This window comes from Lygodium microphyllum, chromosome 22 (genome assembly GCF_053477565.2).
Source record: "Lygodium microphyllum isolate KBCC chromosome 22, Lygodium_microphyllum_v1.1.10, whole genome shotgun sequence".
Lineage (NCBI taxonomy): Eukaryota > Viridiplantae > Streptophyta > Polypodiopsida > Schizaeales > Lygodiaceae > Lygodium > Lygodium microphyllum.
In genome coordinates this window covers 41,512,987-41,585,075 of record NC_141156.1, presented here as the reverse complement: position 1 = coordinate 41,585,075, position 72,089 = coordinate 41,512,987, and the positions used below count along the sequence as shown (strand labels likewise).

At 38.2% G+C, this 72,089-nt stretch overlaps 2 protein-coding genes across 5 annotated transcripts; one reads left to right on the top strand and one right to left on the bottom strand.

Annotated features, from left to right (window-relative positions):
- Window positions 1-7,974: 7,974 nt before the first annotated feature.
- Window positions 7,975-13,051, bottom strand: LOC148017071 (C2 domain-containing protein At1g53590-like). 4 transcript variants are annotated; one of them, XM_087662844.1, is made up of 7 exons: window positions 12,094-13,051; window positions 10,206-10,447; window positions 9,934-10,066; window positions 9,725-9,784; window positions 9,533-9,621; window positions 9,319-9,429; window positions 7,975-9,150 (listed from the first exon to the last, which is right to left on the bottom strand). In XM_087662844.1, the coding sequence occupies exons 1-7, from the start codon at window positions 12,806-12,808 to the stop codon at window positions 8,011-8,013; spliced, it is 2,490 nt and encodes an 829-aa protein (XP_087518970.1). In that variant the 5' UTR covers window positions 12,809-13,051; the 3' UTR covers window positions 7,975-8,010. The 4 variants fall into 4 exon arrangements, 3 of the variants coding, with proteins under 3 accessions (XP_087518970.1, XP_087518971.1, XP_087518972.1); XM_087662846.1 differs by having other exon boundaries at window positions 9,008-9,150; window positions 9,312-9,429; XM_087662845.1 differs by lacking the exon at window positions 10,206-10,447 and having other exon boundaries at window positions 12,094-12,639.
- A 31,076-nt stretch (window positions 13,052-44,127) lies between these two features.
- Window positions 44,128-45,544, top strand: LOC148017070 (uncharacterized). Its single transcript, XM_087662634.1, has 3 exons — window positions 44,128-44,315; window positions 44,601-44,773; window positions 45,149-45,544. The coding sequence occupies exons 1-3, from the start codon at window positions 44,225-44,227 to the stop codon at window positions 45,440-45,442; spliced, it is 558 nt and encodes a 185-aa protein (XP_087518760.1). The 5' UTR covers window positions 44,128-44,224; the 3' UTR covers window positions 45,443-45,544.
- The last annotated feature ends 26,545 nt before the right edge of the window (window positions 45,545-72,089 follow it).

Genomic DNA, 72,089 nt, shown 5'->3' with positions numbered 1-72,089 from the left:
TGCAGCTTAAGCGGTGTCATTAAACAATGTTGTCGCTTAATCGATGGCATCCATATTGCAAATGTCGCTTAACATGTGGCAATTATGCGTCACTTAAGCAACTTCATTTACAACATAAGATCGTGTCACTTATATGACACTTTGAACGTCACTTAAGTGACGTGCACCAAAAAGTAAAATTTAAAAAAAATAGGCTTCACATGAGCAACGCCCGTCATTTTTAGTGTCACATCTCTAACACCCTCTCTTTCTTGTAGTGGATCCACTAGGAGTCCTCTAAGGTTTTAGGCACTACTATGAATGATCCACTAGCTTTGATGGGATCTAGGGTTAAGGTGCTTAAGGGTGTGCCACATCAAAGGCTAATGGAGCAATGGACGTGGACTCTTGGAGCTTTGAGTTGACAAAAATAATGCTTAGGCAAGATTGGTGAATATCCTCTACAATCCTATTGATATTGGGAGGGTCACAATTTACTCAGCTCTATCTAATGTTAAAAAGTTACCTGACTTATCGGGTCCACCCACCCAGCCATAGGCATCCAATTGTCGGGATTGAAGCCTCCCACTTTCCTCAATGGGATTTTCTTAGTTTTCTAATTAGCAAAGCATATTATCACACTGTTTGGACATATAAAATCAGCTTCCTTTTATTACTCTGTTAAACTGGGTTCATTAAACTCAATCTTTAGTACATAACAAACAGTTCAAAAATCAGATACTTTATTTCACTATCACTCCGCAGAGTGGTACAAAACTGTCTTTCCGTAGAAAGACACCGCCTTCTAATCCCTCGGGATTGGGCTCAAAGTGATCACACTCCATCTGTGGTCAATAGGGAATTTACTGGCTCAAAGCCCCTCTAAGCTTCCGTGAGTCTCCGAAGCCATCCTACATAACAAGGGCACTTACCACTCGGTCCTTTGCCCTCTCAAGTGCTTGAGTGATCAAAAACCAAAAACACCTACCTCCCTTGGGAGCGTAGGACCCCCACTTGCATGTGAGTTTTTCCACGCTCCGCAGAGTGTTAGGGAGCATTGGGTTGGGGATCCCAATGTCCCAAACCACCACAATCCACAACTCGTCTGGCTGTGCAAGCCTAGAATCATAAGATCCATAACTCATCATTCATGAATCCAAAAGTAGTCATAACCATAAAACACTTTTAACACAGTTGTCAATGTATGCAATGCATAGAATCTATCCCCTTCATCAATTTCCATGTTCCTTCCAAAAGAAGAAATTTGCAATGACATACTGAGCTCCCAATCTATGCACCACTTTGAAATTGAACTCCTTGAGTAATAATATCCATCTAGCTAGACATCCTATGACATTCTATTGCATGATCAAGTAGACTAGAGCAAAATGGTCCACGTGAAAAACAAATGAATGATCAAGAAAATAATATTGAAGTTTTCTAATTGAATAGATCATGCCAAGGTATTCTTGTTCAATGATAGAATATTTTTTATTAACAAATGAGAGCTATATACTGGCATAGAAAATGGGTCACAACCATCCATTAGTATCCTATTGCATAATTACACTATCAATTGCAATATCTAATACATCTACAAAGACATTGAATGGTTTGGTCCAACTTAAAGGGACTAGATTTGGGACCTTTGAAAGTAACAACTGGAGAGTTTGAAAGGCCAAATCTACCACCTCATTACAAGTGAATGTTGATTTAGGAATGTGCACCAAAACTGACTCAAAGGGATAGCTACATGGACTAGGAGGCAAAGATGTCATCCATACCAACAAAGTTTCCCTAGAAACCACAATACAACACATGGGAAATCTAGAATCATGGCTCTCATAATCAGTCACCTTGTGGGGATCCACAACAATGCCATCCTCTGAAATGACATGACCCAACAAAACACCACCTTTCATAGCAAAATCACACTTCATGGGGTTAAAGTGAGACTTACTTCTTGACATATGGTGAAATAGACTCAAGGTGATGCAAGTGTGGGAGTATTATGCCAAAGACACAAAAGCATCTAGAAATACCCACATAAAGTTGGCTAAGTAGGGCTCTAATATTTCTTGCATATCTTGTTGAAAAGAGGCCATAGCATTCTTCAAGCCAAACCACATCATAGTGCAAGCAAAGACTCCCCATGTAATAATGAAGGCAGTCTTGGATTGATCTTCAAGAGCAAGCCGAACCTAATTGTATTTACTGAAACCATCTAGAAAGTAATACATTTTGTGGCCAACAACCTCATCTAGAATACTATCGAGGTATGGAATGGGAAATGGATTCGAATTAGTAGAGCAACATTCAATTTCATCTAATCCACATAGATTCTTAATTTTTTACTTTTCTTTGGGACAATGAAAATTGGAAAAATCCATTGTGCTTGATTCTCTAGAGCAATAAATCCAACACGAAGGAGCTGATCTAGTTCTTCCTTCACCAATTTAGCCATGTGCAGATTCATGCGATACCTTTGCATGCAAACTAGAACAACATTTTGTTTGACGAAATCCTATGTTGATAAAATTTAGGATCCAATCCTTTCATTTTTGCATAATCCAATGCGAATCCATCCTTAAATTCTATAAAGAGAGCAATAAGCTACTCTCAAAACTCAGGCTATAAGTGAGCATTAGACCGTCTTAGTTTCTTTTGGACCAAGATATATCATAGAAATTGTATCCTTTGTGACCCTAGTCACTTTTTCCATTTGTGCTTCAAATTCTCTTTTCTGTTTGAGTACTTTTGTTACATCTAATTCTATTGTATCCGTAGCTTGAGCCGCTTCTACTTTGGAGTCTAGAATCAAGGTTTTCATACCTAAGGAAATTTGATTCTGTGCTAGTACTAGCTCTTGGGCAGGAGAAATTAGGGAATGCGGATCCAAGTACTATTGACTAATTTGCATTACATCCACAAGATAGAAGGGTCCCAAATATGTATTGGCTGCTAGGAAGGCAACTTTCTTGTCATCATCTAAGACATCCACCTTGTTAATTGTCTCAGCTCTACCATTGATCTATAAGCTATTGAGATAGAGGTGGAATTCTATTTAAAAATATTCTCTCTTTTTTTAAATCTTGACGGATTGTCAATCGATCATAATCCTATTTATGACTAAATCAGGCTTGCCACAACCAGGGTTGTCCAAGCAAGATGCGGTAATCTTCACAAGAATGCTCCATATTCGGCACTACCAAAGAAATAACAAATGGAACACTTTCTACTTCAATTAAGACTAAGGAAATAATCCCAAGAGGCCACACTCTCTGTTGATTTGCTATGCGGACCAAAAAGGGGATTGTTTCTTACAAGTAGCCACTATGATGATGTTGACTCCTTAGCCACTGTCAAGCAAAACATTGTCAATTACGTAACCTTTGAACCAAAGAGGAATTACTAGAATAGTGGGTCTAACAATGGTCTCAGTGGGACCAGCTCCTTCTACACTTTGTGGACCTCCTCCTCCTCCAATGTGATTGTAGTCAGGTCCACAACTTTTCGTTTTGATAGTGCATGTTGATCTAATTGAATCATTTGCAATAAGTGGTCCTTGAATGCTGGGACCAACTTTAGCAAATCCCTCAAAGGAATAGTAATAGAGACTGGTCCCCATGCGTTCTATGTTCTTGAACTAATTGGAACCACTTGTGTTGAAGGCTCGGCCTTAGCTTCTAGTGCTCATTGGTTTCCTTCCACCCTCATGAGTATTGCCTCTAGACCAAGAGTCGGTTGTAGATTCTACATCATCATCAATGTTCATATGGTCACTTTTTCTCTTGTAGGTGTTGAATTTGGTTGCTATAGATTTTGCATTGTTGTTGATGCTCCTACGGTCCCTTCCACTCTTGCAGACCTTGAATTTGGTATAGGACTTGGCTATGGATCCCTCATCACTATCAATTCCTTTGCCATCCTCTCAACCCCTTAGTGGTGGACTTTCTCCTATTCTGCCCACAAAATTCGTGTAGGCTTCTCTACTATTTATTTGAGCTTTTTCCTAACTAGTAAAACCACATTTACTTTTGGCTTAGGTAGCTCTTTGATCCCCACCATATTGAAAGAAATGGCAAGGGATTCTAATCCTGACTTTGTCGCTTTTGAGCATCGTAGTATTGTGCTTCTAGACAACCCAATCTCCAATGTCCTTGTGTGTAAACGAAACATTGTTTATATGAGGGGTAGTAATTTCCTCCTTGATTCTTTCCTCGTCCTCCACAATGCATGTCGATAAACAAATAATCTTATTGAGTGCCATCCATTACTGGTGCTACTACTATAGATGGACTACAGGTATTACCATTGGTAAGATGCGCTCGTCCAATGCCTTGCCAATTGGCAAGTCATGCTCCTCCTATGCCTTGCCATGTCCCAGAGTATCCCATTTGACTCATGGCATTGTACTAGAAAACCTCCATATTGTGAATAGCCATATGGTAAATACTAAACCATTGCTAATTAAGATCGTATTCGATCACTAGATGACCCAGATTATTGTACTTGATACACCAAAGGTTTGTCCTTGTCCTTCCTCTTGGACTTTACTAGCTTTCAACATCCCTCATTCTTAGAGTCCTCTTTCTCACTAATGCTCTCTTCCTTTAGGTCTAAATCTAAATCTAAGTCACAAGATCCCTAACAATAGGGTTTGTTGGTAGATTTAGTTGGTTTCTTCCCTTTTTTTGACTTCTACTTAACCAGAGACATTTTAACATGAACAACATGATGATAAAAATATTCCAGGGTATGATGAGACATCTTTCAAAGTGAAAGCATTATGGATATCCTAGTTAAATCCTTGCACATACAGTGAGTGTAGCATTTCACTAGTAGGTTGTGTATTTGGAGACATTCTTCCTCTTAGGACTTTAAATTGAGTTGTATAGCTTTGGACTGTTGCATCACCTTGCTTGAGATTGTAGAATCTCTCCAACTTTTCTTCAGTCTAACTAAAACTACAAGTAGTATGCCACATCGACATCATCAAAAGTGGCCTAATTATTTTCCATTGCAAGACAAGACACTGCCTTTTTCCGCACTGATGACTTGAATATAGCCACTTTATGGGCAAGATCCACTTGGGTGGGGAAATTGGTTGTACCATGCCATCTCAAACTATCGAAGGAAAGTATCTAGGTCTTGAATTGATGAGCCCAAAAAATAAGGAAATGGAACTCTTGTTTGGGGCAAACAACCGCCCTGCTAGCTTCAAAGGTATCACAAGAGTGATTTGTGTACTTAGAAACACATCCCAGGTTTGTGAACAAAGCAGAGTGCTATTTGTGGGGCTATTGAGTGGACTTATCTACTAGGTATTTGTCATAGTTAAGGAATGAAGTACTCTCAAGAGGCGGTATCGAACACCATTGTTCATGCTCAGACCACCGTGTGAGCACAGGCTATTGGACTTCCTTTGGTGAACCTTGGGAGCGCATGTGCATTTGGAAAGATCAGCATGGTCACCATGTGTAATTATAATATGCTCAAACTTCACATAGATGCTAAAATCGCACAGGTATAAATCACAACATATTGAAAAGAACCTACCTAGATAGAAAATCATGGATAGTAATAGTAGAAAACAGATTGTTCATATATTCCAATAGCTCAATTGATCTAGTTCATATACAAAATCATGGTCTCTCAAGGAGATGACATAAAAAAATGACAAGACTTAGAAAATGGATCCATTCAAAGGTTTAACCACTCAAAAATAAAGGCATAAGCTATATGACCATGGATGCAAATGAAGTTAATTGTGAACATATGGAGTTGTATATATGAGGGTGAATTGGCATTGTACTCATGCCAATAGGTAACCAAGGATGCAACCCTCATCACTTCCTCTTTGCTCCTTATTATATAGCCTTTGCTACCCACAGTGCCTTCAAGTCCTTCCACCACTATCTTCAACTAGAACATTGCCTTTCATTATTATGTCATTGTCGTCAACATCAATTACTACTTTAGCTGCCAATATGCCCCGTTTGTCTTATGCATGATAATATGAGGTTCATTGGGTAGGGTCTCTATTTCATATATTTGACATTAGGGTCCATTAGTATTGTATGTATAAGTGTACATATAGCAATACTCCCATAGCATTGGTATACTTCTATGCAAACACATCTTGGAACTCTTTGAGTAGCCTAATAAGTTACCTTTCATACTTTTTCAAGAGGTCATCAAGAATTTACACTAGCCTGGGAGACTCTCCCTCCCTTGTTAACAAAAAGTAAATGCTCAAAGATCAATGTTAGATGAACCAATAGGTGACCTTAGTCTACTATGAGACCTTATGTTTTATGGCCAAAACCATTCACTTTGAAGTGGACTCAAGCGAACCTGGGTGACAAACCTCGTGTTTTCCTAAGGAGTATTAGGCAGCATCACTGAGGAGGAATACCTCTTGATGGGCCACTAAATCATGCCATTGAGGACTTCTTAGTTGAATACATTACAAGCAGGAGATGATGAGGAGAGCTACATGTGGTATGAGCTCAGTTAGATGAACCTTGGTGGCTCAAGGTGATGTGTAAGGGATGACACCACCAATGTGTGAGTAGGTGCTAGCTCCAACTCATGGTAGTGGATACTACCCAAAGGAATACCCACTTGAGGTAAGTATATTATTTCACAACCTACTCAAGCAGCTAAATTGAGTTCCTACTAACTGTTGGTCAAGTTTCTAATAATTTAGCTCAAAATTTTGATGAACTTTTAGTCTAAAACCTACTCCACAATGTATCTTGTCCCCTCAATGAGTATGGTTAATCAATCTTTCAAACAATCTAGCAATGAGTGCATGGTGTGAGCTAGTCAGTCCCACAATGATGCCCCAATTTCCTTATGAAATTCCATGAATTACCAATGATCAAACTGTGAGAGAAAACTCCTCAAAAAACTTGATTAGAGCAATTTTTGGGGTTGGTATGACTAAGATTTGGGTGTAGGTCCAATTCAACACTCAAGACTACAAATGCACAAAGAAAACATCAAATCGAAAAAATGTAAAGCATGTTCTACCACCAACAAAAAATTATCTATGACCCTTTGATCTCAAAAAAATCACAAAATCTCTCTTCCAATACAATTAATCGATGTGGTTCATGAATAACTAGTAAAAATAAGAGCTTTTCAACCTACATGCATGCATCCATGTACCATCAATTCAATAAAATCAATAATAATCACCATATATTCAATGCTTTTTAGTAAATTTTAAGCTTTAATTAATCATCACAATATCTCTTTTTATGCATGTTATTATTGTAGTTTTCAACTATTTAATCAAGACATCCATTAGCCAATCACAATAGGCCCATGCTTTGCCCATAGTTTTCAATTATTTAATCAATAGATCCATTAGCTAATCACAATAGTTCCATGCTTTGCCCATATTTTTCCATGAATACATATTTAAAAATCAAAAAGTAGCTAGCAAATATTAAAAAAGTTACGAATTTACTAATTTTGCACTTCAATTATTACACATAGAAAATCAATTGTCAAGCCCACTGAATACATATATTTAAACAATGCTTGACAAGAAATGTATATATTTTTGAAATTATTATTATTATTATTATCATTATTGCTATTATTATTATATAAGAAAACAGAAGTTCTAATCTAACTTCAATCTTAGCCTATTAGTCTACTCTACCACCCTAGCCTACAATCCTTTCTTAGGTTAGTTACCTCCCAATTTGGCCTTTTTACTCTATGTCTCATGAGGCATTTTCCATCACACATATCATGGAAATTTACAATTAAATTTTACTTTTTTAATAATAATTTGAGGTCTAGGCTCACTTCCATGCAAATTGTAATATAACTAAGAGTTGGGCTCCTATTTCTTAATATTGTTGGTGACAAAAGAAATAATGAAGGCAATATTATTGCACGTTAGCAAGGAACACTTACCTACATGTATTGTAAGATGTGCTAGAGAGAGAGAGAGAGAGAGAGAGAGAGGTCCAATGCATTATGGTCCATTGTGTAGTATCATATTGCACTCTAATCTCTTGGTTGTTTACTTTTGTGAAATGCTAGTTTTAAGATATTCCTCCTCCATGATTTAGCTAGCTTTGGTCTAGTTGGAGTTGATGGCAAGACTAACAATGTCTGAAGTTGGTTGTCAACGGTGGATGAGCGCACTTTTGTACGAGTTGAAAGTCTTTTGTTTTGGTTGCAAGAAGTTGATGAGCTAGCGTCTATCGAGAGACCTTGTTGGGTGCAAGTTGTAGTAGGTAGTAGCACTTGTTGCTTGATTTGATCTTGTATTGATATATCATTACTACTAGCACTTTTTGTCTTATTACTGTTGGTTCTTGAAAAGAGGTTAGATGAAAGCTTTCTTTCACTACCAAATGCATTATTCCTAGAACTAGTTGGGGATACAATTATGTTTGGCTTGGAATATCGATGACATGTTGTTGGTGTGCTACTTGTATTGGTGCCATTTGTTGGTGGTGTAATAATTGTAGATTTTGTTGAGCATTCATGGCTACTATAACTTGTAGCAGGAGGGTAAAAAATCATTGAGCCATTCAATGATCTTCGAGGTCTCCTCCACTTACTGGATGCTGGCATGGATGATGCCCTCTTTTTGTTCTTTTCTATCTTAGAATTAGTAGTGTCGCTATCTTGCAATACTACTTTGTCTCTTGCAAAAAGAGTTTGAGTTGGATCACTCGTTGCTAATGCACTTGATTCTAGATGTTTACCTTCTTCACTCTTACCATTGATGCCAATGCAATTTAGATCTTGCAACTCTCCAATGCTAATACCAGTTGTTGGAGGTTGAACTCCCTTAATGGAGTGGGTGGAATCATCACAATCAAGAGTAAGCATGGAAGTCCTTGTACACACTTGTTCCTTTCCAATTGCTTGCAAGTCACTTGTCAAGGTTTTGCCTTTTGGAGGAGAATCAGCTTCATGATTTTTTCTATCAGAAGACGACATGAGAGTCCAGCTTGTTGCTGTTGTGCTACGAATGTTGCTACGATGATCAACTGCTATTCCATCCTCCGCGAATTGTTCACCCACAATTGTGACGGCAATAAGAAGTTCTCCACTGTCAGCGTCTTGTAGCTTGCACACCTCTTCAAATCGTTTGCCACCTCGATAGCGGCATAGGTCGAGTTCACAAAATCCCTTCAATACGTCAGGAATGCCTGTTAGAGCTCATGGCATGTGCAGATGATCTCGGTCTTATCATTAACGTCGAAAACGATAATATGAGAAGAAGCATACGACACTGGTCCGAGCGTGAGTAATTTTGAATAGAGAGGCGGCGATCTGGTTGGTGGAATTACCACGTACAAGTTCATCGTCCACTATGAGATCTCGATCACGGCAACGTAGTAGGACCTTACTGTGTTCTCCGGAGCTTCTTACAATACTCGGATCTTCAAGGTCTATTCTAAAGCACTCCTAATATGAGGTTATCGATTTGGAAAAGTTAGTTCCATGTTGTCGTTTGCTGGCTCTCTAAGTGGCGTGGCTTGTAGCAAATCCTGTCCGGTAACATGCTTACCTGCCATGATGGATTGAGTGTTTGCTTTCGTGTCTTTGTTTTGAATCTACACTTTTGGTAGGTGATGATAACGTATGGATCAGAAAAGCCTACCGAGAGGAGAACGTACCAAACAACAAATAATCCATGAGATCAAGAGAAGGAACCCTTCAACTCGTACAGGGGATCTATAAAGCATGGAAGCCAATTCACCTGTGCTATCCTTAGCCATCAAGTTTCTTCCTTCTAAAATCTCCAAGATGATATAACATCCTACGAACACAAAAATTAATCATGCAAACACTTGTTCTATGTTTTGTTCCTTTGACTTTGGCAACTTGTTTGAATTGTTATTAACATAAGGATTGGTAAGAAATCAACGTATGTTGCAAAAAAACAATAATCATGAGCATGAGACTTACTTCTTGATTGAGTTCCACTTGTGTATGTGGGACTGAGCCCATAATCTGTACCCCAAAGTTGGACAAAATCAAAGCTCCATTCATTTGGTTCCACAATGCCACATGTTTGAATAGCTGTGTGTATAGCATTGCTCTGCAGTTGCACAAGTAGGCATAATAGGTTGCTAATTATGGAAATTATGGTTATAGCACCTTATAATCCTACCACGCATGACGTTGTTGTTGATGAATGATGACATCAAATACTAGTATAGCATGTTTTGATTACTTACCACCCATGAAGCAATGAGAGGTAGGTCTGTGATAGCTAGTATGTTGGAGGAGAGAGGTCTCACGCTTAGGCCTAGGCTAGGAACCTTGGTGAAAGCCATAGATAACTGTGATATGTAAGGGTAATAGGGCACAAACTTGAATCCAAGATTTATCTTGCCTTCAATCCGGAGGTTATCACAAAAGAGCTTTGTAGTGAAGTAACTACTCATGGGCACTAAGAGCTCTATCCCCATGTCATCTCCTGGGAACCGATATAACATAGATGTTAACATATTTAAGAAGTTATGTGTCCCAAAAGCATAGAGATAACTTGTTTCAAGTTATTAATGAAAAAAAAAACCTTAAAGTATTATATCATAATACATTTCATAACCAAAAAAGTAAAAAAGCGCTAATGGTGAGTGGTTTACTTAGCAATGAAAAAAATGTAATAATTATTAGGATCGGTCCCTTCATGCTACTGCAAACAAGGTCCCCCAAGTTGTTACATGACAACTTTATGTAATTGCATGAAGTTGCTAGGCAACAGTTATTCGCTTCACAAACAATATATCATTGCAAGTGGGAAACTTTTCTTGATAATTTAGAGCTAAGGGTCAAAATGGGCATCTCCTCTGATAAGGTCATGCTCTTGTCCTCCAATGTGTGGCCCACTACTTTCCCCTCTCAATACTAGGGGTAGTAGTAGTTGTAGTAATAGTAGCAGTAGAAACTATAGCCATAAAACTAGTATTGTAAATATAATATTAATAGAGAGAGGGGGGGAGCATTTTAGTTTGAAGACATTCAAAGTGGGTCTCAAGACCATGGCATGAAATGTCTTAATGTGAGTTGGTGAGAGGTACATCCCAACTACACATACACACATATGCACACACATAGTACATACACATACATGAATAAAGACTTATCAATAAGTGCATTTAGAACACATATACTAAGTGCATATTTAACACATGGAGAAAAGCCTCCAAAATATCTATTTACATAAAGGGTATTATGATAGATTATACATCAACAATAGGATTGAATATGCTAAGCTTGTTCAAGGTAGCATATCAAACATGTTGACGGATGTATCTATCATAGGTATTGCACACAAAAAACCATGCTATACACTTCCATCAAAAGAAAGATGAAGAAGATATTGAAAAACCTATCACAATCCACAAACACGTATCTTTTGGACCTACTTATACTAATTTTCAATAGAAACAGGTACATCAAAAGTGGAAACAACATTTTTCAATGGTTAACATCAATGCTTAAGCAGTAATTTGGTTCATTTGTTGAAATTATGAAATGTAAGTTTGCACCATTATGGTTCTATACCTAATTCAATATTGGTCCATGCTACCTTGTAAAGGATGGTTTAAGTGAAGTGATGTTGTCGTGCCATAGCACAGTAACCTCACTTTACTCATAATGAAATACTAGCCACTAAGGAAGCGATCACATGAAGCAATTGACCTAATATAGTGGCCCTACAATCCTTGCAACATGCTATCTTTCTTCCACATTGTGCATTAAAAGTGTTCCACTTAGTGTAAAAAAGAGAGATTTGAACTTGGGCCAGCGAGTTAATAAAATAAATGGCTTACCACTAGGGTAGTTGCTTGATTGCAAAAGAGAGAAAAAGAGAGAGAGGGAAATAGGCAAGACATAGGGAGCGAGACCAAGGCAGTTAGGGCATTTTATATATGTATACCACAGATCCTTTATATAAGTATATAGGTAGAGGATAGATGATCACTATCTGGACTCGAGTTTTAGGAGATGTGTCCTTATCTTTGTCGTAATATTAGGAAATCATACTAGGAGTAGGGTTGGCAAGGGTCATGAAAGGTTTAATGGTGCTTTGTGGGATAGATAGCAAAGACGGCGAACCTGCGATGAAAGAGAAGTCCAGCTCAAGGGCCGCGGTGGAAGGTCCTTTGGGGTGCTGGAGGAGCTTGCAGGAGCGGACCAGGGGAGGGGAGCTCCCAAACCGGATGCGCTCCAGGACCATGGGGCGGCGCTTGGCCCTAGCTGACGAAGAAGGAGAAGACGAGGATGACGTGTCGGCCAGGTACTCGCTAAGGCGGGCGTGGGCCACCTTGCACAAGTAGCCGGCCTCCAGGGCGGGCCAACTGGAGCGCAGCAGCGCGTTGAGCCACGCGGCGCCCGCCAATTCCTCACGATCGTGATCCTGACTATGGCCCACGTCATGATCGATACTGTTACCTGGATCCTTCCTAGACTTGCTTTGCTGCTGATGATCGAATTTGTGAGAACAGGATTTACAGTCATGCGCTGAATTATATGCAGAGGCCGCGTATTCTCGATCCTCACCGCCGCCAGCAGTGTTATAATCACGATGAGCGCTCTGCATGCAACAGCTGGCGGCCTGCCATACCTCCTCCTCTGCCCTCCTCCTCATCATCGCCCGTATACGCACGTGCTGCTCCGCCTCCACCATATACAGATACACCAGCCCTCCCCCTATCACCGCCCCTGCGTGTACCGGGCCCATGTTCATCAGATAACCGCACGCCCATACCACCAACATCACCAGCAGCACGTGCGGGAACAATGTCCAGTGCTTGATCATCCTTCTCAGCATCGCGCCTGCCGGCCCCCTCCTGCATTTCCTCCAATATTGTTATTGTTGTTGCGGATTGACGCGGTAGTATGATTGGTATATCGGCTCGTAACATGACATGATGATCCCCCCGTCATGGTATCGACGTAGTCTCCGTCATTATGACATTAAGACCACACAATTACTGTTGTGACATCCACGCACGTCCGCCTTCTCTTGCGCTTCTTTGCGTCGGCAGCCTGATTATGATGTTTTGTGGCCGCTTCCGCGTTCTTTGGGAAGCTGTACGCACTTTAACGTGCACGGCGACCTTTCGACCTGGTGCGATGATTGGGGCACGTGGATTCTGGAGAACCATTTCACAAACGGACATTTGTAGTCGAAGGGACAGTTGGCACTAATGGCAACTGCCCTTCGTCACTTAGGTGCCGAACCTGTCATTTATTAACGTGCTTTTAAAGTCTCTTGGGTCCATGTTGTATCTCTATCTCTAATCTCTAATCTTTAATCTCTACCTCTACTCTCTTCTCTAATCTCTAATTCTTATAATCTCTAACTAACACTAGGTTTGTGAAAAAAGCAAAGTTGTGCTACCTCATGACAACTTCACTTTCCTCAATTCTTCCCCACACATTGTATTTCACTTTCCTCATCTTTCTCTTCTATGTGCCTCTCTCTCTCTCTCTCTCTCTCTCTCTCTCTCTCTCTCTCTCTCTCTCTCTCTCCCCAAATTCTTCTCCCATCTATTTTTTTCCTCTCGCTCTATCTCTCCCCCTAAATTTTTTCCTCTCCCTTTTCCACAATTTTTCCTCTCTCTCTCTCTCTCTCTCTCTCTCTCTCAACTTAATTCTTTCTTACTCTCTGTCTCCAAAAAAAAAATCCTCTCTCTATCTCTCCCACCCAATTGTATCCTCCCCCCTCTCTCTCTCTCTCAATTGTTATTATTCTTCTACATCTCTCTCCCTCTCTCTCTCTCTCAATTGTTATTATTCTTCTACATCTCTCTCCCCCACTCTCTCTAAATAAATTTAGGGACAAGGAGCTTTAGAACAATGCTTGTATAGGAAAAGTTGTGGAAGATAGGAAATTTTTAAATCTTTCCTACCTGGGCACCTATGCATTCCCTAAGTACATCTAGGGAATTGCATTTGTTAAATGTCATAGAAGGAAATCCAATTGATCCGTATATGGATTCCCTCCATATGGCTAGGGAATTTCATCCCCCACACCTTAGTCTAGGGAATTATAGGTCATATAACTAGGGAATTCCATTCTCTATCTAACATACTAGAGAATTAAATGTAACACAACTAGGCAATTCCATTCCCAACCCTTGTACTAGGAAATTACAAATTATTCCCCACCCTCGTATTAGGGAAATGGTCACTATACAAATTATTATTTAAATCAAATAGTCACTCAATCCCATGTTAGTTACATGTGTATACTTATTTGTATTATGCCCATTCAGTAAAACATTACTTCTAACCCTTTTCTATGAACATTCACAAAATTCTTCTCCTTAGCCCTCTAAGAGCACCCTCTCTACCGTATTTCAAAATAACCTTAAGGAAACTAGCTATGATTTTCACCATGGCTTTGTCATGTAGTTAGCCGACTAGATGTTAGAGGTCAAACTATTTTTTACTAGGCAATGTCCTAAAATAAGTTATCAACTTACTAAGTCTACCCCCATACGAAACTTCAACAAAACTAGCCTCAAAATAAGCATATCAAACTTACAAAGAGTTGTGGTATTCCATGTTGCTAAGGATATACTTTTGCATTTGCTTTTATAAGTATGTTATCCTTACTCTGATTAACTCGAATTATGTCACCATCACGCCTAGATGAAGGCACATGTGTTACTATTCATTTTCCTTGAAGTTAGGGAGTACCAATAATTAAATACCAAAAATTTACCCAAAGCAAAGAGAGTGAAAGACCATAGCCTAGAAATAACTAAGTGAACAAAATCCAAATAGATTCTAGCTAATATCAATAAGAATAGAAGCCATGAGATAGGAATAATAAAGAATGATTAAAAGTAAACACACATTGCCATTAACCTTCATGCCTCTATATAGGCTTTGGTACACATCCAAATGAGTCCATATAGCCCACCTTAATCAACTCTACTTGCCGTCCTATTATAAGGCCTCTGCTCATAAATACTCCCCATCTCTTGATGTGACTAGGCTTGTATACATCAAAACTATTTCATTGTGATTAACAATGCTTTAAGCTAATGTTAAAACATAAATACACAAATATATTCTAATTAATCTTCCCTTTCATTTTTAACACCCCCTCAAGGGTAGATTCTGCTCGTTGATCACAATTACCTAAGTGTTTTCTTCCTAAATCCATCCTATTAGTTGCAAACTTAAATGTGTGACTTATTGGAAGCTTATTGGTTTCTCTAAGATCTCAATAAATGGTTGACATTACACTAGTTCATAATTGTTGACAAGGTGAAAGCATATTACTATAAAGATGAATCTTCTTCTTCCATTAAGTTAGCCTAATTGTCTTTGGTGGAGTTCTTGGTATAATGACCAACCAATCCTCTTGCATATTTTAGAATGAAGTTTATTTTTGTGAAAACTACAACATCATCATATGTAGCCTTGCTATATAATGATTACAAGTGATGTTTTCTTTTTGTCATTGGAAGATTATCATTATTGAGAGTGTAAATTTGCATCCTTTGATGGTGGTGTAGTTACAGTACCTTCGGGCCAGGACACAATGATCTAATATGACTTCTTCGATATCTCTTAAATTATATGAGGTTAAATCATCCTCATATGGAAGACTTACTATGAACATAGCAATGACATATTTTTCAGGAACAATAACATGTATCCTAGCAAGTTGTGTCAAAATTGATCTCGTTCTATAAACATATTTTGCAATGTAGCTCTTGAATTTGAGTTATGCATCAAATCATGAACTCAATCTTAAGGTGCGTCTCTTAATTCTTTGCTTTTGAACCAAAGATTTTATTGAGTTCCTCCCTAGCCTCATTACCAGTGCCATGCACATTTTCTTCAAGTGCAACATGGAGTTCAATGATTGATAGAGCTTGTTTGTCCTTATCATCTTATTATTTTGATTGAGTGGAAGGTGTATTTTGGCTAACATCTCAAAGCCTTGAACTTCTAAACACAACCCCATTGAACTTCTAAGCATAAACATTTGATGAAGAGCTTATCATATTGATTGCTTACAGTCTTACCACCAAACATGGATGCATTAGCTCTTCCAATAGCTCTTTTGATTATAACAAAATTTTAAAAGGATAAAGAAAAACACACTAACAAAAAGCTTCTAAAGAGAAACAAGTTTGCAATAGCTCACATGTGTTTATAATATTATTTGAGAGCTTAGAGGGTGATTTCATATAATTGATCAATGTAGTGCATATGGTTGACCTCAATGATAAAGAATTTTCATGCATGACATTCCTACTTTAGGATTCTCACTCCTTTTCTTCATAATCTTATTGGGCATTTGTAGCTTGACCTTTGAACAAATGTAGTGCATATGGTTGACCTCAATGATGAAGATTTTGCATGTATGACATTCCTACTTTAGGATTCTCGCTCCTTTTCTTCATAATCTTATTGGGCATTTGTAGCTTGACCTTTGAATCAATGTAATGCATATGGTTGATGAAGAATTTGCATGTATGGCATTCCTACTTTAGGATTCTCGCTCCTTTTCTTCATAATCTTATTGGGCATTCCCACTCATCATATGGATGTGATTATTGGCATGCTCAAGGCCTTTTAGAAGTATCTTGTGTCATCAAGGCTAAGGAGATATGGACTTGATGTATGATACATCTTCAAAATAATGCACCCTATTATATCACTTTAAGAGAAAAGGGCATAGTAGTAACACCTAAGAAAAGAGTATATAGAGCTCTAACTTCTCTAAGGAGCTTCAATATCTTCAAACCTTCTTAGGTTTATCGAATGAATGGTTGAGAACTTTAGAAATGACAAAATACAAATGAGTCTTTTATAAGGGAGAGAGGTATTATAGTGGAGATCATATGGTTGTTAGGGATGATGAATATAATTCTCAAGCACCATCAATAGAACATTGTAAAGAACAAATAAAACTATATTTGGTATATACTTGAGAGAGAATTTTATGCTCTTTGTAGATGCTAAGTATTACAAACAATGCATTAGAGTTGGAAATGATATTGAAGTTATTCTTGAAGATGAAACTACACGGATGAGTGTACTTGAGAAAAACCAACTTGTGTACAATTGGAATTGTATAAGACCAATGAGTTCTATTTTCCACACTTTTATTCCTCTTTCTATTGGGAATAGCATTATTGCGTATGAAACCAAAGATTTGCAGCATCGAGTAAGATTACTATGTCATGGTTTAGTAGGATGTATTCCCCCATGGGTACAAGAAGGAGATATAATACTAATAATAGTAATTTTGCACATGCCATAGTGCGCAAGGTAGATCACGAACAAAAAAGTGTTCAAGTTGGACGATTATGTGCTTATGGTGGAAATGAGAAAAAATGGAAGATAGATGAGGAGGATAATTGTCTTTATCCATGGGATTCCATTTTCAAAGTTCTAATAAAGAGGAGAAATGTAATCGTTATGGTGCGACAAAGCTATTACCGATGGTGTGGTAAAGTGATTAACTGGATATTTTATATATCCATAAGTTCAAAAAAGTGTATGTTACTTTGCATTACATAGTATATTTTGTCTTTGGAATCTCAAAGTTCTGTTAATGTTGATCTTGTACTATTAATAGGATCTTAAATTTTTCCTTGGGCATAGTTTTGTTGGGGTAAAAGGCCCTTGGGCCTAACCATGTACATAGACCCTTTATTCATATATAATATGAAAGTGCAATAAGGCTGTCAATATCATTCTTGACAGCACCTACATTGTGTGTGTTCTTCTCTCCCGCAGCTTTCTCTTCTCCTTCTCCATTGCCATTGCATCCCCTTCAAATGGTATCAGAGCAGGTCCTTTGCGAGTGCTTCCTGGCCTCTTCCCGACATCAACAGGAGGTATGGGATTTCTTCTCTCACTCGGTTTTCAGCTTACACATTGATAGCAGGGTTTGAGCTTGTGGTAGTCATTGGGGAGCTTGGTTGCTTACATAGCTTGATGTGGAGCCTTCTTTGGCTTCTTGGCAACACCCCCTGACCTTGGCAAACACCTACAGCAGCCCCAAGACAAGGATCTACATTAGGCATCATCACGTGATGTCTTGCATGTCTATTTCAACTTGATCTCAGACTCCATTAGCAACTCCTCCCCTCTTATCTCACTTGATGCCTACCATGGCTTGGTTGAGGCTTGTGTAGGCCATCTTTGGCCCCTATTGGTGTCCCCCCTTGGGCTCCTTGATGATTAACCATGTGCTGAATAACCCCAGGTAGGTTTGCGCAAAATCTGCACCTTTTTTTACAGCATCAGGTCTCACGAGTTTTCCAGCCCCCTTTATACTCCTTGAGCAGCTCTCTTATTCCATTGGCAATGGACTTGGATGTCTCTATTGTGTCCTAAGCATTGGCTCTTGGACTTACCACCAACTTAAGCACTCCCCACTTTAGATTATTGATTGTACCTTCTATAGCACACATGATGTCATACAAGGTAGCCCCCTACTCCTCCTATCTGAGATCAGTAGAGGTGGTCAGATGATCCTCATTTTGTGCTCAGTGGGTGGCTGCCTATACATATGGGGTTATATGCTTCTTGGTTAGACATCAATTTGATCTTGAATTGAGGACCATTTTGCTTAGTTTAATAGGCTTTTTACATGTTGGAAAGAGGGTAGCACACAATTCTTGAGTGTGTAATGCTTATGACTCATGGCTATCTGATGCCTACTAGGTGCCTATTGATGCTATATGACTTGGGAATGTATGTCTTTGATTTGGACATGAAGTTGAGCTTGCATTGAGCACTGATTTGCTCAGATTGGACAGTCTTTTACATGCTAGAAATTACAAGGGCTGAAGCTATTTAATGCTTTGCCTGGCTATGCCTATGGTCTATGGGGTGCTCTCGACTATTTGGGATGATATGGTTATGCATTTGGATGATGCCACATGGTTCCTTTTTCTCTCAGAATGCTTTTGAGCAAGAAGTAGAGCTCAATTTTATGGTTCACTGTCATTTTTTATTTGCAGCTGGCATTCCACTTATGATTACTTATGCCTAGGCTACCCATGTGGGTTTATGTCTAATGTGGATGCTTTTGGGTTCGGCTGCAATATGGCAAATGTTTGGGCTTGAAAAGACTTGCATTTGAGGACTTTTGTGGAGCATTTGAACATTGATTTGCTTTTTTCTTTACGACCTTGGATGTTTGGTGGATGCTTCTACATGTATGAGCAGTGCTTGCACTACTCTTTAGCAATTGGTTGATTGAGCTTTGATTGCTCAGTGATTCTTGGATCTTTGTGAGTTCTTTATGGTTGATTAGTGGACTTCCCCGTGCTTGGGCTACAGTTATGGCTTTCTTGCTCCTCTATTGTCTAGCCTCTATGCTAGTTGGGCTATTGTTGCATGTCCATGTTAGAGAGCAGACGCTATGTATGATTACATGTCTATGTACATGGTCTACTTTTGCATACCTTACATAGCCACTTGTATGGATGATGTTGTACTATAGGTATTCGGGCTTCTCCTAGAGCTTGACCATTACACGATCTTATGCCACTTACCGGTCTTGCATTGACTTGGATGCTACTATGTGGTCTGATGTACTTCAGAGTCATGTTTGCCATTATGGTTATGGGCTAATTTCATGGCTGAATACCGTATGCTCTTATGAAATATGTCTTATGCTTTATCGTACTATGGTTGGTTATGTCATGCAGTTGGCTACGACTCTTCTTCATGTGTGTAACGTGCCCACTCCTCAAATCGCGGGACACGTCTTAGCAGTCCATCAAGAGATATATCTAGAAGACGCCACCCGGCACTCCCAAGGAATGACACGGGGTTTGCCAACTAGGGTCTCTCGAGTCTGCCCCGCAACGGAACTTATCCGGCCGTTCCCACTAGGATCGACCTGAAGTCCGGATTCCTTGTAATCGAGTCTTCCTAACAGCCTTCTAGTGTCGGTCTACAACTGCTCCACTTTGCGCAGACACAACTGGGCCAAAGTAGACTCATATCACACTTGGTTCAAAGAGAATGGAAAACGAGAGGGATGCATCGCCCAACCTCTCTGCTTGTAGGGCATAGTCCCATTCCCATCCCCTAAAACGGTATGAATCAGGGTTCTAACCAATATTGTCTAAGGTCATCGTTCGACTTTTCCTAATATTCCTCATTAACATTTCCTTTGAGGAAAGCTCTCGACTAACCGAGACCACCCTTCCGTAGGATAGACCCATTGGTCACATCCACCATGCTTCCCTCAAGGGTTATTTTAGTTATCTAATTACCTACCGCATTATGTTTGACACATAAAAGCAGCTTCCTTAATTAACCCGTTAATCACAGGTTCCTTTACGTAATTTAGGCCACTGACACGAAGACAAGATAAAACAAGATCAAACACTTCTTAACTTATCTTCAGATTAATGTTTGTCTCCCGCCCATATAGGAGAATTAAGTGTTCCTTTCTGCCTCCGTAGAAAAATCCTTTCGTCTCCCGACAATAAAACCCGAAGGTTTATCCTGCCAAGATTCTGCCTTGTAACTAATATCAAGGCCATCTAGAGTCACGTAGAACACTTGTGTAGAGCCCGGAGGCATTGGGATTTACGGCCAGAGCCCCCACTGGCATCCAAGCGTCCTCCTACGCCAAGTAATTTCCACGAAGAGACCCCTTGCAGTGGGTTCGGTCCACATTCTCGGCGCGAATTCACAACCCCCATTGGTTAGGGTTTGGCGGTTCGCGAGGGGTAGCTAGCGCCATCCTTCCTTAATTATCCCTTTGGGAAATCAACCTTAGTTGAAGCAACCAGCTTAAAAACAATTACTAGGGAAAACATCCCTTTTGTTTCCATGGCAATCAGTCATCTCAGACCCGGCCATGCAATCATCAATCACACCCCACTTGGGTTAACATCCAAAACCACATTAACAAACAGTGGAACGCACAACCACTTGCTTCAAGGCATCGCAATCCCATTGCATGCACATCCAGAACTTAACTAGGATGTATCAAAACACTTGCTCAAGGAATTTACAACCTTTTCTAACAACCAAGCATAACTTGGGTCAACGATCCATCTTTAACAAGATCAACCTTCCTTAGAAACCATTTCAACAGTTCCAAGCAACATGCTTAGCATAAATCAATTACCCTAAAGTTGGCTCTTCCCCTTGGTTTAGGGCTTCGCAAGGTCAATTTAACAAATTCCTCCTAGATCCTTTAAATGATCTAAGTGATTTCACCTTGACCTTTATTAATCATGGCCACCTATTTAGGGTAGAAGATCAACCCAATTCCTAGAGTAGCTATCTAATATCATAGGTCACCAAGTGCTAACCCATATTGCTAGTACATCACCAAAAGTACATTAACGAGATTCCAACCTGATTAGCCATAGGTTATCCAATCTTCATCTATCGGCTAGAGTTCGGACAAGGATCTCTAAACAGAATTTCTTTTAGAACTACTGTTCTAACAATATTTATCGTGCAATCCCATTGTGTGTGCAAGTTAACATATACCGACATGTGCATGATCTAATTGTTACTTTAATGTACCCTATCATCCTTGCGCATGAAAAACTGGTTTGCAATCTTGGGATGCTATTGCATTTTTTTTATAAGGGAGTATTTTTATCTCTTTCGATACGAGGCTCCAATCCTTTTCATGAAAATAATGCAAACTAAGGTAGTCCATTTAGTGTATAATACAAAAATATCTTCTACTATTAATCAGTAGAATGTTCTTCATGCAAGTGTTTGCATTTTCCTTAATCAAATTTTCCTATCATTTCATTGACCATAAACATGAAATGTCTTATGATTATTACAATTATCGTAGCTAGATTTATGCCTAGGTTCTTTACCTATCAAACCATGCAATATGAATTTTATTATGATCCCCTATCCTCATGAGATAAGCAAGACATCGAAGCAGTACCTGATTGTGGGGAGAAACTTTAGTGTTTACCCTTAGCAGTGTTTTTGCATGGATGGTGGCATCTTAGCCCGAATCTCTGTCCATGGTTGTGGGATTCCCATTCACTTGGGAAGATCTCAGCTTTGGGACCATCCTCAATTATGAGATTCTCTGAGTCGTGGGGAGAAAGTCCGTAAGAACCTTGGCCAAGAGGCAATGTACAAATAGGGAGCACCTATTGGGAGCCGTGTATCCCATACACGAACTTCGGTAGAGAGCTTTAATGGGATGAGTCTTCTTGTGCAGGGATTGCAGAACTCTAGCACTCCAATGCCACCTGATCATATCCTGATGATGAAGATATACACCCAAAGGCACAAAAAGGGAGCTCGGGCGTGAATTGGGCTTGGGGGGGAAGGTTGGAAAAGTTTAAAACCTTCTCTCCTTCTCTTCTTCCCTCTCTCTCTCTCCTTCCCCTTCCCTCCTTCTTCTTTTCCCCTTCTTCTCCTTCCCTCTCTCTCTCTCCTCTTCTCCTCCTCTCTTCTCTCCTTCTTCCTCTTCTTCTTTCTCTCCCTTCTTCTCTTTTTCTCTCTCTCTCTTCTTCTCCTTCTTTACCTCCTTCTTCTCTTCTTCTCTCTCTCTCTTCTTCTCTTCTTCTCTTTCTTTTCCTTCTTCTTCTCCTTCTTTCTCTCCCTTCTTCTCTTCTTCTCTCCCTCTCTTATTCTCCTTCCTTTCTCTCCCTTCTTCTCTTCTTCTCTCTCTCTCTTCTTCTCCTTCCCTCTCTCCCTTCTTCTTCCCCTTCTTCTTCTTCTTCTCTTCTTCTCCTCTCTCTCCCTCTTCTTCTCCTTCTTCTTCTCCTCTCTCTCCCTCTCTTCTCTCCACGCTGATCACACGGGGGCCACTGTGGCAGGCTGATAGGGGGGGTCGCCTGAGGGTCACGGCCAGCAAGGGGTGCCTGTCATCAGGCTAGAGAGGGGACGCTGTAGTCCAGAGAGGGGGGAGCTTTATAAGGTGGAGGGGGAGGTGGTAAGGCGGTGCCACCCGCCATCTGGGGGGGCTACATGCCCCCCTAACTATCACATCACTCCCTCTCTCTCTCTCCCCGACATGCTATCGGCGGGGAGAGAGAGGGGGAGTTAAAAAAATTTTGAACTAAACTAATAATTTTTCCTTTTTTTTCAATTGGGGGGGCGGGGGGGAGGGGACATTACAATGTGGGAGCTTTTGCATCCTTGGTTGATGCCTTTATGTCCTCTCGTCCGTTGAGGTTTGACGAGCCTCTGCAGCATGCTTCTACCACTGATGTACTTGCATATGATTGTCTTAATGAGCAAGTTCCCTTTGTTGGGACAGCCCTTGACTCATTGAGCTTCGTGGATGCTATGGATAGCCCTATTCATGATGACTTGGATTCATTGTCGTCTTCTTCAAGTTCTTCAATTAATACAGATGTTATATGCTTCCATTGTGGAAAGCTTGGGCATGTTAAAAGAAAATGCTTTAGACAGATTAGAAAGCAACAGAGACAGAGATTAACTCGACATGAGCAGAGAGTCAAAGATACAACAGATGCAGCAGGTGTTACCACTCTTACTAGTGGTGAGCTACATGTGGTTACCCATGATGATGTATTACAACATGTACTCTTGTCATCTTGTTTCCCTACAGCTTACTTGCTCAGTGATCAGGCCTATGCCTTTGATTGGCTTTTGGACTCTATGGCATCTTTCATGTTACCCCTCATAGAGGATGGTTCTCTTCTTACAAGGAGGTTGACAGATGTATTGATTTGGGCTTTGAGCAGACTTATGCTATTGTTTGTACAGGGTACATACACCTAGCTTTGCCTGATAGGACTTCTCTTGTGCTCCATGATGTATTACATGTTCCTATGCTTAGTAAGAGGTTGATGCCTACCTGTCTGTCGCATGATGCAGGTTACTCTATGTCTCTTCAGGATAAGTCATGAAAGATCTATCATGGTTGGTTGGTTTTGGCTAGAGGTTCTAGAGCTGGTTCTCATTACCCAGTGCATGTCTCTCATGTGGGAGATTCTACGGTTGCAGTTATCCAGATACCACATGCATTGTTATGGCATTATCACCTAGGCCATATGCACCACAGAGAGATGGAGATCTTGTCTCATTCTTTCAGACTCATTTTTGCCTCCTACATCACATGCAGATCTTGATTCTTGCACTGATTGTTCTTATGGTCCTTGTAGAGCCCCTTTGGCTCATGGTCATCATGAGAGGCATGATCCTCTAGATCTTGTCCATTGTGCAGTTTATGGACCTATGCCTACCCAGTGGAGCTTTGCATTTTGTGACCTTCGTGGATAATGCTACCCACCATGTTTCGGATTTTCCCTTGGTACGGATTGAGGATGCCTCAGTTATGCTTGGCAGGTTTATGGATTATGCTAGTTGCAGGCCTAGGTACGTGTAGATAGATTATGAGAGTCATGCTATCTCTCCCAGCTTTCAGTCCTATTGTCAATAGTCTAGCATTGATTTCCTATCCCCATGATATTACGGGATTGCTCATGGCATGTGCCTAACTCTACATGCAAAGGTTTCTTCTATGCTTACTACAGTTGGGTTATCTTATGGCTTTTGGACTGAGGCCCTTATGACGATAGTCTACTTGCTTAATAGGATGCCATGTCTAACTTTGAATGGTATTACACCACACAAGGCATGGAGTGGCATGAGACCCTCCTATGATTACTTGAGGATGTTTGGCTGCCAAGCATTTGTATGTATGCCAAATATGCCTATGTCACGCTTATGTATCCTCCTTGGTTATGGAGATGGTGACTTTCAAGCTTACAGGTTATGGAGATGTTGACTTTCAAGCTTACAGGTTATGGGATTTGGATGCCCAATAGGTTATACATAGTCGTCATGCTGTCTTTTATGAGACCCGAACATCTCTCAAGCCTCTTGATGCGCATTCAGTGTGCTTTACGGTTGATGCTATAGTTGTATGTCAATCTTCTGCTTCGCTGAGGTGACATACTATCTTGAGACCCCGTCTGCTGACATGTGTCCACCACTGGGATACTAGCCCTTCTTCTATGATTGACTTTGGAGATTTTATGTGCTCTTAGTTGTCTCCTATGTGCCACACTGATGTTATGCGCTACTCTAATGCTTATCCATTACATCCTTGCACTCATGAGTTGTGTTTGCTTCATGAGAAGCATTCTTGGACTGCTCGACTATATGGAGCTATGGGATCACTTGTCTCTTGGATGTCATGGAATTGGGGATGATTCACTCTTCTACAGAGGTTCCCAATGCTTATTACACAGTTCGCTTTCCGATTGGGCGTTGGATGTCATGATTCCTCACCTTGTCTCTTTTCTTTTTTCTTTGTTTTCTCACTCCTTGGTCCATTGGCTTTTTAGTGGTAAAAGGCCCTTGGGCCTACCCATGTACATAGACCGCCCATTCTTTATTCATATATAATATGAAAGTGCAATAAGGCTGTCAATATCATTCTTGACAGCACCTACATTGTGTGTGCTCTTCTCTCCCACATCTTCCTCTTCTCCTTCTCCACTGCCATTGCATCCCCTTCAAGTATGAGCACCCAAATTCTCCAACAACTTTATTATTTTTATGAGGCTATGATGAAGAAAGGTCTAGGAAATGAAAAAGTGAAGGCGATTCTCAATGAGGATGCTAATACAATATCTTGTGAAGATGCTTCCTCATGAGGATCCATATTGAGCTCTAAAGAGAAAGCCAAGCCTTGTAATTTTTTAAAACAAAGAGTGTTGAGTGATCATCACCCCATAGAGTAAAGGAGCAAATTCAACACTCAGAGAGACTCCTTCATGTGATCTAATTTTTTGTCCACCTCCACTAAGTAGGTGTGACAAAAATAAGAAGTATGTTGGGGTATTTTTTAAAAGTTTCTTTCCAAATCAAAAGTTTTTTTTTAACACCAACAATCGTGTAGTTTATTATTAGTTTATGGATAGAAATGTGAAATAACTCTTAATACACCGTAAGGAAGCACAAGAAAGGGTTAGATCAGTTATTATCAATGAGTTGTATAATGAGATAATTTTTTTAAAGGTTCAATTGGTCTTTGAAGTCTTCGAGATCATCATCTTTCCAATTAATTTTATTGCAATAAAAGAATGTTTCATCTAGTGTTTTCCAAATTTTTGTTTTTCTATTCCAAGTTTGTCCATTATCAACATGATCCTTAACTACATTTGTAGGGACTTTCATTGATTATATTTAATAGTTTAACCCCCATTTCTAGATTTAATCTTGCCAATCTTTCCATGAAAGCCTATGAACCTTCTAGCCTTCACCCCACCAATAGATGGCTTTTTGGGGATACAATTTCCATCCTTAGACTTTTGAAAATGTGGCTCAATAACGACATTACCTCCATGCAGACCAATTGCAAATAAAATTTGCTTGATCATTATTATAGCATCTTGTCTATCTGATAAGGGTTTTAGCTTCCAAACAAACCATATGTAAAGATGAACAAGCTTTTCAATTATTTTACAGAGTGCATGAAGTGTACATATATGAGCATTGGTCAAAGGAATATCTAAAATTGGCTTGAATTGTGGATCTTTGATATGCCTGGAGGGGGATCTATTCTAGTTGTTTCAGCTCAGTTGTGAAGTTGAGGATATGTAATATAGGCAATGACATCTAGAGTTTGCTCCTTTACACACAGAGTGTCTTCAAGTCACTAGCTATATGCCATTTGACCTTGTAGTTCCCAAATCCCTCAATAAATAGCTCTTCTCCTGCTTGTTGGCTCTTAATCACATTAGGGATTGAAGTTTGATTTTAAAAAACCCAATATAATATATCAAAATCCTCTATTTTAGAGACCCTCTCTAATTGTGTACTCTTTAAAATCTCACTTTCATCAAGTTTAATCACAAAATTGGCTACTCCTTGTGCCTCTCCTAAGGAAAAATCATATAATCTGATCATTAAACATTGCAGGATAGGTAGATCAAGGAAAATGTTATTAAATTCATTGTAAACAACCTCTTTCTTCTTGCTCTTGAAGTTGGCCTTGATATGGAAAGTCTCACCCAAAACTTCCATCACCTTGCCATATCGAATCTTTGTCTAATAGTCTTCACTACAAATGGCTTTTGAAGTAAACAATTTTGTATCTGACCATATTTTGTATTTGATTGCCTTAGCTGGAAATGTTGTGCATATTCATCCCATTTAATACTAATACTATCCAAAGTCTTCTACGCCCACCAACTTAGAATCCAAAGAAGGATGCCTAATAAAAGAATCTGAGCATTGTCTCTTTACTTTTTTGAACTTCATCTTCTTAAGAATATTCTTTGGCATTGCTGAGGGCAAGAGATGATAATAAAATTCAGATGCCTTTGAAGCATCTCTCTCACTTAAATTTGGTTGAAAAAGAGACCTAAAAAATATTGACATTATAACTCACATACTATTAGAATCAAAGTTATATTCAACATTTGTTAAGTAAAAAGATATACCTTGCTACCTGGATTATTTTACTGCAACCACCTCCTTCTCTTTTGAGATGCTTAATATTCTTGAGATATCTTCCTAAACTAGTTTGATTTCTTTGGTATGCTTTGATGTGTTTCTCCAATGAATGATTATTATGTTGACAATCCTGTAGTTTTTGCAACAACTCATCTCTATGGTTTGTTAACAAGTGATTCTCCAATTTAGGAATATCCTTCTCTGCATAAGATTAAATGTCTAGCCCAAAAATCCATTATAACCATCACCAATAAATCGCATTAATGAAGAGCCATTATAAAACTATTTTCGATAGGATCTTTGGGGTATAATCTTCCATCTAACCAAAGATCAAGAAATTTTTTTTCCCTTCAAATCTTAACCATTATTTTGTTTTGTCCTTTTTCTAATAATTTGGTTCATACTCATGATCTAGGTCAACATGAAGATGATAGAGGACTATTTTACTAGTGTTACAAGGATCATTAGATGATTGATCCATAGCTAAATATGTGATTTGCAACTTTAAATAAGAATATTGTGTGAATTCAAAAAAGTTGAAGAATGAGTAAGTAACCAACAAGGAGAAGAAGAAGGAAAAGAGAGAATGACGATGAAGAGAGGTAATAAGATGTCAAAAATTTTCAAATTGAATATTCTCTTTTAGTTCTATCAAGATAAGGTAGGATCCTTATTAAATCAATCATCATCATCTTTACAAGCACCTACATTTCCAGGTTTGATGCAAGCCACAAGAATATTATGAACATTTTCTCTCTCTAGGATCTCTTACAGGGCATTTTTGAGACCTCAAATCTCCCCTAATAGGCTCATGTTCATGTCTCTTTCTTCACCAAAGAATATGAAAGAGATATACTAGATTTGATTTGTGAGGTTTAGAAAAATATGAAGGTGAGACAAGCACAAATTAGGGCATTCACAAGAAGTGTATCAATAGCACTAACTCTTTGTATTCATACTATGAGTATAGTAGCAAAAAGAACTTGTAATTAGACTTAAACATTTTGTTAGCAGGTACCTATTATTATATATCATATCAAATGTATTTGTCCTCCCTTTTTTGTCCTACTTGTGAGAAACTTGAAAAAGATTTGGTCTCAATATTGGCTCTCTTTTTGTAAGTTGATGTGGTATTGTTATCCATGCTATGTAATGCCAAGAAAAATACATAGAAATAATTTTTGCTCTCTTTTTTACATGATTTAGCTTTTGATTACATAGTTGTAATGCATTTATTTTAGTTGTTAAAGTAATAGGTAGTTTAGAATTTTTTTAGCTTTAATGTAATCTTCAATATTAAATTCTATCACTAATGTCTAATTGCATAGATGATCTAAATGTAAAGGTGGTTTGCTCTATGTTTATTATGTATATTTGGTGGTTTTCTTTCATACTCCTAATATGTGGATATGTTGATGTTTACTTTGTCTTTATTTAAGACATAAGGTTGTTTACTTCGATACAATTAAAATTGGATTGGATTTTTAATTTTGCCTCTTTTTAAAATGTATTATTTAAATATGATTGTGTACCTATCATACCACCAAAAAAGGGATGTTTACTTTCAATATGCTTGTCTACATGTTTCAAAGTGTAAATATATGTGTAATGCTTTTACTTGATATTGGTTCATAATTGTATGGGCCATTAAGTAGTTTAAAACAATGTTAGCTTCAATACAGGTCATGATATCAAATTCTTTCTAGTATGCTTAATTTCATATATAATCCAATGTTTAATTTTTTTCAATGTTCAATTATCTTTTATATGAGTGGTGGCTTGATTCCTTATTAGATAATACAATTTTACACTTTCAAGCAATTTAGAATGGTTTTAGATTTCCATACTACTAAAATTTGGCTATTTACTTTTAACTTTATTACTTCTCTTTCATGTGATAGTTTTGAACCGGATTATAGCTTTATTTTCACAATTTGATTTTTTTTATCACCCATTCAAGATATTAAGATATCCTTATCATGTATGGTTGCAACATTTATAAAATGTAATGGTGAAGTAAATTGAATTTATGGGCTTGTAATAATAAAGAATGTTAAGTGAAGTCTACTTCAAGAACTTTTAAAAAGAAACTTACATTATGAAGGCTATTCTAGACTTACCTATCTTGTAAGAAGGACAAGCTCATTTTTGCCCTTTAAAAATGAAAAACTTAGTGCCCTTCAAATTTGAGGGTTGCAAAGGATGCCAAAGAAATGAGAAGAGGCATTCAAAGAAGTGTTTTTTTTTGCAGGATATAAGTAGACAGAGAGAGAGAGAGAGAGAGAGAGAGAGAGAGAGAGAGAGAGAGAGAGAGAGAGAGAGAGAGAGAGAGAGAGAGAGAGAGAGAGAGAGAGGATGTCACTAGAAACCCTTTTTTAATATCAAACAAACTACATGCACTACAAGACATGAGTAGTATGTATGATTCCTCATCATTGTAAATGTAAAACCTAGTGCAGTTGATCCATACACACATGCATATAGAGTCATGGAAAGTATCTGCATCATTTTCCATCCAAGCAAAAAGATGGAGAGATCTATTCCTAAGAGATACCTCCATTTTTAGATGATTTTGACTAGCAACCGGTAGTATGAGAAAGCAATGGAGGAAGAGAAGTGTGTATTTCAAAGCTTCATCAAGGAAATCCTCATCAATGATAGATAGCATAGATTATTTGAGAATCTTAACACTATTATCATAGATATCATGGATGCCAATCTTTTAGATCATTTGAGTCCTGCTTTGAACTATAGGTTACAAAAGGAGCTACAAGATGGAAAAATAGCTTAGCAATTCATGTTAGGGCTTGAATTGACCTTAGTACTTTCATGTTAAGAGTCCAAAAGAAGCTTTTATTTGGCATTTCTTCCAAGCTCTCTTATTTTGCCTTGAGTTGAGTCTTAGCAACAACTAGAAGTTGTGTGGTCATGTATGTGCATGCATGCACATGTGTATGAGAGATATCCCCAAGATGGTACAATTGAGTCTTGAAAGATCTCTGAATTCGACTGCCTCATCAAATTTGTGAGTGACCAACAAATCTACTTTTTGAATGAAATGATAAAACATCTCTTAGCCACATTCATGATCATTCACATAAAGTTGTCTCCATATTATCCACAAGAAAGTAGTCTTTGTGCCTTAACATATGTGAATATCATTATAATATCTTAGGATTAGGAAGTTAATGGCTATTGTCAACGTGGGTTGTATTGATGGATTGTTGTTCTTAATTATGTGTGAAAAATGATACGGAAAAAGAACTCTTTGATATTCCTTAATTTCTATGCCGTTATTATTTATATGTGCAATATTTCTTTTAGTTTAATATTTTCTCTCAAGAATATTCTTGTTAATTTTTTGTAATTCCTTACTCATTTATAGTTTTGGCTATTTAGGGATGTAACACTTTGGCAATCTTGCACATGATGACTTGTAATTTTGGTTTGAATGCTATGTAAAGACAACATTGTTTTATGACTAGATTGTGAAATACTTACAAACCCTAAGTAGATTATATATCTTGTTAAGTAGGACGATGCTTGTTAGAGAGCTAGTTTTGCCTTACTTATTTATATATCAAAGAATTGCCCTCATCTATCCAATGTGATCCTGACCAAAAGCAAGTCTAGAGATTTGAGGGAATTATTAATGAAGCATGAGCAAGAGTTGCAATAGAATGAAGGATTAGATGCAAGAAGATTTTCAATCTTGGATGAGGACAATGAAACAATTTTCACAAAGGATTTTTAGGATGTTGGTACCTCTACAAGAGTACCATCTATGTATTATTCTCATGTTGGTTTTAGTGCAAAAGAGAAAGTGGTACCTTTGGTTTTCAACTAGACTCCAACTCCTAAGGAATTGAGTGAGAGATTACATCAATTGGTGTTGGGAAGTGTAGTACTTTTAACAACTTGTTCTATGGTAGCTAAAAGAACTTCGTACTTGTCTTGAAGAAGAAAACAAAGCATAAAGTAAAGGCTCAACAACCATCACTTAATCCTAAGATTAAAGCTTGTTAAGTTTTAGGGAAGAGTAAAGAGGACCCCCTAATTGTCATGTGACTTGATTTGAAACAACATGGATAGCCAATGGTTTCAATAATATGTATGGAGATCAAGTCAAGTTACATTAATTTGCTGTTACCTTAAGAAAAAAGCCAAGGCCCTAAAGAATTGTTGTAGCAAATGAGTCTAATAAAGAATTCTCAAGCACAATTGAGTAGCTAAAGGGCTCTCATGAATTGTTCAAGACCTTGGCTAGATCATCTTTGCAATTTACTCGAAGCAAAACAAGTGTGGCAAAGGTATGCAAAAGTCACAAAAGAGATTTTAGAGTCTCAATCAATTAAACAAACGCAGTGGATTATAGTGTCCACAATTCAAGTAGAGTACCTTGGAAAGAAGTTTCATGATGTATTGTTAGATGGTGGATTAGGGGCTAACAAGATGCAAGAGTTAGTGCCAACACCTTTCTAGGTCAAAATAGTATATCAAAGAAAACTTTAGCCTCTTGGGACACTTAAGAATCAATCCATTAAATGTATAGTCTCAAGTTCAGAGTAACTTCTATTGTTCTCCGAATACAAGGATTAGGTGATTACTATCATATTCTTTTGGGAAGAACATGATTTATAGTATCCTAGTTGAAGTAAGATTGGGAAGTAAATATAGCACAAGATAAGGGAGAGCAAAGATATCATACCTACTAAGATGAGTAGTCCATATACTATATTGAAAAACAAGTGGAAAATCCCACATGGCCTTAAGGAGTAAAACTTTCAACAACAAATAGAGTTAATTTGAAGCTCAAATTTAGACCCTTTGTAGCAAAAACCATTAATGTAGTTCTTGAAAGAGAAGAAAATGAGGAAGAATTGTTTATTCAAGCTAATCCATCTATTATTCCTATGTTTACGGTGGACATGATCAAATTTTAGCTAAGTATAGTGAGTGAGCTATAAATCTTGCATAAGAACCATCAACCTTGTGTAAGAAATTAGTAATTCAATGTAGGAAACCGATGATTCTAGGTAGGAAATTAGCACTTTTATGCAAGAAATTGTTGATCTTTCATGGGAAGCCATCAATCTTGACTAGGAATCTAGGATGGTTGATTAAAACTTGGGAGATTTTTAGGAAGATCAACAAATTGAGAATGAGAAATCCTTGGATAAGGCTAGTCAATAGGGCATCATTGAGCAAAAGTTGAAGTATGAGTATCCCATGAGCAACTTTACTAGAGTATTTGAAGATGATGTACAAGAAGTGAATTTGGATCCAATGGGAGGCTCTAAACCTATCAAGATGAGCATTTATGTCGATAAAGGAGTATAAACAAAAATTAGTAGATCTTTGCAAAGGATTTCAAGATAAATTTTCTTGGGAATATACTAACATGAAAGGTTTAGATCCAAAGGTATGTCAATGTAAGAACAATAGATGTTAAGCCTATTGTGAAAAAGTAGCATAGGATGAACCCAAATTATACAAAGGTGGTTAACGAGGAGATTAACAAACTACTTAGGATTAGATTTATCAAACTAGTTAATGAGGTCACATGATTATATTCTACCGTAGTTGTACCCAAGAAGAATTACATGAGGTGTGTAGATAATAGGAAGCTCAAACTAGTTAATGAGGTCACATGATTATATTCTACCGTAGTTGTACCCAAGAAGAATTACATGAGGTGTGTAGATAATAGGAAGCTCAATGCAACCACAATCATATATCCATTTGCCATTCAATTACTCTCTCTTTACTTGATGTAGTGGTTGGATAGGAAATGTATAGTTTTTTTAATGGTTTCTCAAGTTATAATTAGATAGAATGGCTCCAAAGGGTAATGACAATACGTAATGGCCCCAAAAGATATGGATAATACCACTTTTACTATAGAATGGGGTACATATATTAGCACAATTATAAATTTTGGTATCAAGAATAGTCCTCTGTTGTTTCAAGGAATAGCACATAAAACCTTTGACCCTTACCTTGTTACCTTTGTGATGGATGATTTTTGCATATTTTGCAAGAAATCAAATCTTCTAAAGCACTTTAGGTTTTGCTTTGAAAGGTATCAAAACTTTGGCATATCTTTGAATTCATTTAAACTTCTCTTTGCACTAAAAGAGGAGTGCCTCTTCGATATATTATTTCTAAAGAAGGAATGACTATAGATCCCAAAAGATTCAAGCAATTAAAAACGCTATAGCTCCTAAAACAATGCAAGAGGTAATGAGGCTTGTGGGTCAAATTAAGTTTCATTGTAAATATCGCTAGTACCTTGCCCGTATATGTACTCTTTGACTACCTTGCCCATATATGTACTCCTTTGACTACCTTAAATAAGAAATGTATCTAGTTTGTTTGGAAGACCGAGATAAGGTATTTGGTATCTTAAAGAATATGCTAGATGTTGTTGCTCGCATTTTGTAACCTCCTCAATGGGGCATACTTTTCCATATCTTTGTGGATGCTTTTGATCTAGCTATTGGAGCTATATTGATGTAAAAAAATGTTACAAGATGGATTTGACCTATGTACTATTTATGCTAGTAGAAGATTAATGGCTCCAAAAAGAATTACACAAGTATTGAACAAGAAGTTTTGGGAATGATATTTTCTCTATAAAAATTTGGGCATTATTTGCAAGGAAATTCAATAATCTTTTATGTGGATCTCATCATGCTCTCTTGTACACCATTAATAAGCCTCAACTTATAGGGTGATTAGCTAGATAGATGCTTTTGCTACAAGAATTTGATTACAAAATTGTGCATATTCCTAGTAAGAATCATGCTATTACAGATTTTCTCAATAGGATTGATCCTACAAATCTTGTGTAGAAGGGAATAATCAACTACTTGATGGAGATTTGTTTGGGGTTCAAGTATATGAATCTAATTCTTATTATGATCAAATGATATATCTCATTGTGGATGGGATTATGTCAATAACTTTTTCAAGGTACAAGTACAAAGAAGGTTAGCTTTGCGAAGCAAAAGTTTTCAGGTTATTATGGGAGTTTTGTATAGAAGAGACGCTGATCAAATCTTGAGAAGGTGTATTCTTGAGTAGGATAGGGTGTACTTTTGTAGGAACCCATGTAGGATTAGCAAGAGGTCATTTAGATGACATTATCGGAAGGAAAAGGTTTTAAGCAGGTTTACGATGGCCAATTGTCCTTAAGGATGCACATCAATATGCTCAGAAATGTATTGTATGCATGCAAGAAGGTCAACCACAAACAAGGGATAGAATGCAAGACCTCCCTATATTGTCTTTGGAACCTTTCCAAAAATGGAGAATTAACTTTCTTAGACCAATTAAACCAATAGCTCTCATCAAACCAATAATAAATATATTTTGGTATGCACTAATTATTGTACAAAATGGATTGAAACTAAGACATTGAAAGACAATATTGCTTCTAATGTAGCCCGATTTCTATATTTGAATATCATAATTAGATTTTGATGTCCAATAGAATTGGTAAGCAACATGGGAAAGCATTTCCTTGTCTGATGTTATAAGGAGTTAATTGCAAAACATATAATCCTCCATAAAAACTCTACACCCTACCATCCTCCTCAAGCAAATAGACATGCAAAAAGTTTTCATAAGATTCTATTGTGGATTCTTAAGAAGATTTCTTGTGAAAATAGGAAAGATCGGGATACTAGTTTGGATTCTATTAAGTGGTCTTTTAGAACAGCATATAGAGTTACAACTAGATTAACACCATTTAAGTTAGTTTATGAGGTAGAGGCTATTATCCCTATGGAATTCATTGTGCTTCACCAGAGAGTGGTTGTTACTCATATACTTTCACCTGAAGAGTTGGTGTACAATAGGTTGCAAGAACTAATAACCTTGAAGAGCATAGAATTGTTACAACATATTTATCAAGAGTGATACAAGCAAGAAGACAAGCTTGGATAAATAAGTTCATAAAAAAGAAGATCTTCAAAGAAGGTGATCTTATTATGGTCTATAACTTTAAGTTGGGTAAACATCTTATGTTCCCTTTAATGAGGAATTGCTAGGGGATAAGTTCAATGATTCATTATGGTTCCTAAGTAGATTTCGTGGGGGAGAATCTTGTGTTCCTTCTAATAAGGAATTGCTTGGGCATAAGTTCAATGATTCATTATGGTTTTATGGTTCAAAGTGTAGCATGTCATGTCAACATGTGTCAAAAAGTATAATTTTCACATAGGTCACATTGATGAAGGGGGAACACCATATCTCAAGTTACAACCATGGAAAAGACCCCAGCAAAGAAGGCATCTAAGCTACCCATCAAATGGTTGCATGGGCAACATGATGATTGTGGGGATGACCCCCACTAGAGTGACAATCCACCAAAGCTATGAAAAAATAGGCACGATGATATGACTACACCTCATTTTGAAACATGAAGCCAGCCATATCCATGTGATATCACTCGTTTTGTTGATTGTGCTTTCTCCTAAGATGCCAATGCTTGGGTGTGGCTAAGATATCACTTGAAGTAACCACCATCTTCTAGTTAATATTGGATTGGACAACAAGTTAATAAGAATAATTCTCAAAATATTTATGAAACTTGACATCAACTTAGATAGGACCATTTTAAGGAGAAGAAATCAACTTAAGTAAGGGCCATCTTCTAGCTAAGGTAAATACAATGCATTGACTTAAACATTTTCTTTTTAAAAATATCTTACATGATACAACATTTTTATGCTTACATTGTACATTAAAACATTATAAACCAAAGTTAAGACATGCACAATGTAGAATGGAATAATTAGTCTTAATATTATAGTTTTGTATTCTCATAAAATCCCAAATATCTTGTATAACACCCTCATGACACCCAATAGTTGAAACTAGCGTTCTGCGCATGCTTCGCGTGCACAGAATGCTAGATCGCTTCATGGCCGTAGCTTCGCTGCCTCGAAGCAGCAAGCGAAGTTGCCGTGTGATATGGCAACTTCGCTCAACAATCCATTTCTCATCTTTCTCTCTCCTCTTTTTTCTCTCTCTCTCTCTCCCAAATTCCCTGTCTTTTTTTTCTCTCTCTCTCTTTCTTTGCCTTCTATTTTAGTCTATTTTTTCTTCTCTCTCTCTCTCTCTTTTTTCTCTCCCCGCTTTTATTCTCTCTCTCTCTCTCCTTTTATTCTCCCCCCTCTCTCCTCTCTTTTCCTTCTCTCTTCCTCTCCTCTTTTTTCCTTTTTTTCTTATTCTCTCTCTCTTCATTCTCTTTTTAAATTTTTTCTTTTCTCTCTCTCTCTCCTTTTATTCTCTTTGCACTTTTCTTCTCTCTCTCTCTCCTCTTTTTTCCTTCTCTCTTTCTCCTCTATTTTTTATTCTCTCTTTTTAAATTTTATCTTTTCTTTCTCTACATGTTCTCTCTCTCTTCTTCTTCTTCTTTCACTTTCTCTCCTCCTTCCAGTCTCTCTTAAAGTATGTAAATTTTATATTTTCCCTATATATAATTCTCTCTTTATGTTTATATTCTCTCTCTTCTTCTCCTCTCTCTCTCTCTCTCTTCCTTTTTTTCTTCTCTTTAAATTTTTTCTTAATTTCTCTTTCTTTTAAATTTTATCTTTCCTCTTTCTGTAATTCTCTCTGTGTTCAAATTCTCTCTTCTTCTTATTTTCTCTCTCTGTCTCTGTCCCCCCTCTCTCCTTTCTTTTCCCTTTTTTTTCTCTCTCTCTCTCTTAAATTTTATCTTTTCTCTCTCTATAATTCTCTTTCTCTCTATTTCCCCTCTCTCTCCCTGCCTCTCCTCTTCTTTCTTTTTTGCTCTTTGTGTGTGTGTGTGTGTATATATATATATATATATCCTTATTTTAATTAAAAAAGTTTCTCTCTTTTTCTTTTCTTTTTCTTTTCTCTCTCTATGTTCAAATTCTTTCTCTATAATTCTTCTTCTTCTTTTCTCTCTCTCATTTTCTTCTCGCTGTCTCTCTCTCCTCTCTTTTTCTTTTTTCTTTTATTCTCTCTCTCTCTCTTTCTCTCTCTCTCTCTCTCTTAAATTTTATATTCCTCTGTCTATAATTATATTTCTTTCTTTTAAATTTTATATTTTCTCTCTCTATAATTCTCTCACTATGTTCAAATTCTTTCTCTTCTTCTTCTTATTTTCTCTCTCTCGTTTTCTTCTCTTTGTCTCTCTCCCCCTCTCTCCTCTCTTTTTTTTCTTTTCCTCTCTCTCTCTTAAATTTTATATTTCCTCTCTATATTCTCTTTCTCTCTATTCCCCCTCTCTCTCCCTCCCTCCCTCTCCTCTTCTTTTTTGCTCTTTCTCTCTTTCTCTCTCTCCTTATTTTAATTTAAAAAAATATTTACATTAAAAAATTTAATCTAACAGAGAGAGAGAGAGAGAGAGAGAAAAGCTAGGCCCTATGCATAAGAGAGGGGGGAGAAGAAAAATGTTTAATTAAAAAAAGACTATTCTCTTTCCTCTTTCTCTCCCTTCTCTCTTCTTCTTCTTTTCTCTCTCTCTCTCTCTCTCTCTCTCTCTCTCTCTCTCTCTCTCTCTCTCTCTCTCTCTCTCTCTCTCTCTCTCTCTCTCTCTCTTATTCTATCTCCTCAAAGTGTGTGAAAAACTATGTTCAAAAAACTTTAACATTTAAAAAAATCTTTTAAAATATTCAATTAAAGAAAATTTTAAATTAAAAAGTTTAATCTAGCTGAGAGAGAGAGAGAGAGAGAGAGAGAGAGAACCTAGGCCCTACACATGAGAGAGAGGGGAGGGGGAAGAATTTAATTAAAAAGGGGATGGGAAAAAGAAAAGGAGAGATTATAAGTGAGAGAGAGGGGCGAGGGGGGAAGAATTTAATTAAAAAGGGGATGGGGAAAAGAAAAGGAGAGATTATAAGTGAGAGAGAGGGGAAGCGCTTTTAATTTAAAAAAGGGGGGGGTGGGAGGCTTTAATGAAAAAAAGGAAGGGGAAGAGAAAATGAGATATTGCACGTGAGAAAGAGAGGAAGGGATGGGATTTTGATTGAAAAAGAGAGGTTTGGAAAAGGGGGTAGGTTCGGGAAGCCCTTCGGAGGTTTGGGGCTTTCTGAACCTATAGCTAAAATAATATAGTTGTAAGATGAATATCATAGTTAAATAGTAAGGCTACATCCAAGGAATGTAAATTTGCAAAATCTTAAAGCATAAAACACAATGGTATTTGGGAAGTATAGCTATGTTCAAGTGACCCATTAGCCTTAGTAGCTACCTATAATAGTACTTGTCTCTTATGTTATGACTACTCAACATTTTTTAAGGACATATATACACACTCACTTAACAAATTCTTAAATACAAATCAAACTAAGTGAATTGGTTATCTTCAAACACTATGTTGTAGCATACATTATTTCAACCCTATACATGTTGTGTAGAAGGTAAGAGAATCTTAAACAAAAGTACGCCTTTTTGTTCATTACATCACACAATAGACTCTAAAAGATATTAATCATGATCAATTACAAAGCATCCAAAGTAAGAGTTTATTGGCAATAATAACTCAACAAAGTTTCACGTTCTAGTGCTCCAAATTGTTGATGATTTTAAGGGTGCGTGAAGACATTGTCGATATATTGTGATTTACCAACCACCTAGGAATGCCACAAGTTCTCATATCCTTTTATAAACATGTTGACTACTCCAAGTCTTGGGTTTTGTTATTTGAAAAAAGCCCATTTTCTATATGCAATATTGGGGACAAAAAAGCTTCTATATGCAAAAATTTTCTTAGTTGATTAAACCAAGCATGGTCAAAACTAGACCGTGCTTGCACATACAATTACATATAAGATTGGCATTCACAATCTATGAGATTCTTATGTAGAAAAGAATCCTTAGAAAAAACATCTTTTATCAAGCTTTTCAGTGTTCATTTATTTGTTATGACTTAAAGTCATAATGCTATAATTTGTAGCCCTTGATTATAAGATATAAATATATTTGCAAGAATCCTTGAAGTATTTGGATACTCTCTAAATGACAAAGAAATCAAGATCTTTTGTAGATAGGTGACGTCTCCAAAATATATTGTTTTGTTCTACAAATCCCATGTAGGTCTTTCTAGATAGGAACATTTGGACCACTCTAACTTTGTTCGATGATATATTTGAGCCCTACTCCTAAAAAATAGAAAAGCATGCAAAAATAATTAATACAACACAAAATATGCCACTTTCATGTATTAGATCATTTTCTTAATATTATGCTAGAGGTAATGTTGTATAAAGCAAAGATTTTGAAGATTGCACTTCTCCATTGGCATGTCATTGCCTTTATCTATTATACTTGACATTACATTCCTTATTAATTTCAAATTAAGGTTGTGGGGTCAAAAGAGATGGTTCTAAGCTAACAAACTCTTATAATTTTCTATCTACTTATGAATGGAGGAGGGGCAATGGGACCCTAGTATCTCCACCAATTTTTAGTCACATATGGAGCAAATGGAAAATAAGGAAATTTTCAACTTCGCCAATCACTAAGCATGCTCGAATTTGAGGCCCATTTATGATCATTTAGGTCTTCCTTTTTTGTAGATGATGTAAAGAAAAAATATATTTGAGAAATTTTCATTGGTTGTAGTTAAAGATAAATCTTGGTAATCTCTTTATCCTCCTGATTCACTCCTTGAGTAAGTTAAGCCATAAGATGGAGCACAAAATTTGGAATTCTCATGAGACCATACTCCTTAAACCTCCAATGGTGGGGAGTGAGAGTGAATCACTACGTACATCCAATCTCTCACCTCATATAATCTTGGCTCATCTCTTTTACTTCTCACTCTCTAAAATAGAGAAGTAATAAACTCACCTCAAAGCACTCTATGGATCCAATTTGTTATCACTATTCAAAGCAACCTTGACCCAAAGTGAGTTGTCTATGCTTACTCTTTGTTCTGCATGAGTACAATGAGGAAGAGGAGAAGAAAAAGTATGGAAGATAATTAGTTAGCTCCTCAACTCTTCTTCAATCTCTTAACATGAAGCTAGATCTCACAAGAAGTAGGAACCGAGCTTAAGAAGGTCACAAGAACAAGGACTACTCACAATGGCAAAAATATATTACACATGAGAGTTTATAATCTTTATAAGCACAATTCCTAACAACCTTAGTTGGCCTTTAGGAGAATCAAACTAAGGCTTTGGCCACAAAATATCATGCAAATTTAAGAGGACATAGACAAAACTATAATCCATGGTGTTCATAGCCTAACATTCAAATAGCTTATGGTGCCTTTGTTTCTCTTTATGGAATGTATACCTTTCCAAATTTTGGGCTAGTAGTAAAGCAGAATATTGTGAGAGATCTTTATGGAATGTATACCTTTCCAAATTTTGGGCTAATAGTAAAGCAAAATATTGTGAGAGAGGTTGTATGTAGTGTTACATGAGGTAACTTCATCAATGGGGTATCCCAAACCAAAATCTTCCATCCTCTTGCATGCACTAGTTGGACAACCTCTATGGTCAAGAGATTCCTTAATAGATCTTATTCCAAAATGTTATAAAATTTTGTGCCTTGATGCTTGCCTTGTGTTTGATACTATGTCATTTGGTCTTATAAGCATGCAATTATAACCTCACCCCCCTAAACGTATACATTGAAGGAGTGGGTACATTTGAATTGAGGCTATATGAGAATTTACTTGTTGCACAACCAAAACCTTGATGTGGATCCCTCATGGTTGTGTGATCTTGTTGTATTATTTTTCTTCAATATAATAGTGTGCCATAAACTTGTTAAAGTGCAGTAGTTTAAATTTTCACTAATGGAAAGCCATGCTCTTTGCATTTATGTTGCAATACTAGTGGATCTTCAAGTTTGAAAATTCCCATGCACTAATGCAAATTAGCTCCCATAAAGATGTTATGCAAGATTTATACGAGCTCAAATAGATCTAATTAACAAAGGCTACCTTCTTACATGAAATTGGTTGTCTTTGACCTTGGCATGAGATAGCATGAGATAGTCAAATTGTGTTCTGGTTTCAACACTGGTTATCTCTTGTTGAGAGAGAGAGAGAGAGAGAGAGAGAGATGATCTATAAATAGTTGTCTTTGCATGAATTCGAGAACTAGCATTTGCTCTCTACTTGTTGTAGGCATTTGTGATCTGCACATAAAGCTAGAATAGGACTTGCACTCTACATAGTTCATTTTTCTTATACACCACTTTATTTTCACACTTGCACTTCCTTGGCATTGCCTAGGGAACTTTACATGCAATGGAACTTGTGTGCGATGAAACTTTTCCTATTACATATGAGGTTTGCCACTCAAAGTGTTGATACTAGCATCATGCAATCGTGTTGTAGAAATGAGCAACATGTAGAGCAATATGCCCCTTTGTGTGGATTGTCAATTGACATCATTATTGAATGATAACCAATACATTGAGGATGACATGTTGGAGCTTGTGTCCTCAAGCCAATATCATGTTCTGCCTCCTAATCTCTCTTCCACATCCATGTTACATGCTCAATGGGGCATTTCACTTGCACACCAAATACCACATGCATTGTAGTCATTTCACACGCGACTATCACCATCATCGTCATACCCTGTGTATGGAGACAATTCCATCATGCCCCCTAGTTATACAGCATCCACAATACCCATCAAGCCACAATGTGTCGCACACCACATACTTCACAATCTCTCCATACAAGCCCATCAGCTCCATAGTCAATGATGGAGAAAATATATGCTCCATAATTGATGAAAAATAAGGGTAAGAAGCAAGCTCATCCTTCGACACCATCCCAAAACATTGATGCGCCATCCTCTTTACTCGATGATGGTGATTATGGAAATAAGAAAAAGGGCCATCTCTAGGGAGATACAAAGCCCAAACCATATTCTTGAAGCACTTTGAAAAGAGATGGCTCATGTTTAGAAAATAAACTTCAAGCCTAAGGATGGGATGTAGCCCCATAGAGTGTTAGTGAAGAATTCGGTGTTGCTTTCATAATTGACCGAGCAAAAAATAGAATATATGCCCTTTTGAAAGAAGCATAGGAAGGAGAAACAAAGTCTTCAACTTTTGGTGTGTTCCAACTCAATCTCAGTATTCTAACATGCTAAACAGTATGTGATTACAAACTCCTCACTATGTTGGAATCCTAGGAGTTTTGATAGCATTGCCATTGAGGTGCGCAAAAGTACAAACAACACATTGGTATCAAAATAGCAACAAGACAAGAAAAGGACATTACTAAGGATGAGAATGTGTTTCAACCCATAAAGGGCACCAAGGGACAAAAAGTAAAGGACAATTTGGCCTCGATATCAAAGGCCTTAGGCAAGAGAACCAGAGCAACAATGCAAGCTAGATGAAAGTAACTTTGAATGCAACTAGATGAGGAGAAAAGGCATGTTGAGATGTACATGTGGATGCACTTGGATATTATAAAGCTTCTTTCTCAACAAAAGATGACACTCGCATGCTAATTTATTGATATTTTTAGTTTTTCAAAATATTATATATATAGACAGACAAACAAACAAATAGATAGCGAATATAGTATAGTATGTTGATTCCCTTTGGTTTCTCGCATATAGGATGAATAATGTTGTGGCTTTTTAACTCTTAAAAAGTGGAATACTCTATGCCTATAATTGTAGCATTTGTGGTAAAACAATTGGTAGACTTTGATAATGTAGATGCAGTTGACGATGAGATCATAATGATGATGTGTTTTATTTATCACTGGGCCTCATTGTTAGCATTGTTAGAGCACGGGGTCATAAAGTACTCTCCATGCTTATGGTGGTGCTTTCCAAGGCAAGTTGCCTTTTTGAATGGGGTATCCACTCCCAAATATGGAGCAATGCAAGGTTAGAGAATTAGCATCGATATGTGACATATTATGATATGCTTTACGATGCATTCCATGAGCTCAAATATTCGATTGAGGCACATTTGCCATGTTCAAATAAAGAGGCTCCCATTAGAGAACATATACAAGCAAATTTAGCTTTAGAGTGTGTTTTATGGAGTCTACTACTAAATTGTCTACTAGGACTATGGCTAAGCTATTCCGAATAGATGACTCGACAATTAGGATATATGTTGAGCTAGTTGTCAACATATTGTGCATTGCACATATGTTTGCGAGAGGAACTTAATTACAATTCCAATTAGTGAACCATCATGGTGGCGGAGTTGAAGGAGGTAACTTGTCTCCCAAACATGGGTGGAGCCATTCATTAAGGGCTTAAAAGTGTTTTGGTAAATGAAGTCTAGTGAGAGTCTCAGTGAACGAATTATGCAAGTGCAAAATCACAAAATTAGACAAAATCTAGTGCGAGTAGAGTATGCGAGAGAGACTCTCGAGACTCGGTGCATAAAGCGCACTAGTTTTTGGCTAAAGGCATTTAAGTCAAAAGGAAGCATGTGTTGGCTGGCCACCGGCTCTCGTGTGCTAACTCTCTCTCTCTCTCTCTCTCTCTCTCTCTCTCTCTCTCGCTCGGATACTCCAAATCACTCATTCACACATGATGGAATACAGTTTTTCTCTCTCTCTCTCTCTCTCTCTCTCTCTCTCTCTCTCCCTCTCTCTCTCTCTCTCCGCCTCGTTGATTTCACTGGACCTTGGCTTGTTTGATCCAAATTATAATGGGGCTTTCGTCTCGCACTGCTTCTTCTTCTTCTTCTTCTTCTTCTTCTTACAGTTTACAAAACCAGAGAGAAACACATCCCTTTCGCAGGCCCATCTCCATCTCCATCCACATCAACAACAGGAAAAGGGCAGCAGCTCCTCCTTTAATCAACCATTTTCAACTGGCAACAGATGGGCAATGCGGTGTACAGGATCTTCGAGAAGCTCTCCTCCTGCGGCCCAAAGGAGGTCCGCATCCTCATGATCGGTCTTGACGCAGCAGGTTATAATCATCAACCGCCCTCCTCTTAATCTGCCAATGATTAACTGCCATGTGGCTCCTGTCTGCTCGTTAGCTGTGGATACTTGATATCCGTCGCCACACGCACTTCAGTTGCTTGAATCATGGTTCCGTTAACGTGAGGCGCGTCCATGATCATCAAGCGATCATGGGCAACACTGCATGACATCATCGTTCTTATAAAATCAACGAGCATCTTATAATCATTACACTCTATAGAGCATCATCATCATCATCATCATCAAATTTGCATGTCTTTTTGGTCAGGGAAAACCACCATCTTGTACAGACTCAAGCTCGGGGAGTATATAAAGACTGTCCCTACGATAGGCTTCAATGTTGAGAAAGTGGAGTACAAGAGCATAAGCTTCATTGTGTGGGATGTAGGAGGCCAAGAGAGAATCAGACATTTATGGAGGCAATACTTGCTTGATGCAAAGGTGAGTATGATGTTCTGCCATCTAATTATGGTCTCTCCTCTCAATATAGATAGCATTGACCAATCCAACACACCATCATTTGAACGTATGCCTATTACCAAGATAGTGCATTAACTTATAAGTTGAAGGGTTTAGAATTTAAGGTCTTTGAGTCAAGGTTCAAGAAAATAAGAAATGGCAACTGTTGTAGTAAGATTCTTGTGATTGTTGGCATTTTATGATTTGCAATGGTGCACAATATATTGGACTGTATGGTGTATATAACTCCACTAAAGATAAATATTAAAATGCATTTTAATAATGTTTCCTTTATCACATTTATTCACTTGCCTCCCTTTTATCAACATTTTTGTTCGACTACTTGTTTTTATCTAGGGTCTCATCTTTGTGCTTGATAGTAATGATCGAGAAAGAGTTGACCAAGCCAAGCAAGAGCTAGCAAAGGTGATAGAAGATCCAGAGTTGGCACATGATATTAAAGTTTTGGTGCTAGCTAATAAACACGATCTTCCTGATGCCATGGCCATCAAGGAAGTCAAGGACAAACTTGGAATTACATATATCCACAAATACATCAAGCGGTCATATTGCCACTTCCAACAGTGCAGTGCAAAAACAGGTGAGGGCCTTTTTGAAGGTTTCGACTGGTTGGCCTCTGCAATCAAATGAACCAAAACAAAACGCAAGCAAAAGAAAATTATTTGCCAAGCATGTTTAATATGCAGAACAACTTTATTAAATTGGTTAGCTAAAATCATATGTCTTAAATAGACATGCCATTGCCTACAACTTGTATACATGTATAATGCCTTTAACCACCCTATGTACAATAATATGGATAGCGACTAGACAAAACAAAGAAAAACATTAGTAAATATTTTGAGTCACCATAACTTTGCCCACAAACTAGTATAGCTAATTTATCAATCTTATTGTCTAGCTACCTTTTTTTTACACAATATTACATAGCCAGTGTCCTATATTATGGTTAGATTTTATGGAATGTTATCAATATCAACTAACTGAAGGAGTTTCAATGTGCTACCATAGTAGAGGCAAAATTAATAGACATGTGCCACATGGCTTGGAAAGCATGGTTAATGATGTTTGCTTCTACATATTGTCAATATTGAAGTCAAATGTAGGATCTTAAATGTATTCTTTATTTTAAAGTTTGTTGGTCAAAAGAAGAACAAACTCAGGGGATTCACTGTACATGTATCCTCTATCTTGCGTCCATTCAAGGCCTATTTATAAATACCCTTCTATATGAACTTTTCCTTAATAAAACACAACTCTTTTCTATTCAATCTATAAATAATCTCTTAGATGATACATTTTTGTATGTTTAAAAAAAAGTATAAATATAGTTTTTTTTTAAAATCCCTTATTTTGAACTCACATGATACACACATATCTTCATGAGTGATCCCATCAAGAAAATAAATGAATTTCTTTACTTAATAGTAATCCAGGTTTTGATATTCCTAACATGCATCTAGCCACATGGAGGGGATACCTTTTGAAGATTGTTGGTCATACCTCGACAAAATCTTGTATACATTCTTTCTTTATGGGGAGGCATAGATAAAGTGTGTTTGCCTTGTTCTCTTCTTTCTCCAAATATAGAACCCTTTGGAGTTTGAAAGCATTGGAAAGAGTGAAAATTGAAGAAGTAAGATTCTCAACTATACTCGTGGCAATAGTCTAGTAACGGTTTGGCAATACTAGGGAAAAAAAGTGCATCTAGATAGGATTCTAAATATATCCTTGCATTAAAAGTTTGTTGATCAAAGGAAGAACAAATAAATCCCTTTACTTGATAATAATCCAAGTTTTGGTATTCCTAACAAGTCACGTGTAGGAGATACTTTTAAAGATTGCATGTCATTCTCAAACTAAATCGTATATATATTATTTCTTCATGGGAAAGTAAAGATAGACCATGTTTTGCCTTATTCTTTAGCTCCATTTACTATGAATTACAGTCCACAAGCTATGAGCAATAGGGTAGCCCCTTATCTTCATGCTTTATCCTCATTGGTGATGGTCATGTGATGCCACTTCATGCCTATATGATGCTATCATGTTTGGGGATACTATGCTATTAATGTGAGATGATTTTAACCCTAGTTTGAGCCCCCATTTGCTTACTTTTATAGAGATTTGACTTGTTGAAATACATAGGGCTGCATTCTCTTTTATCAGGGATCTTGTATGCCTATTGTCATTGGATGCTTCCCAAGCATTTTGGATGCTACACTGGAGTATACCCTTGATATTACATACTTGGTTATGCTCTTTACATTCTCTTGAGCTAAGATCAAAGCCTTGACTTTTGCCATTGGATGTCATTCATTATTATGTATGGTCATTGGATGCTATAGTAAGAGCTTTGTAAGTTACTTGGGTTGGATGCTCCCAGATATATTCTACTTGGATCTTGGATGTATGGATGCCTTCCACATGATGTTTTGAGCCTTGTTTACTTGTCTAGCATTTGATTTTTTTCACACTGGGAGCTACTGGGCCTTATTTATATAGCCAAGTTGACACTTGGATGTTACATTGAGCATTTGGTTACGCAATTGAGCTTGAGGGTCTTATAGTGCGATCATGGGACTTGGCGACATGTATATGCTCTCATCATGATTTGTACATAGTTGATGCTTAGTGGGCTAATCTGACATTACCTTTGGGCTAGCACCTATCTCTATCATGATGTTGTTAGTGATGTATATATCTTGGTTGGCTATGTATTGAGCTTCTATTACATTGCTCAGTTTGTTGTGCCTTTGGCTGGTCTCTTTTGTTACCCATGAGACCTACTCCATGCATGACGGTTATGCCTATGGGACGTAACTTAATGTAATACATTGATCCTTTGATGGTTCTTCGTTCACTACTAGTTGGAGTTATTCCGTGATAATTTCAATTTGTCTTATATTAGTGATTGCCCCCCTTTGGCATTGGTTTCTTACTCTTGTACTTTATTTTCAGCATGTTGTAACTGTAGTTTACTACACTATTTATGCGAGCAATCACCTCCATTTGATAGTCTTTTGCATTAATTTGTGGACAGCTCATTACTTTAGCCCTTCCCCTTGTTTTTAGCTTGATTTAGCAATGGTTTTGGGCCTAATTTGTAGGTTATTACAATAGCCTATTTTTCCCTTATGTGCATTTGCTTGGTCTCATTATGGCTAGTGGCTTAATGACAGTGCTATCTTTAATAATAACAAGTTGGATGGCACCAACTACAACTCTTGGAAGACCCAAATCTAGCAAGTTTAAGTGCAAAAAATGTAGATTAAGCCTTTGAAACATGAGGGTGTCAAGCTCAAACATATTGATGTAGAGGATTAGACTAAACTAGATGAGCTATGTAAGTCCACAATCATGTTGTCCCACTTTAAGCAGGTTTTCTATAATGTTGTCTTTGACGGGCAATTAGCATGGGACTTATGGGATAAGATTCACAATCTCTATGATAAGCAGAGCCTCGCTTCTCAGACGGCCTATTGGCCAAAGCAACTCATGACCTTCACATGAAAAAGGGCACTTCCATGTTAGCCCACTTAAATGAGTTTCATTTCATTCTCAACCATTTGTCTTCACAAGGGATTGAATTCAAGGATAATTTTCCCCCTTTGTTCCTCTTGGTTACAATGCTTGAATCATGGGATACATTTTGTATTGCTATGTGTGTAAGCATACCTACAGATGGGCTCAAGTTATAGGATGTAGAGGGTGCACTCTTGAATGAAGAGGTTAACTGAAGGAATATTGATGCTTCCCACATCTCTCATGCTTTGACAGTTAGAGGCAATAATGGTAAGAGCAGTAATGACCACCCTGGGAGAGACTCTCAGTAGTCTCATTCTCAATCATATGGACAGTTTCATAGTAAGTCCCATGGCTATAAGTCCTCATTGACTTGTCATTATTATGGGAAAGCAAGACATGTTTGGCAACAATGTCATAAAATGCACAAGGACAAGTGCAAGAAAAAGGGCAAGGGTAAAGTGCATGACAAAAATAATGATTGAAGCACTGTCCTAGAAAGTCTAGCGTCAACATTGAAGAGATTAATGTCATACAAACTGATTCTAATGATAATTTTATACTTGCAGCTTCTTTGATACCTCATAGCAGCACCTGCAGTATTGGCTAATAGATTTAGATGCTTTCTTTCATGTGATCCCTCATAGAGAGTGGTTTCACTCCTATCAAAGTATGATTGGATCTATCTATTTGAGTAATGACTTGGTATTAGAGATTGTTGATATTAGTGATGTCAAGCTGCAATTTGGTTTAGGTAGTATGTTTACTCTTTATGATGTACATCATGTACTGCCTCTCATGAAGAGCCTTATCTCTGTTGGTACTTTGGATGATGTAGATTATGTAGTTTCTTTTGGTGATTCCTCATGGAAGATTACCCGTAGAAATCTTGTCATTGCACATGGTGCTAAGTCCAATATTCTCTACCCCTTGCTTGTATTTGGGTCAATTGACCATATTTTGGTTCTGAATCTAGTTCCACATGTATCTCTTTGGCATCTTTGCCTTGGGCATATGTCCTTGAAAGGAATGAAAATACTTATCCATTTGCAATATCTTCCGTCCCCCTTGACTATAAGTGCTTTGAGTCTTGTGATCATGGTTTATATGACAAGCAAACGCGTAATATGTATAAAAAGTATGGTATGGCATGCCCATGGGTGTGCTTTTGGCTCTTGTTCATTCGGATGTATGTGGTCCCATGCCCTACAAGTCATTAGGTGGTGCGAAGTATTTCATTACCTTCATTGATGACTATACACATAAGGTCTAGGCATATCCTATTAAGCAAAAATCAAAGGTCTTGGCAACATTTCAGCATTGGCTTGCTTTGGTTGAGAACCAGTCTAGGTATAGGCAAAAATGCCTAAGGCTAGATAATGAGGGTAAGTGTGTCTCTAAAGCCTTTGAGCAGTTTTGTGACTAGATGGGTATTAAGCATTAGTTGATCACCCCATATACTCCACCCCAAAATGGTATGGCTAAGCCTATGAATAGGACAATTCAAGAGTGAGTCCACAGTATGCTTAGCCAAGCAGGCTTACCACAATTTTTTTAGATTGAGGTAATTACTACTGTCATATCCTGGGGAGTCCACCTTATAGAACATGTAAGATACCACGTGAGTTCAAAAGAAAGGGTATGTTTATTATGTTGACTTACAGTTTTCTAAAAATAGAAGGGCGTTATAAATGTGCTAAATGTAAATTCACATTATGGGTGTTTTTATTTGAAAATTCTCAGAGGCACAATGGGGGGCAATGGGGGGGGGGGAGGGGGGGGGATGTGCCCGATATGTGTCTATTTGAGAGCCCCAAATAAAAGCCATGTCTCCTTTACCACCACTTTCTCTCTTGCTATACAAAGTGTTGATCTATTTTCAAATCACTAGCCTGTTTTCTTGGGATCTCTGTACTTCATAAGGAGCTTATGCCTCTTTCAACATCCACTATTAGCTATTAGTTTATATCTTTCTCATTCAAATGAAAAGCATATGGTCTATAAGAAAAAAACTAGTGATTTCTCTTTGTAAACTCCTGAATGGCAACCCTCAAATAGCATTGCACCTTCCCTCCGCAAAAAGACAAAAGAAAAAGCTATGCCTACAAAATCCTATGATATGGTTTTATTGATATATACCTCACTTTTACCAATGGGTGGGTGCTTTCTCTTCTAATCATCTTATTATCCTCTACATATTAAGACCACTTGCTTCAACCTATGAGAATACATCCTCCTCCATGATCTCTCTATAAGGATCAAATTGAAGATTAAGACCCAATATCCTCCTCCTAGCTAGACTTGGGAGGGGTACAATTGCATCTCAAGCCCCTCTCAAGTCTTTGGGTCTTTGCTTTATCTTTTGATCTTATGCAAATGTGGAATATCAAAAGCATGCTTGAGATATGAACTTTATGCTCAACCAAAATTTTTAGAAGAACACAATATTTGAAAAGAAAAGCATTCATCAAACACTATTATGTTAGGCCACCAAATATGGATGCAATGAAAAGAATTGGCTAGCTAGATGGTGCACGTCATGAGTGTCATGAATGGTACACAAGACATGGGGTTCATTGAGGACTGATTTTATCTTAAAGCACTCCTCTCACACCTAATAATGAAAAAAGAGAATAATCTTCACTCTATCATGTGTTCCAAACTCTTTGAATGGATTAGATTAGAAGCCCACTTTAATTTTGTAGAGATTAATTGTTTTGCGAATGGAAGAGAGGGAAAGTGTGTACGTATGTAATTTTGTGAAAATGTATTATTTTGTGAAAGCAAAGTTAGAGAGAGAGAGAGAGAAAAAATATATGGTAAGCATGGTATAGAGAGAGGGTTAGCACAGTCCTAGTAGGTCTATCTTCCCTCGAGCCAGCATGGCAGAAAGGATCTGAGTTATCATCATCATCATCATCATCCATCGGATCATCATTCTTACTAGCAACATTTCTTCAAGTCTTAGCAGAGAGTTGGTATTGCAATCCATAGCTCCCCTTTGCATTCAATAAAATCTCAAGAAGGCAAAGGTGGAGTCATTATGGATGCAATACTTCAAAGATCCTCTATAGTGGTGGGGATTGAGACAATTGCAATAGCAAGGTAGTTTGCCCCAATATATCTAATTACAATGCATTCAACCTTTGCATCTGATTGTGACGTATTCAACCTCTGCAAAACATGAAATCTTATGAGCTCTCATAGAAACATGGCCTTTTCCTGGCCTTTTCTTTCACCCCACTACAACCCCAAGCCAATGCAAGGTGTCCATATTTCAAGCACAAAGTGATAGGAAATGCCTTGTGGTTGGATTGTTGGTACAATCCAACCCGAGATTTTGAAGAGCTCAAAAAAACTGCATCAATGCTAACAGTTGAATTGAGCACAGCAAAGCCTCGAGAGGAGAAAGAATCTCCTTTTTAGAGGAAAGTGCTCATGTTGTGGGACTTTTGAAGGCTTGTGCAAAGAAAAATGATCTATTCAAGGGCACAAGTCTACACGAGGACATTCGCAAACGAGGGTTTCTTGAAAGAAGCCCCTATATTGCAAGCACTTTAATAACTATGTATGCTAAATGTGGGGCTCTTGCAAAAGCACAACTGCTTGATGAAGGTACTATTCATGATATATTCTCTTGGACTACACTGATTGCATGATATGCACAAAATGGCCACGGCAATAAAGCTCTAAAATGCTTTGATGAGATGAGGCACAAAGGCCATTTTCCTAATTCAATCACCCTTTACATGTGCATTGAAAGCCTATAATAACATAGCAGCACTCGATAAGGGCAAATGAATTCACAATGAGATTGTTAGATTAATGTTGTTGGAGAAATATGTTGTACTTGACAATGCTTTGGTGAACATGTGTGCTAGTGTGGCGCATTGGGAAAAGCACAAGGAGTGTCGGATGAGCTCCCCGTCCAAGATGTAGTCACTTGGAACACACTAATTGCAAGATATGCACAACATGGGCAAGGCAAAGAAGCAATGAAATGTTTTGATAAGATGTGACACGAGCAACACTCCCCCACTACAGATAGCTGCCTTATTTGTGCCTTGAACATAGAAGCGCATGGCAAAGGCAAACAATTTTGTGATGAGATCACTAGGGTAAGGGGGCTGATAAAATGACGGCCCCCGATTTAGTGAACGATCTATTGTTGCACAACAATGCCAATTCAAGGACATTATCACTTGTTTTTTCCCCTGAAACTAATGATGTGTTATTCACAAATTGTAGAAGGGGCCTATCAAACTATCACTAAAATGGTGCTAATTCTTTTTTTTTTTGCAAGGCTCACTATAGTCACAATTCTCTAGGCATTTTTTGATACATGGAAATACAAAGATATGCAATCTCCACATGAGCTACTCATCAACTTCATCCAAAATTATAATGGAGAGCAACTTTTAACCTTATGAAGCCATGGCAACAAACAAAACTCATAAGGTCAATGGATTCGAAGAGATCAAAAAGGGGACCGGTAGCTGTCATTAAACTGACCCCTTTACCCTAGACTCGGGTGGCTAGGGAGAAATGTTGTGAATGAGAATGCTTTATTGGTGGTCCCAACTCTCTCTCCACAATAACTCGCCCACACACACACACACACACACACACACTCTCTCTCTCTCTCTCTCTCTCTCTCTCTCTCTCTCTCTCTCTCTCTCTCTCTCTCTCTCTCTCTCTCTCTCTCTCTCTCTCTCTCTCTCTCTCTCTCTCTCTCTCTCTCTCTCTCTCTCTCTCTCTCTCTCTCTCTCTCTCTCTCTCTCTCTCTCTCTCTCTCTCTCCTTGTCTCATGCAATAGGTTTCATGATGGTGTCATGGTGGCATCTGCTAAGAAGAAACAGTGTATCTCTGGCCCATCTCTTGTCTCATGTGTTTGGTGTCATAGCGGCATAGTGGCACCTACATCTGGTTTAAAAACAGGCACCTTTGAATAAAATGGTACATCTCCTAGTTAAAACAACACATCCCCTGACTTAAAGGCACATCCCTTGGTTAAAACAACATGTCCCCTAACTTAAACGGCATGTCTCCCAACTAACGACTCACCTCTGATTTAGTGTGTGTGCTGGTAAACTGCGCATCTCCTGAATCATGGTTCATGTCCTGACTAACGAGTCATCTACTAATGCATCTGCCCCTGCTCCTGATGTTCGTGGATGATGGCAGTTTTTCATGGATGATGGCTCCTTGCTCTTGCTATTGGTGGATGATTGTTCATGGATGATGGCTCCCTACTCTCCCTGCTCCTTATTTTTGTGGATGATGGCTCCCTGCTCGCCAAGTTGCTCATGGACCTGCTGACAACCTCCTAGGAACCTTTGTGTGGACTAAGGTTTGTCTCACTCACTCTCTCTTGCTGGTTTTGTACAGGTAGGTGTGTGTGGGGGTGTGCATGTGCATATGTGTCTATATTTCTATGTATAATACCTCTGTAGACCTCAAATTGATGTTGAATCCATGTCAATATTACATGTAAAGGTTTGAAGCATTTCATACTTTTACTTTAGAGACCTTATTTCACTAGCCAAGATATTTGCAATACTCTTACATGCAAAAGCCTATTTTTTTAAGACATGCTTTGAAATCGAAGCACAACTTGTAACTGAGAATGAGTGAAAACGGCATAGAGGTAGATAGATTTAGATATAAATGTACTATTTTGTCTTCTTATTCACCTCCTTTTTCATTCAATGTTCATAGCTAGTTCTCCCTTTTTCACTTATGTAGTACTTCTACTTCAACACAATGTACAGATCATAGCTCTTCTTCACATGGGATTCTTCCTAGTAGGTGGTCAATTTTTGGAAAGTTATCCTATCACATATGTTAATTTGTGAGACAATTGCAATCTATGTGTCCTCTATATGCTAAGAAGTGTATTTATATGATAGGGAGTACCCAAATTGAAGGAGGATTAAAAAATGTACATAGGAAGACCCTTCTACATTAATGCTTGTTGAAATTACTTCAAGTATGCATCTAGTTGCTTTACGAGAGCTTGAATATACATGATAAGGCTAGTTTCTTAGTAATGATGATTGACTATAGTCCAAAAAAATTGTTGGACTACTTGTTTACACTCTCTATGTATGCAAGTAGGACAATAAATAATTTTTCATTCTTGCTCTAAATGTTTGCTATTTTGGGGGGTTGTAGGATAGGTGTCATGAGGGTGGGTTTGTTGCAATTGGACCTAAGGTGAGAATGTAGGTAATCAAAGTTACTTGCACTATTCACCTACACTTTAGACTTCATGTGATCACACCACACACTCCCTTGCACTAGCTAGCTACAATGCTTTTGACCATGCCATGCCATGCAATTATGGATCAGTGCCTTAAAGGGTTGGTTAGTACCTTGTGAGTTGGCATCAAGAAAATGTGGTCTATGTACTTTGAGTTGGAAATGTAAGTGGGTAACAAACAATGTAAGTGCTTGTGTGTTTGTAGTAGCGGGTTATGTGTTTGTAGTAGCACTAAGTGGGCCATGTGTTCATTCTAAAGCAATGTATAATGGACCTCTTTTTACCTTGTAGGGTTGGTCACTTGATAGAGAATGATTGTCGCTAGCAGTGCAAAGTGAGTAGCAAGGTTACAAGCAATTGTGGGTTATTGCCTTGTAGGGTTGGTTAGCACCTTGTGAGATAATAACAAGAAATGTGGTGGTTATGTGTTAAGGATTGGCAATGTAAGTGGATAATAAACAATGTAAATGATCGTGTGTTTGTAGTGGGCTATGTGTTTGTAGTAGCATTAAGTGTGCCATGTATTCATTCCAAAGCAATGTACATTGTATTTCTTTTTAGCTTGTAAAGTTGGTAGCTTGGTAGAAAATGATTGTTAGTGGCAATATTGGTAGAAAATGATTGGTAGAAAACAATTGTGAGTTGGTAACACATGACATTGCATGTTAAGCACTCTTGGTTTGGGAAAAATCATTGAAGACCATGTGAGACAAAACAAGAGCATTAAAATATTACATAATGCATTGAAGCCCATGTGAAACAAAGCAAGAACATTTTAAAAGGATTACATTGGCAAGCATTTTAGCAACAAACATTACATTGGCGAGCTCAATCTAGCAATTGAATAAAAATGCAAATGTGTGTGGTTTTCTCTTACGTGTGGCCTAAACAATTTGAGGCTTGCACTTTCCAATTTGTGACACTATCCTAGCTTGGCACAGAAAGACACACGGCTCTCCCTATGCATGCATTGTGCATGGTGTTTGGGTCCCATGCCCTCGTGGCTTGGCACCAAAGGGGCACCATGATTAGTGTAGTCATTCACCTAACCTAAACAATTTGAGGCTTGCACTTTTTGCTTTGTGCTGGTGTCCTAGGCCTCGCTTGGCACACAAAGATATAAGGTTTTCCTTATTCCTAAGCACTACACATGGTGTCCGAGTCCCATGTCATCGTGGCTTGGCACCAAAGGGGCACCATGATTAGTATAGTCGTGCACCTAACCTAAACAATTTGAGGCTTGTACTTTTTGCTTTGTGTCAGTGTCCCAGGCCTTGCTTGGCACACAAAGATACAAGGCTTTCCTTATGCATGCACTATGCATGGTGTTCGGGTCCCATGTCCTCGTGACTTGGCACCAATGGGGCACCATGATTAGTGCAGTCATTAACCTGACCTAAACAATTTGAGGCTTGCACTTTTCTCTTTGTATCGGTGTCCCAGGCCTCACTTGGCACACAAAGACACAATGCTTTCCTTATGCCTACACTGTGCATGGTGTTTGGGTCCCACGTCCTCGTGGCTTGGACCAACGAGGCACCATGATTAGTGTATTCATTAACCTAACCTAAACAATTTGAGGCTTGCACTTTTCTCTTTGTATCGGTGTCCCAAGCCTCACTTGGCACATAAAGACACAAGGCTTTTCTTATGCCTACACTGCACATGGTGTTTGGGTCCCATGTCCTCATGGCTCGGCACCAATGGGGCACCATGATTAGTGCAGTCATTAACATAACCTAAACAATTTGAGGCTTGCACTTTTCACTTTGTATCACTGTCCCAAGCCTCAATTGGCACACAAAGACACAAGGCTTTCCTTATGCATGCACTACGCATGGTGTTTGGGTCCCACGTCCTCGTGGCTTGGCACCAACGAGGCACCATGATTAGTGTAGTCATTAACCTAACCTAAACAATTTGAGGCTTGTACTTTTTGCTTTGTATTGATGTCCCAAGCCTCACTTGGCACAGAAAGACACAAGGCTTTCCTTATGCCTACACTATGCATGGTGTCTGGGTTAGGTTTTCTTGTGGCTTGGCACTAAAGGGCACCATGATTAGTGCAGTCATGCACCTAACCTAAGCAGATTGTACCGTTCTCATTTGAGAGAGAGAGAGAGAGAGAGAGAGAGAGGCTCGAGTTATCTTATATGTACCTACTAAACTTAGCAGGTGTATGTACCATTGCGAAAGCAATGCAACAAGAAAATTTGTGTAAATCAAATAGGAAGCTGCTTGTTGAAATATGTAAATACGAGCTATTTAGTGCCATTTTAGCTATGATTGATGATGAGATGATGGAGGTTTGTTGGAACCTTGGAAAAAGGGATGTGTTAAGATGCAGGGCAATTTCTGGAACTAAAAAACACACAGAAAATGAAGGCCTTGGACACTTGTTGGGAAAGATAAACTTAGATATTACCATGACTAGATGGATTTCTAACATGATTGGAAACCTTATGGAAACTTGGAACAAGAGTAAATCTAGTTTTAGGGAAGAGTCTAATGGTGAGAAAGTACACAAATGGGATTGCTTTTATGCTAAAGTACAAGTTGCCGAAAGCAAATCTGATAGAAGTGTCAATCGGCCAATTTCTTGGTAGAAAAAGATGCGCTCTATGTACGTGCAAAGTCTCACATCCACTCCAAAGACAGGATCTAAAGCACAAGATCTCCATAGTCTTTGTGCTCATATGCCCAATGTATATACAACAACATATTTGAGTGAAAATGAGATAATCCAAGGAGAAGAATGGGGAAGAGGTACATATGGTAGAGTATTCAAAATGAAAATTATAGGTGTAGTTGGGTTTGATCCGAATAGAATCTATGCTAGAAAGTGTTATAAAGTGAAGAATCATAGAAGGCAAGTAGAGCAACGCAAGGAGATCATAATGCAGATTAGACACCAAGTACTAATGCGTGTCATTGTAGCCATTTTGCTGAAGAGCCCTTATGGAAAATTACACTGTACTTTAATAGAGGTATCCTTGGGGACTTCATGACCCAACTCCCTTCATCGCATGGATGATTCACAATATTTTTTCACCCATGCAGGGGTAAAAGAAAGCGTGATGAAGATAGTCAATTAGCAAGTTATCAAATATGACAAATCACGATATTTTGCAAATGTGTCTTGTATATTATGCATGCTTTAATTTTGGGAATGTGTCGGCTACACAAAGCGAGGTGGATGCACACAGATTTACATCCAAGAAATATTGTTTTGGATTTTGTTGGTGAAGTGTGCCATGTGGGAATAATAGACTAGGGCAAGGCTCTGGATTTCTCAAAGCAACGAAGGGCATTTGCAAAGCCACTTAGAGAGTGTCACGATGATGATGAAACATATGCAAGAAAATTGAATCACTGCAAAGAAGATCATGCACAAAGGAAATGGCTAGGCCTTGAGTTAGAAGATATAGCATTGAAGGGCTGTTATACACCCATGTCAGATGTTTATGCATTGGGATAAGTGCTAAGGGAGATCTATCAATTCTATGAGGATGTCTCAGACTACTTTGACTTAACAAAATCTATCACTCTCCTTTCAAATGATAAGACACTTGTCTCAAATTTTTGAAGAAAAAATAATGAATACATATAAGCATGGTTTCCTTTGAAGAGATGAACGAGCTTGTTTACAAGCATCCTAGCATGAACGAGGAGTTGGCCATGCGCCCCTTTGAGGAAATGGAGCCAACTTCCACATGAATAATTTTTGTGGCCCCATGTAAATCATGATATAGTACTAGTTACTAACTTCACTTCACACTATCTTAGGGCATCTCTTTTCTATTGTTCTTTTTTTGCTGAACAATGGAATGTCTTTCATAGAGGCATGTATCATTTTGACATGGCTTTAATATGGTGAATTATATGTTGTTTCTAGATAACCTATGAATTTATCCTTGGATGTCTATTATAAATGTAAAATAAAAAAGTAAAGTACATTTGTTACAGCGAGCAAGAAGTAGTGCTTGTACCAAGTAGTGGAACCACAAATCATATTTGCATTACATGGTACAATTACTTGTTATGCACGTACTCTTGTATAATACACTTGTTTGTGAATTTTTTCCTTGATGCGAGTGCATGTTTCCTACCCCTAAGAAACTATTGAATGATATAATCTCTTTTTCTATCATGTACCTAGATACAAGGTGGCCAACAACTCATGGCTTCAAAGACTTGCATGAATGTTTTCGAGCATAAATCTAGTGAGAAAGTGCTTTTGGGATATGTCCGAGTTGTAGCTGATTCCACATACGGTGCAATATGACAAGAGATAATATAGGATGGGCTTATTTGTGGTTCGTTTAAATTTATGATTGAAGATGAATATGAAAATAGTGGATGTTGCACACTAAACCCAATACAAGAAGAACGTTGGCATGTAGAAAATGTCAAATTTATCACTATAAGGAGGGATTAAATCATAGTAGATGAGATTGGGGATGAGGTTTGGCCCAAAATCATATATGCAAGGACTTGAGTGATATTGTAGAAGTTACAGGCTTCAAAGCAAGCGATAATGCTATGCACAATCTAGTTAATAACCCAAAGCAAGCTATAAATAAGCTTAAGAGCATGTTGCTTTCAAAGTCTACACTTGAAAGTTCGCTAGCCCAATGTGAGAGTACTCGCAAGAAGTTGAGAAAGCTCAATCCACCAATAGATGATAAGTTTGAGCTTACCACGGAAGATCTAGATGGTGGACCCTTGGTTCAAGTATGGTGCCATGAATGTGGATCTCCTTATGGATCAGCAGTAAGCGGCAGCCAATCCTCCTACTCATGCCTTTCCAATTTCATGAGAACCCATGTATTGGAGAATCAAGCACATCAAAGAAGGTATCTAACGAGCCGGGGGTTGAAGGTTGGAGCGATATCTAACTCAAAGGGCATATAAGAAAGCAATGAAGATGACATGATGATGATTTTAGCTTATGTAGAGGAGGTGAATATTTTCAATAGCACTCATGAAGGCAAGTCATTTTTTTCTAAAAATTGAGACCTTGACTAAACCATTTTTTTTATATGTATTAGTTGCTAGTTTAGGAAATAACTGTAATTCAGTTTCGTTTAACGATCGCATGTGCAATCATTTTATAGTTGATCCCTAATCCCTTTGGATATTAGCTTTGTAACTTTCAACTTGAAATCATGCAGGATCTAATTTTGAGCTTCTTGAGGCAACCTTGCATGACTATAAAGACAAAGGAAGAGTAAGAGTTGTATGTAAGTATGATCAAAAGTGGCTGCACTTGTGTCCCAAACTTGCAAACACTCCTTACAGAGCATGTAAAGTCAAAGTCTCACATCATGGCTATATCCAAAACATCATCCACCAACCAAGTAGTTTCAAAAAATGATCGAGGAAGACCAATAAAGATTTCTGAGGTGGATCCACAACAAAATTCATTGGGTGCCTTTCTCCAGTCAACCCAAAAAGTGCAACACCAACATATTTGGAAACACCTTTTACTTGTACAGGTGACTCAATCATTTCTCATTCATCTGAGTTGATTTTTCTTTGCTGGGGATTGTGGCAAAGAACTATAACTTACAAAGGTTGTGATTCGAATATAAAATCTATGCTACATGACCTTAAAATAGGGAATGTGGTATCTAGAGCCATACGCAAAAGTTACCTTATATGACCGGTCTATTGAAATCAAGGTTGATGGATACTATAGGCATGTGAAATGTCTTCATATTTCATATGGTGCAAAGCCCTTTGAAAATTTCACTTGTGAATATTGTAAAAAAAATCCCACTTGTGATGATTTTCGCATGAGAGTGTATAGAGAGAGGGCTGCTATTGAGAAGAGAGGGGCTAGGAACACAGGAGGAGGAAGACGATTAGATTATCTTAGTGGTGAAGAGCTAAAAAAAGTGACAATTGAGACCAAGAGAAACTTGAAAGAGGCCAAGAGGGAGCTGTGGTGGTTGCAAGCAAGAGTTGTTGTGCTTTCTATGAGGATCGGGTCCTTAAAAGAAGCAAACTTTGAATGCCTAAATAGGAAGGACGTGCGACGCTTTTGTAATAACATAGTTGAGGCCCATCAACAAGGTAAATTCGGAGGTAAACCAGCCTTGTGGGACTTTTTTCAAGATGTAGCAAGGAATGTAGTGCAAGCCAAGCAAGCACAAAGATTCACAGAGTCTACAAAGACCATGTTTGAGCTCATTAAATATTGGGGTGGGCCACACTTGCATGGCTTTTTTGAGTGCCAACCTTGGAGGGCCATCCATGTCTACTACAAAAAGGCAAGGAAAGAAAACAATTCACTTCATACCTGGAGACCATGAATACATCTTTGAGGCAGTGGGTAAGATATAGATGGATGCAAAAACAAAACATGGGGTGCCATGAATGGTTCCAATCGTCATCCTTGAAGATGAGACAACCATCAAATGTCGCAAAAGGTAAGCTTGGATAGCTCTAGCATGTTGTGGCTTACATATTTCCTTACTTTCCATTGTGTATAGAAGGTATACAATTGATAAAAATCTAAAGAAGACTTCACTTTGTGTAGGTGGAACGCAAAGGAGGACACTCTTATTGGTTTTTGTGGAAGTAAGGGAGAGCATCATCAATGCTATTGCAATGATACAGTTGTTGTGGGAGAGGGATCACAAGGTTTATGACAAGATAGTGGATGCCTTTCAGAACCGTGTGGTGGGGAGCTATGCAAGACTTTTGATAGTAAACCCTCTCCATGAGAGTCTTCCACAACTAGCTTTGGTGGCACAAGCCACATGTAATCAATTTGATAGTGTTTTTGTTAGAAATCAATGGAGTCTCATGGAACATTTGTGGGATGCAAAGCTAAGGGATACAATAGGCCCGATAATTGGGCATGCTTCAGATGGAGACAATAGATGATGCAAGCCTATGCTTGAAGATTACCTTGGGAAGAACAAGGACCAATTCTTTATTAATTGGTGTGGATGGAAATTAAAAGGGAGAATTGTAGAAGGACATGTGTATGGTTTACATGATCAAGACTTTATACACTGTGGAAAAAAGCTTGTTGGTCCACTTGATAGCCCTACTCGACAAATTGCAATTGGTAATGTTTGGATTACACTCAATCCTGTTACAATGGTCTACACCTCATTTTTCATCGATCAACAAAAGCTACAAGATGGAGATACACAAAGAGATGACTGCCAGAATTGGGCAATTGCCCAAAGGATTGCAAGCAGATATTGTATGAGGCAATCACAGAGGAGAGAGAGAAGCATACAAGGAACTATGGCATATTTGCATATTGTGGCTGATTACATTGATATTTTCTTGTCGCCACATATGTGAAAAGGAGTCAAATACTTATAGGTTGTATACATCATTGAATACCTAAGCTGCAACTATGGCAAATTCTCAAGGCACTGACAATATCGCTCAAATTGTGGGAGAAAAACTGGACAACAAAAATTTTGCTTTATGGAAGTTTCGTATGAAGAATTTTTTGGTTGGCAGAGGTTATTGGGACTTATGTACAGGTGATGAGGCTGAACCTGAAATATATGAAAGGAATCCGACAAATGATCAGAAAAGGGCTCATAAGCTATGGACAGAGAGAGCATGCAAGGTGTTACATTGGTTTTCCTTATGTATATCAAATGCTATGGCTATACAAATTACTGGATGCAGTTCCCCAAAGGATGCATGGGACATACTCATGAAGAATTATGGAAATGTAACACATGCAAGAAAGATTCAGTTGAAGCAACATTTCAATAACATGTTTAGGAATGGTAGAAGCATTCAGGCCTACACTACAGAGATCAAGAACATAGCGGATCAGCTTGCCACCATTAGATCTTCAGTGTCTGAGGATGATATGATTGCAGTGACATTGAATGGACTTGGCAAAGAGTATAAAGCATTTAATACGTCTATTTCTGTGAGAGTCAAATCCCTTGATTGGGATGAGTTGATTGCTTTGCTACTACATGAGGAAGTTAAGCTTGGGCTGAATACAGGTTCAAGTATGCCTCAAAGCAGAGACATTGTTCTTTACTCTAGCCAGTGTGGTAGAGACGGCAGAGGTCGTGGCTCTTTTCGAGGTCAAGGAGACACTCAAAATGCTTATGGACAGCATCAGCAAAATGTCGGCATGGCACAAATACACAGGGCCAGCATGGATCTGGCAGCTTTAGAGGCACGGGGAGATCACCCCATGGTAGCGGTGGTGGATCTAGTTCATGGGAGTCAAATGATTAGTCAAATAGAGATAAGGACTGTCATTACTATGGCAGATATGGACACATTGCAAAGGATTGTTACAAGAAGCAGGGAGATATGAAGGCAAAGGGAAAACAACATGGGCACTATGCATCTTCTAGCGGTGCGCATGATGAGCAGGTTAATGAATTTTTTGCCATGCAGCATGTGTCTAAGAATGCATCTAGGCAAAACAGAGATGAGAGATGATACATTGATTCAAGGGCTTCAAATCATATGACACCCCATGGAGAATGGTTTGATGAGATGGTTGCAAGTTCACATGGTTATGTGTGTACTAGGGATGACACCCAACATGACATTCAGCACACAGGAATTGTTCCGTTGTTGATGCTTGATGGCAAGAAAAAGAGCATGCATGATGTACTACATGTACCTACAATAACCAAGAATCTTTTGTCAATTGGACAGATGGCAGAACAGAATCTGCAGGTGAGATTTAATAGAGATGGATGCTTTGTTGAAGAATATGGTAATGGCTGCAAATTGATTGCTAGAGGCAGAAGAGATGGCAGAATGTTTACTCTTGAGGCGTCAATTCTAGAATTGAAAGCAGCCATGTTTGCACATGATGACTGTGCTATATGGGATGTTGAGATATGGCATAAGCGGATTGGCCATGTGAATGTATAAAAGTTGAAATCTATGCAACAGAAGGAGATTGTGCTTGGACTGCCTAAGTTCAAGTATCATGGCTTTGGACATGTATGTGATGTATGCCAGTTTGGAAAGCAAGCACCGTTTCCATTTATGAGACATGTATGGAATAGCTCACGACCCTTGCAGTTGGTACATTCAGATATATGGGGTTTGTCTCATAATGCTTAGTTTGGTGGTGCTTGTTACTATGTATCTTTCGTTGATGATTTCAACAGGTATACTTGGCTTTACATACTGAAACATAAGGATGATGTGTTTGATGCATTCAACGACTTCAAGAAGAAGCATGTTGAAAATGAGTTGAGCTGTAAAATTTAATGTCTTAGATCATATGGAGGTGGAGAATATGTCTCTAATTACTTTGACAGGTACCTTGCTAAACATGGGATTAGAAGACAATTAACTTGTAGCTATACGTCACAGCAAAATGGTGTAGTAGAAAGGAAAAATAGGGTACTGATGGAATCTTCAAGAGCTATGCTGAATGAGAAGAGTTTGCCAAATGGTTATTGGGCTAAAGCAGTAGTGACTGCTGTCTATGTGCTGAATAGAACCCCTACAACAGGGATTCATGATCTAACTCCATATGAGAGGTTGTATGGTCATAAGCCTGGCATTTCACACTTGAAGGTATGTTCCTGATGAAAAGAGGAAGAAATTGGATCCTAAAGTTGTCAAGAGTGTGTTCCTTGGTTATGCACAAGACCTGAAAACTTACAAGTGTTATGTACCATCTATACATGAGACATTGATTAGCAAAGATGTTGTGCTTGATGAGCTAGCATCATGGTATGGTAATCCTATTGCAGTGGCTATTAATGGATCAACCAACACTAGTAATGTTGAAAATATACCTATAGTGAGTACATCTATGACTGGTCCTATAGGTGATGGGTCACATACAGTAAATCCTTGGTTAGGACACTTGCAGAGTCGTACTCCTATGTCCACTGACACGGATATGTCAGTGAGGGGGAGATTTGATAAGGGAAAAGAAAATATGCTTGAGGATATGACAGGTCCACTTACAGCAAGTTATGAGTCATCTAACAGCGACAATTTGGATAGTGAGTTGGGCATTCCGTCTATTATGACGCCTGGAGCAAGGCAGAATCGTTATGTACCGTCTCATGAGAGGCAAGCTCAGAGTGAGGCACAGTTACGGAGATCTAAGAGAGTCAGAAAACTAGTTGATAGGTTTACATACATTGGTTATTCGGCCCGCCATTATGCATATATGGCTAGTGTGATAGGTTACAAAGAACCTACAAAGTTTGATAATGCAGTTACAGATGATAACTGGTGTGCTGCCATGGATGAGAAGTATGCAGCCCTAGATGAAAATGAGACATAGGAATTGGTTGAGTTGCCTGAAGGCAAAGTCCCCATTGGTTGCAAATGGGTGTACAAGGTTAAGTGCGAGTCAGATGGTTCATTAGAACGCTATAAGGCCAGGCTGGTTGCAAAAAGGTATGCACAGCAATATGGCCTTGACTATGAGGAGACTTTCAGTCCAGTGGCTAAAATAGTAACAATCAGAACTATCATTGCTTTGGCAGCATGCAAAGGCTCTAAATTATGGCAAATGGACATCAAGAATGCTTTCTTGAATGATGATTTGGTTGAGGAAGTATATATGGAGTAGCTTGAAGGCTATGTTCACCTGGACTTTCCTACACATGTATGTAAGATGAAAAAGGCTTTATATGGACTGAAACAGGAACCTAGAGCATGGAATGCTCGAATCAATAGTTATTTACTGCAACATGGATTTAGATTGGGTGATGCAGATCACAGTCTGCTCACCAAGAAGATAGATAATGGATATGTGTTTCTAGTGGTTTATGTAGATGATCTTATCATCACTGGAGATGATGAAGAGGGCATTACTGAAATTAAATCATGTTTACAAGCTGAATTCAGAGTCAAAGACCTTGGTGAGCTAAAGTATTTTCTTGGGATTGAGGTAGTCTCTGTGCCTCAAGGTATATGGCTGCTACAGAAGTAGTATGCTCATGACATGTTACAGAAGTATGGTATGGTTGAATGCAAGCCTATGGAGCACCTCTTGATCAGAATGTCAAGCTGTAGATTGATGTTGGAAATGACATAGAGAATGTGACCATGTATCGACATATGGTGGGCAGCTTGATATACCATCCTGACTTATGTTATGCAATGGGGCTGATTAATCAGTTCATGCAGAAGCTTTGCAAACCACATTTAAATGCAATCAGGAGGATCATGAGATATGCGAACGGTACTATAGATTATGGGATGTTTTATGCATATGGAAAATCCCTTGACTTAATAGGGTTTATTGATGCTGATTGGGTTGGTTGCGCCTATGACAGGAGGTCAATCAGTGGTTATGCATTTGGATTGGGCAGCAGTAAGATCAGTTGGTAGAGTAAGAAATAGCCTACTATCGCATTGTCTAGTACAAAAGCTGAGTACAGAGGAGCTGCCATAGCGGCTTGCAAAGCAGTTTGGCTAATGAAAATGTTGAAAGACTTGGAAATACTGCTGGAAAGTAGAGTGAGATTGCATTGTGAATCAGTAGTGTTATGTTGGCTAGCAATGCTCTCTACCATGCTAGGTCCAAACATATTGAGATTCACTACCATTTCATCAGAGAAATGGTTTTTACAGGGAAATTTGACTTAATTCATGTGAATACTGAAGACCAGGTAGCATATATATTTGCCAAGTCTCTTGGTAAAGAAAAGTTCATATATTTCAGACAGCTACTTGGAGTTTATCAGATGGTTTGAGCTTGAGGGGGAGTGTTAGAATATCAAGATCCTGTTACTCTTCAGTCAGTCTATCTTTATGTGTGTGACTAACATTAGCTGGATATAGCTGTACACATGTGTGACATTCAATAATTTGGTGTAGTCAGTGACTTAACCACAGTTAGTCTTGGTTAGTCATACCTATGTGTGTAAGTCTCTTTCAGTTAGTATGATGGAAGAATAATGGAAGAAGAACAACAATGAGCTGAGGCTCATCTTCCGCTCCACTCTGTCTCTCTCCCTCTCTTCCAACAGAATTATGGTCACAAACCATGCTCGAGATTGGGAGGAAATGGGCTTGATATCCTTTCTCTTCTTTTGCTTACCCTTCACTTGGGAGGAAATGGGCTTGATATTCTTTCTCTTCTTTTGCTTACCCTTCACTTGATGAAAGAATTACTATTGGTGGCTATAAGATCTCTACCATTGATGATTGCACTTCTCTAGGAAACAATTGCATGAAAGGATCCAAGTGGTTTTGGTCCTATTAAAATATCTCTTGCCGTGTGTGTGTGTACACACATAAAATCCTAGTGGAAAAATATCAAAAGGTCTAAAAATGCATGAAAGGATCCAAGTGGTTTTGGTCCTATTAAAATGTCTCTTACTGTGTGTGTGTGTGTGTGTGTGTGTGTGTGTGTGTGTGTGTGTGTGTGTGTGTGTGTGTGTGTGTGTGTGTGTGTGTGTGTGTGTGTGTGTGTGTGTGTGTGTGTGTGTGTGTGTGTGTGTGTGTGTGTGTGTGTGTGTGTGTGTGTGTGTGTGTGTGTGTGTGTGTGTGTGTGTGTGTGTGTGTGTGTGTGTGTGTGTGTGTGTGTGTGTGTGTGTGTGTGTGTGTGTGTGTGTGTGTGTGTGTGTGTGTGTGTGTGTGTGTGTGCACATAAAATTCTAGTGGAAAAACATCAAAAGGTCTAAAAATGTATAATACACTTAGATTGCTACATTGAAACCATTAAGTTTTCATGTACCTACTGGTTTTCATCACTCCTAAGCATCTCCCTTGTATGCAAAGGAGTTATCGAGTTGTTGATCGAGGAACTTGCCAAGCTTTTGTGCATTTCCTACATCCTAAGGTTGACCAAAAAAAATTTGAAGCTGCCTCCTCAAAAAGTAGTTGTGAATCATGTCTCTTAGCTTCCATGGAAATATCCTCAAGTACATATTTGCCAAGCACAAAATTTCTTTCTTGGATTGTAGAAACAACTAGGAGGCACCTATCAACTTTTGGCTCTACCAAATTCTTATCGAGTTTGTTAAATTTGGATAATGTAACACCCATTATCCCCTCGCAGATACTAAAATGATACACAATATTTCTATTAGAAGAACATCATTATGTTGGTCTATCATTACAAAGGTAGGTAGGAAAGGAAGTGATGGATCCCACAATTCTTATTCATCTATGCCTTGACCATCCACTATTAGAGTTAGACCCTAGTGCCTCTACATCTAAAGGGAAGGTGGACAACTCTATCAAAAAACCCTCCCTTTCAACCTCTTTTGTTTTCCTTCCAAAGTAATAGCAACAACCCCTTTCTCAATTGTCTTCTACCTATCTTTGTTTGAGTAACTCCACCACCAAGTTCAAATAGAGGATCAAAACATGTAAGATGAGGGCACCAAGCTCATTCTAATCATGTTTTTGATACTTCAATCCTTCTCCACAAGCTGCCTTATGCTAGTCCAAGCATTTTTATCATCTATCCCTAATTATTCAATGGAACTTTGCATCTCTCTCACTAAGAATGAATAAGAAACAATGTTGAAGAAATTGATCTTTCCAAAATTCAATGGCAAGCAAGAAAGGAACTTCTTATCTAGACTTGAGTGAATGAACTAGATCATAGCCTTGCCTTGCATGACAAATGGAGGGATTCATGATTCTTCATGTTCAAAAGTTTGTTCAAGATGGAGTGCCTCTATTATGGGATTTGTACCTACACATGTAGTGAACACTTAGGTTGAGATACATTCAAAACTTATTGCCAACTTCTTTTGACAAACTACAAATTGCAATAATTGAGGGAGTGGGAGTCCTTTGGAAAGAAATAAAAGGAGGATGTGGACACTTTCTTCACTCAATCCACTAGATTCTTATTGATGTATCCCTTAAGGTCCCCTTATTGAGGATGATATCATTTCCATGTTTATGGGCAACTTGCACACCACTATTTTGGCTAATGTGGAGGCACAACAATTAGATTTTTTGGAGTAGGTCATGGAGTTGGCTACTACCCATGAGAAGTGCAAGAAGATGACTCAAACCAACCAGTCCACTGCTACTAACCAAAGAGAAGGGCAAGTCCATGAGTAGCGGGAGACTTCTAAGAAGGTATCTTCTTAGGAGAAATAAAAGAAGCTAAATGAAGAGAACAAGTGGTCAAAACATGCAAGCAAAAACTACCCAAGAAGCTTGAATTCAAGGACAAAAATTCCAAAACATGAGTCGAGTCTATGGAGGTGCCTACACCTTCATTTATCACAACTTATACCTTGAAGATAACACTCTTGGGAGACATGGACTCTTCTTCCTTGAGGCAACATGATCTTGTGCTCATGCAATTGATGGTTGTGAGCCATTTGCCCATCTACCATTTTTCTTGATGGATGGTGGAGCATGTGAAATTTTGATTTAAGATATGTCTTTGAACTAATATTATATCTACACAGTGTTGAATAGTGTGACACAACTCATGGAGTGGGTTTTTTGGCCTAAGATGGAGACAAAGCTAAGAGACACCACTTAAGGGAGCAAGTGGAGAATGTTACTATCCAAATAGAATACTTTGAGGTTTGAGATACTCTAAAGGTGGATTCTCTCCTCAAGATTGATGTGACTTGAGGTAGCCATGGCTTTATGACCACATGGGCTCCATAGATCATCACTTACACTTCATCCTCACTCAAGGTGAAACTTAGTAGAGTGGCGAAGACCTTGCACAACACTCTTGCACACTAAATTGCTTGGGTTCAATAATGTGTGGTAGTTATTTCTCATCTCTATGTGGCATAGGTAGTTTGCAAGGGTAATAACCATGCTATGATGGAGTATGTGCAAGAGCTCGAGAAGGTTTGGTATTGTTATGGAAGTTTGATTCTCTTTTCTTGGATGATGTACCTTAGGAGTTTTTCCCATCATGAATGGAGGATTTCAAGATTGACTTATCTCCTCATTAGTTCTAGGAGCAAAACCTCCCTTCAAAGGGACCCTACCACATGAGCAAGACGATTTGATTGAGGAGCTTCAAGCATAGATTGAGGGCCTTTTGGATCACAATTGATTTAGGTCAGATGTAACCCATTTGGAGCTTTGAATTTGTTGGTTAAAAATAAGCATGGGAGCTCGCACCTATGTGTGTACTATAAGGCCTTTAATAAGCTCTCCATCAAAAACAATTTTCCATTGCCATGAATACATGAGTTATTTGATCAACTAGCAAGCTTGGTGATTTTCAACAAGGTAGATTTGAAGTATAACTATCACCATAGTTGGATTGCTCTAGAAGATATTTCAAATATGGTATTTCAAAATCTATTTGGATTGTTTGTGTTTGTTATGCTTCCTTCAATATATGTACTTACTTTGTAGGGTAATGGCTCGAGTGTTGCAACCCCTTTTTGGGATGTGTGTTTTTATTTTCCTTGATGAAAACTTGGTTTAATTAAGTCTCAAGCAGAGCAGTATGATTACTTGTGGAGGTTCTTGTAATTGTTGCAAGAGAATCAACATTTCATGAATCGGAAGAAGTGTAAAACCCATTTGATCTCAATCTCTTACTTGGGGCACATAATTTCTACAAGGGTGATTATAATGGATCCAAAGAAGGTAGAGCATTCTTGGGATTGATAGCATTCTATCCCACACTCATGGATCACTATGCCAAGTGACATTGTCTCTTTGCCACATGCCAAGAGTTCCATTATATATGGATGGAGGAGATGGACCAAGCTTTCAAGTAGTTGTGTAGGCCATGTACTCTTCATATCCTATGCTAATATTATCAAATCTCAATGAGCCTTTTGTGGTGATTTGTGATGCCAATGGTCATGATGCAGGAATGATGTTGTAGAAGCACAGCTATCTAGTGGCTTATGAAAGTTGAAAACTCAAGGAAGCCATGTTAGATTATTCTTCCTATGATAAAGATCTCTTGGCCGCCATAGATGCTTCAAAGAAATGGAGATACTATTTGATTAGGTGTGACTATTTTTGTGTCTCAATTCAGTTTGAGATTAATTATGTGCTTGGGAAGGAGAATGGAATGGTAGATACATTGAGTTGTCAACTACATGTGGTGATGGTGGTTACTTCCATGGAGTTGGATTTTTCTCTTCTGTGAAGGACACATCCAAATTTTGGTCTAGAGATGCAAAAATGCTAGTAGGGCCTTTGTAAAGATTATGTGCTAAAGAAAGGGTGGTTGTATTTTTGTGATAAAGTTTATTTCATTGCTGTAAGATCTTATATGGCTATTGTCCTACAAAAGTTGCATGATACACATACTATGGGGCATCATGGTGAAGATCCCACCTTTGAGAAGCCTTCAAAAAATTCATTTTTGCCACAAATGAACCAAGACATTCACCAATATGTGAGACAATGTTGGGCATGCAATGCTTAAAAATCCAACAATTGTAAAGTGGTGGGAAAGCTATAGCCATTGTGTATTCTAGATTTACCTTTAAAGGTTATTTTGATGGATATTATTACCAACTCCATAAGTTTGATTGATCTTTGATTGTAAATCTCTAAGTCGGTCTAATGGACTATGAATGGGTTCGCCTTTAGAATCTCAAGAGCAAGTGGTTCTAGAATGATGCCATACTTATATTGGTGGATGAGTTCAACAAGCAAATGAGATTGATTCCATGCAAGCATGTTGTGAATGCAATGGAGGTTGCACATCTCTTCATAAAAGAGATCTTCCAAGAGCTTAGCTTGCTAAAGAGGATCGTATTTATTTGTGATTCTAAGTTCACTAGTGGGTTTTGGAAGGCTTTATTCTATGGCCTTGGCAAAAAGTTAGTAGTATTTATTTCTTCTAACCCACAAACTTATGGGTAGATGGAGGATTCCAATCATACCATGATTACTTGCTTCATTGATACTATCAAGATCATCATGCTATATGGGAGGAGAATTTACCATCGATTCAACATGCAATGAATGCTATGGTCTACACCTCTACCAAGTGGAACCCATTTTAGATATTTTATGGGCATCCTATCAATAACACTTTCAACTACAGTTCAAAGACCTCTATCGAGAACTATTGGAGATTAGCTAATTGTGGAAATGAATGAGTTATTGAAATAGGTTCGAGGGAATATCGAGCAAGTGCAACAACAATAATAAAAGGAAAAGGCCAAAAAACATTAGTGCGACTTGATCTTCCCAGAAGTTTGAAGTAGTTTGGGAGTTTTCACCTAAGCTATTACCTTGAAAGAGGGGGCCTTTTGCATTATTAAGAACATCAGTGATGTGACTTATCAATTGGAGCTAGTGTCTAATTAGAATGTGCATCAAATGTTTCATGTGAGTAATTTTGCGAAGTGTTGTGGGCCTATTTCTACTATAACCCCATATCCAGAGGAGCCAGAGTTAATGGATGCTTATGGGCTTCGAGATTTGTTGGTGCAAGAATTAAGTGTTGCTTCACAAGTACACAAAGAATACATGAAGGAAGCAACTCCAATATTTGCTCAAGTTTTAGGGTTACCCCATACATGAGGTAGTGTGGTTGGATGAGTCTCAAGTTGGTGATGACTCTTTTCCTTT

What these genes read in the sequence shown, in the direction of transcription:
- LOC148017070 (XM_087662634.1), top strand. Translation starts at nt 44,225, where the DNA reads ATGGGCAATGCGGTGTACAGGATCTTCGAGAAGCTCTCCTCCTGCGGC. An exon ending in GATCGGTCTTGACGCAGCAG is followed by an intron (nt 44,316 to 44,600) that starts GTTATAATCATC and finishes CTTTTTGGTCAG; the next exon opens with GGAAAACCACCATCTTGTAC. An exon ending in AATACTTGCTTGATGCAAAG is followed by an intron (nt 44,774 to 45,148) that starts GTGAGTATGATG and finishes GTTTTTATCTAG; the next exon opens with GGTCTCATCTTTGTGCTTGA.
- LOC148017071 (XM_087662844.1), bottom strand. Translation starts at nt 12,808, where the DNA reads ATGCTGAGAAGGATGATCAAGCACTGGACATTGTTCCCGCACGTGCTG. An exon ending in GGACTTCTCTTTCATCGCAG is followed by an intron (nt 10,448 to 12,093) that starts GTTCGCCGTCTT and finishes ATCGGTTCCCAG; the next exon opens with GAGATGACATGGGGATAGAG. An exon ending in CACTCAATCCATCATGGCAG is followed by an intron (nt 9,430 to 9,532) that starts GTAAGCATGTTA and finishes ACCTCATATTAG; the next exon opens with GAGTGCTTTAGAATAGACCT.